A 72,089-nucleotide genomic window follows, 5' to 3' on the forward strand; every position below is an offset into this window, starting at 1 on the left:
TGTCTTTAGAAATATGTTTTCTTTACCTGTCTACTCTATTTTATCTTCCTATCTGTCTACTTATTAATGCATTTGTTTATTTATCTATTTATGTATATGTGTAGTATTATGTATGTATGTACGTATTCCTGCAAAGAAGGGCTAGTGCCAAGAAAGATGGCAAAGTGAGCATAAAAGTTCATAAATTTTTTTGAAACTCCCACTCCCTGGCAGGACTCAAGGGAGACTACAGTAACTCATACAGTAGGATTATGGAGTGACACTACTAGGGTGATTTGAATCCAAGGACTTAGGGCTCCCAACCCCAGCAAAAACCCTATGCCTAAAAGCAAGACACAAAAACAGAAGAGTCATCCACCCTTCAGGGAACAATCAGACTTGAACAATGAGAATAACAGTGAAGATCAGAGGGCTTCACCAAATGTTGTTACTTGGACCTCTGTACAACCTAGAGGGTGGGAAGGAGCCCTGGTGGTGCAGTAGTTAAGGGCTTGGCTGTGAACTGAAAGGTTGGGGGTTCAAACTCACTAGCTGCTCCATGGGAGAAAGATGTGGCAGTCTGCTTCTGTAAAGATTACAGCCTTGGAAAACCTATCTGGCAGTTTTACTCTTTCCTATATGGTCACTGTGAGTCGGAATTGACTCTATGGCAATGGGTAGGGAGTGGGAGTGAACTCTCATAAAGACTGAGACTGAATTCACTGTCAGCCCAATAAGATGTAGACTCGAACTCAGATTTAATTTGATTTTAGAAAAATATATTTCACAGCTGAGTTTGAGAATAAAATTTATACCTGATTCATGAGGAAACATTATTGTATATTATAGGAACTTGAAGAACAGTAACTCAAAGCCTGGAGTGCCCCTGCCATAGACTCACCTGCTGGTCAACAAGAGACTGCTTTGGTTTTTATCGAGCACATAGTCTGAAAGTTTTAAAGATTCAGAAGTTTGATTTAATCTTGGCTCCAGAACTGTTGGTAGCACTTTTAAGTTGCTAAAGAGAAACATAATTTTCATATATTGTTGTTGTTGTTAGGTGCCGTCAAGCCTGTTCTGACTCATTGTGAACCTATATACAACAGAGCAAAATGCTGCCTGGTCCTGCACCATCCTCACAATTGTTGTTATGCTTGAACTCATCGTTGCAGCCACTGTATCAATCCATCTCATTAAGGGTCTTCCTCTTTTCTGATGATCTTCTACCTTACCAAGCACAATGTCCTTCTCCAGGGACTGATCCCTCCTGAGAACATGTCCAAAGTATGTGAGACATAGTCTTGCCATCCTTGCTTCTAAGGAGCATTCTGGTTGTACTTCCTCCAAGACAGATTTGTTTGTTCTTTTGGCAGTCCATGGTATATTCAATATTCTTTGCCAACACCACAATTCAAAGGTGTCAGTTCTTCTTCGGTTTTCCTTATTCACTATCCAGCATTCACAAGTATATGAGGCGGTTGAAAACACCATGGTTTGGGTCAGGCGCACTTTAGTCTTCAAGGTGACATCTTTGCTTTCCAACACTTTCAAGAGGTCTCTTGTAGCAGATTTGCTAAATGCGATGAGTCTTTTGATATCTTGACTGCTGCTTCCATGGGTGTTGATTGTGGGTCCAAGTAAAACGAAATCTTGACAGCTTCAATCTTTTCTCCATTTTTCATGAAGTTGCTTATTAGTCCAGTTGTGAGGATTTTTGTTTTCTTTATGCTGAGGTGCAATCCATACTGAAGGCTGTGGTCTTTGATCTTCGTTAGTAAGTGCTTCAAGTCCTCTTCACTTTCGGCAAGCAAGGTCATGTCATCTGCATAATGCAGGTTGTTAATGAGTCTTCCTCTAATCCTGATGCTCCATTCTTCTTCATATAGTCCAGCTTCTCAGATTATTTGCTCAGAATACAGATGAATAGATATGGTGAAAGGATACAACCTTGATGCACACCTTTCCAGGCTTTAAACCACTCAGTATCCCCTTCTTCTGTCCGAACAACTGCCTCTTGATCTATCTATGTACAGATACCTCATGAGCACAATTAAGTGTTCTGGAATTCCCATTCTTTGCAATGTTATTCATAATTTCTTATGATCCACATAGTTGAATGCCTTTTCGTAGTCAATAAAACACAGATAAACATCTTTCTGGCATTCTCTGCTTTCAGCCAGGATCCATCTTACATTAGCAGTGATATCCCTGGTTCCATGTCCTCTTCTGAATCCAGTTTGGATTTCTGGCAGCTCCCTGTTGATATACTGCTGCTGCCACTTTTGAATGATCTTCAGCAAAATTTTGCTTGCGTGTGATATTAACAATATTGTTTGATATTTTCCACATTGTTTGTTCACCTTTCTTGGGACTAGACATAAATATGGGTCTCTTGCAGTCAATTGGCCAGGTAGCTGTCTTCCAAATTCTTTGGCCTATATTAGCGAACACTTCCAGAGTTGCATCCATTTGTTGAAACATCTCAGCTGGTATTCTGTCAATCCCTGAAGCCTTGTTTTTCACCAATGCCTTTGGTGCAGCTTGGACTTCTTCCTTCAGTATCATTGTTTCCTGATCATATGTTACCTCCTGAAATGGTTGAGCATGGACCAATTCTTTTTGGTTTAATGACTCTGTGTATATACCTTCCATCTTTTTTTGATGCTTCCTGTGTCATTTAACATTTTCCCCACAGAATCCTTCAATATTGCAATTCTAAGCTTAAATTCTTTTCTTTAGTTCTTTCAGCTTAAGAGATGCCAAGTGCGTTCTCCTCTTTTGGTTTTCTATCTCCAGGTCTTTGTGAAAGTCATTATAATACTTTAAGTTGCCTTCTTAAGCCACCCTTTGGAACCTTCTGTTCAGCTCTTTTACTTCATCATTTCTTTCTTTTGCTTTAGCTACTCGTCATTCAAGAACCAGTTTCAGGATCTCTTCTGACATCTGTTTTGGTCTTTTCTTTCTTTCCTCTCTTTTTAATGACCTCTTGGTTTCTTCCTGTATGGTGTCCTTGGTGTCATTCCACAACTCATCTGGTCTTTGATCTTTAGTGTTAAACTCATCAAATCTATTCTTGAGATGGTCTCTAAATTCAGGTGGGATATACTCAAGGTGGTACTTTGGCTCTCATAGACTTCAGTTTCAATTTGAATTTGCATATGAGCAATTGGTGGTGTGATCCACAATGAGCCCCTGGCCTTGTTCTGGCTGATGAAATTCAGCTTTTCCATCGTCTCTTTCCACAGATGTAGTTGATTTGATTCCTATGTATTCCATCTGAGAAGGTCCATGTATATAAAAAAAAAAAAAATAGTCACCATTTATGTTGTTGAAAAAAGATTTTTGCAATGAAGAAGTCATTGGTCTTGCAAAATTTTATCGTGCAATCCGTAGTATTGTTTCTATCAACAAGGCCATATTTTCCAACTATGACCCTTCCTCTTTATTTCCAACTTTTGTGTTCCAATCACCACTGATTATCAATGTGTCCTGATTGCATGTTCAATCAATTTCAGGCTGCAAAAATTGATAAAAATCTTCAATTTCTTTGTCTTTGACCTTAGTGGTTGGTGCATAAATTTGAATTATGTATTAACTTTCATATGAATCAACCATAAAGTTTAGCCTGATCAGGGCTTTTCTCTTTGTAGGGAAACCCTATAGCTATGATGAACCATAAACAGAACTTTGCTATGTGATCATGGATTGAAATAAGAAGAATTATCTTGAGACCCTGACATTTACTGTCATCAGTATTGTTAGCTACATCATCCATAACAACAGCTTTATCTTCAAGTGTGTGGATATTTTCCTCCTCTGCAATGATATCTTCTACCCTGGAAGCTCCTGGTGGTTCCTTAACTCTTAGGCTCTTGGTTTTATAACATGCATTTGTGACTCATATCTTTTCCTCATTTCTCATTGGTTTATAGCTACTCAACCACTTTACGACCAAGATCTATTCATTGACAGTCATGCTATGTCTTTAGGATGATTTTGCACATTTCTGCTCTAAAATACTGGATTTCACAACTTTATTTTCAGTGGGGTAACTTTCCTCTATCTTTGAAGTCCTCATGGACACTTCACTGTTGGCTCCAATTTAACACCTGTACATATGATCTCAAAATTAATTTATAAACTTCCTTCTATTTATTTATACCCAAACTTGTCCCACCAAAAACATAATATATGAATTTCATCAAGGGTTATATACCTAAAAGCCCCAAAACACAGAATTAAACATCAGAATTCGCTTTCTTTCAATATTAAACAGAACATACTTAATTACTGATAAGTTTACTATGTTTTTCAGCTTCTAATTTTTAATTTAAGCCTTCATTATGATTTAATTAATACAATGCATATTTGAATGTCTTAGACTGCTATGTTTAAAGTTGTGAAATAGTCAACATGGAGTAATCCAGCTTCAGCAATGCTCTCTGAGTTTCAGTTCCCCCAAAACAAAGTGGAAGACAGATGTTTTCCTAGGGGAGTCAAGATCTCATTTTTCCCATCTACTGTGACCTGGCTTTCAACAATCTCCCAGAAGGTTTCTGGCCCAGAGGGCTTGCTTTGCAAACATTTGCTTTCGGTTTCAGAAGTTGCAGTTTTATTCACCACCATCTAAACTCATGCTGTTGGGACTCAGCATAAGGTTTTGTGGACATCATTTATATCTTCTTCTTCTCCAAATATTTTTATGTAGAAGATGAAATATCACTTTCTAAAATATCATTTTAAAATTAGAGAGCTGTGTTACAGTTAGGGTAAAAAATAAAACCAGAAAGATCTTGAAAAACCAGGAGGTGCTTAACTCAAGGAATACAACATATAAGATGGCGACATTTGTGTCTGGGGAAAGTAACAAAAAAAATATAAAAAATAGAATAAATTTTAAATCTACAGATGGACAAATTGCAAGGCATGCATTTATTACAACTTGAGACTGGAATTATTGCATCATGGGTAAATATTCTATATGCAGTACTTTAGATCATACTATTATCTTTCTTACCAAGAGATCCCATTTTGCATTTTAATACCAGAGACACAAGGACTCCCATGTATGAAATCTACTTTCAGAGAAATCACCTTTCCTTCCTAAACTATTCATAATGTTGCTAAAGGAACATTTCCCAAATTATAACAACAAACAGGTAGTCACAGACAACACAAAAACTTTCCTAAACTAATGAGTCAACAAGCAAAACCCAAATAAAATATGATGTAGAGGTACTGATTTGTTTTAACATGTTAGAACAAAATGGAAGCCTCTAGAGTTCTAAAGGAGCCCTGGTGCAGCAGTAGTTAAGTGCTCGGCTGAGGTTGGCAGTTAGAATCCACCAGCCGTTCTGTGGCAAAAAGAGGTGGCAGCTTGCTTCCAGAAAGATTACACCTTTGGAAATCCTATGAGGAAGTTCTACTCTGTCCTCTAGGGTTGCTATGAGTCAGAATCAACTCGTCAATAACCGGTTTGGTTTTGGTGCTAGAGTTCCATGCAAAACTTTTGCCCTGTAAGAAGTCAGCACTTCAGGTTAGCCACTGAGTTTATTTTTTGTTTGGATATTACCATGAGTTAGATAATTAAGCATTTGGTATAATTATATAAATTCATGGAAGACTTCTAGAGTACTCTTTAGCACAAAAAGTCTTAATTTTAAAGCTCTTAGAGTTTTCAAAGTGCTTTCATACCCATGTCACCTGCGTCTTAGAACAACCTTGTGAAGCTGGCAGATCAGGGATCATTACCACTATTTTGAAGAGAAAAACAAAAATTAAGGTGCATATCTGTGAAGAGACTTGAAAACAAGAAGCTTAGATTTTGCTTTGTATGTTAGTGGATCAATTTTTTCAACAGACTGTAGAAAAGTGCTTTTCTCAAAATTTTTGGCATTTATAGATGTCAAAATAGTACTTAAAGCGATAAAAACAACCTTCAAGCACAGAAAATGAATATTTTCCAACCTTCACATTAATATAAAATACCATTAAGCTCGTAAATGTGTCTTTTATGAATGAAAATTATATCAAACTGTCACATTTTCAAAAACAAATATTAAAGATACATGATTTCTCAAATACTGCATTTAATGTTCTTTTCTGAAACCCTGCGTTTAAGATATTCCTTTGCCCTTAACTGGTAAATATCTGCAAATATATTGGTTCATTTTGAAAAGTAATTACAAAACACTGATCCTAGCTTTCTATACATGTATTTGATACCATGACAGTTGGTTTCTGCCCATCCAATAATTATGTGTTCATTTATTTACTTTTCTTAATTTATATTCAGGAGGAGACATTGGACAGGTTATGTATATATTATTTTCAATTAACTTGATACTTTAACTAGTTTTTTTTTTTTTTTTCTGGTTAGGATTCTAGAAGGATGAGAGAACTTTAATTTTAATCCTGTCAAACAATTTCAGATCTACCTGTGTAACACACACTCAGCAGAGATCAAAACTAAATTAAATACACGAGTGAGTTCACTTCATAATGTATGTTGATATCTTTATTGTATCTTAAATCATGGATATAGAAACCATGGTATCGGATACAATAAAAAGGGCTTAAACCCAAAACAAACCTGTTGACATCAAGTCGATTCCGACTCATAGTGACCCTATGGGACAGAGTAGAGCTGCTCCGTAGGATTTCCAAGGCTGCAATCTTTACGAAAGCAGACTGAGACTTCCTTCTGCCTTGCAGCAGCTGGTGAGTTCAAAGTGCTGACCTTTCAGTTACTGGCCGAGAACTTTGACCATGGCGCTTTAACCACTGTTCCCCCAGGGCTAAAAAGGGTTTAGACAGTAATAGTAAACCAAATGACTAAAAGCCAATATTTGAATGAGCAAGGTACTGCAATAAAGCTTAGCCCAGGTAACACACCATGAAGCTAAAAGAATTGTTTTATCTCATTCAAGGATCTCTTAAAGAAATATATACTTTAATACCAACACCCTCTGCCCCACACACACGTCAATATCTAATCCATAGAATAATGATTTTTTTAAATAATGAACAAATCCATCTTGGAAGAAGTACAGCCAGAATGTTTCTTAGAAGCAAGAATGGTGAGACTACATCTCATAAACTTTGGACCTGTTATCAGGAGGGGTCAGTCCCTGGAGAAGGACATCATGCTTGGTAAAGTAGAGGGCCAATGAAAAAGAGGAACACCTTTGATCCCTCAGTAAGATGGACTGACGCAGTGGCTGCAACAGTGGGCTCAAGCATAACACTGGGCAGTGTTTCCTTCTGTTGTACACAGGGTCACTACGAGTTGGAACCAACTGGATGGCACCTAACAGCAATAACGTAGGGCAAAAAAAAAAAAAAAAGAAACAATAAAAAGATTTAATTATTACGGACAAAAAGAGAACCCTCAATCCTAAACAATAAAAATTTAAAAGTATTTGTTCAATTATTCCTTTATTCATTTAACAGAGTTTATTATCCAATATAGAGATGCTATGAGTCAGAATTGACTCAATGGCAATGGATTTGGTTAGAATGTTTCATGAATAGGGTTTTCAGGATTCGAGGAAAACTCATTAACAATCTGCAATGTACATATGACACAATTTACCTTGCTGCAGTGAAAACAATTTGAAGCACTTACTGAGGAAGGTCAAAGACTACAGCCTTCAGCATGAGTTATGCCTGAACATGAAGAAAACAAAAATCCTCACAACTGGATCTATAAACTTCATGGTAAATGAAAAAAAAAAAAAATTGAAATTATCAACCATTTCATCCCGTTTTCCTACTTGGGTCAACAATCAACATCCATGGAAGCAGTAGTCAAGGGATTAAACAACATATTGCACCGGGCAAATCTGCTGCAAAAGGAATCTTTGAAGTTTTGAAAGGCAAAGATGTCACTGTAATGACGAAGGTACTCCTCCTGACACAAGCCATGTTCTTTTCAATCACTGCTTACGCATATGAAAATTGAGTAATGTGAAAGACAGAAGAGAACTGTGAACTGTGGTCTTGGGGGGAAATATTGAATGCATCAAGTCCTGCCAAAAAAAGGAATAAATCCGTCTTGGAAGAAATACAACCAGAATGTTCCTTAGAATTGAGGATGGAAAGACTTCAACTTGCTTACTTTGGACTTGTGATTAGAAAAGATCAGTTCCTAGAAAAGGACATCTTGTTTGGTAAAGCAGGGGGCCAACAAAAATGGGGGGGGGCTCCTCAATAAGATGGACTGACACAATGGATTCAAACATACCAATGATCATGCATATGGCAAAGGACTGGGTAACATTTCTTTCTTTTATACATAAGGTCATGAGTTGGAGCTCACTCCACCAGCAACTAACAACTACACAATGTTTCATGCACTCTGCCTGCCTAGAGCTAATATATTAAAACGAATTAGTCATGGTGCTAAACTTAAGGAGCTCATATTTCAGCCAGGCCACAAGGGGGAAAAAAAAAGTAGTCACAATAAAAAACTGATGTATTTTTGAAATTAGATAGGACCCCTAAGGTACAAAGACACATGAGATGGCCACAGGAAAACGGATACTGGAGAGCAGTTGGGACTAATACCTTCACATATGAACTGGATCAGGGCATGACATTAAAAAAATAAAAACTGGAGGAATTGATCAAATGAGAAATAAAATTTCACAAACATAGGAAAGGATTGTATTATTAGGGTGCTTTCCTTATGATAGGCATGTTAGAGAAGAGAAAGTCAAGTTAGCAAAAAAAATGGACAGCAGGCTGTGGATTGAGAATCAGAGAAATAAGGTAAAGAAGACATCGTATCACAGTCATAAGTGACAGAGGTAGATTGTTGCAACCCAAAGCCATACTTTAATAATGTCATCCTTTATTACTGCACAGGAGTTATGCCCATCAACTACACATACCCACTATCCTAAAATCTATCTTCTACGTATAAAAGAAAAATGTTCATACGTGCTCCAAAAGACATGTATGAGTATGTTCATGTCAGTACTCTTTGTAATAGTCAAAAACTGGAAATAATTTATATTTATCAACACTGGAATGCACACAAAAAAATTGTGTTACATTTAGTTAATGGAATATTAAGATATTTTCTTCAGAATTTGGGTTATAATTTCCTTAGTAATTTCCACAACCAAGATTCAAACCCAGGCAGTCCCGCCCTCACTCTGAAGTCTTAGCCATCACTACATCAGATCTCTGAAAGCATCCACAGTTTATATTCTGATCCTGAAGGTCCCTACAAAAAACTCTTTTTCTTCTTCTGTCATCCAACCTCTGTCCATCACCTACAGAATGGCAACCAGCAGAATCAATGAACATGATTCTGGCAGATTACATCCCCCTGCTATACTTTATGTTTCTGGTACTTGAGATTACAAAATAGCAGTGGCTGTTCTTAATATAGTTTCTAATAACTCAGTTATAATATCCAGATCACTAGTTCTCCACCCTGACCACTGGATTTTTTTTTTCATTTTATTTTGCTTTATGCTTGTTTGTTTTTAGTGTCTTCTTCCTTTGTTATTTTTCCTTTTGTAGTGAATGTCCATATCTCATCCCATAATTATTGAATCAGAATCTCAGGTTAGGAGCCTAAGGAATAGAAAGGTTTAAGAGTATCTATTATTCAGTAGAGATACATATAGCAACAGGAATAGGCATTCAAATATATTAGTGGACAAAAAAAAAAAAAACAAAAAACCTTAGGCACAGTATAATTTCAGTAAATCTATCTGTCTGTCTATCTATCTGGAACCCTGGTGACACAATGGTTAAGAACTCAGCTTCTAAACAAGGGGTCGGCAGTTTGAATTCACCAGCCACTCCTTGGAAATGCTATGGGGCAGTTCTACTCTGTCCTGTAGGGTTGCTATGAGTCAGAACTGACTCAACAGCAGTGGTTTTTTTTTTTTTTTTTTGTCCATCTATCTAGCTATAAATATATGTAAAAAGCTCTCAATGTCTTAATAAGATTTATAATAAAGGAAATATAACAGAGTAGGTGTCTATGGTGATGGATTGGGGATGTAACTGGAAATCAGAGATAAAAGAAAGAAATGACATAAAACAAAATAATAGAGAAATTATGCAGAAATTGACATTTGTAGCAAAGACTGACTCAGTAATCATCAAAATCATTTCCTCCATTAGACATAAAAAAAGACTACTTAGTCATAGTCATCTAGTGCTGCTATAACAGAAATACCACAAGTGAATGGCTTTAACAAAGACAGGTTTATTTCCTCACAGTAAAGTAGCGTAAAAGCCCGGATTCAGGGTATCAGCTCCAGAGGGAGGCTTTCTCTCTTTGTTGGTCTTCTCATCAATCTTCCCTCAGACTAGGAGCTTCTCTGTGCAGGGACCCCAGGTCCAAAAAATGCATTCTTCTCCCAGCACTGCTTTCTTGGTGGTTTGATGTCTCCCCTCTGCTCACTTCCCTTTCCTTTTCATCTCTTGAGAGATAAAAGGTAGTGCGGGCCACACCCCAGAGAAACTCCCTCTACATTGGATCAGGGATGTGACCTGTGTAAGGGTGTTACAATCCCACCCTAACCCTCTTTAACATAAAATTACAATCACGAAATGGAGCACAACCACATAATACTGGGAATCACGGCCTAACTGAGTTGACACATATTTTGGGGGGGACACAATTTAATCTATGACAACTTTTATCCGCAGTAGCCCACACAGGTAGACTGGAGTCATCTGAATGAGTTCTGGACAATGGGATATGATAGAAACATAACAACACTTTTAGGCAAGATCATTAATCCTTTTATGTATTTAGCATCTTGTTCTCTTTTCCTGCTTGATAAATTCAGTGGCAAACAAAAAAGAAACAATCCTGGATACTTGAGTCATCACTCAGAGTCACCAGCATTGCTGGCTTGCACTGGACTGTGACATAGTGAGATATAATCATTTAGGCTATTACACTAATTAGACAGTAGATTGTTACAGTGGCTAACACTAATCACTCTAACAGAATGGTGATAGCATGACCTGAAGTAAAGGATATGATTTAGGAAAGTTTCTCCTTCTGTAGAGAAAGTAAAAAAAAAAAAAAAAAAGGACAAGAAAAAAAACACTACATATGACTTTTATAAAGCCACCACAGACACAAATGTTTGCATATATCATTGTATGTGCAAAAAGCAGAGAAATTCTACCAAAAAGGTTGACTTTAAATTTTGGCCACTTTGTCATAACTAGTACCAGATATGCCCTTCTGTTATAAACAAACTGAAAGCTGACAAAATAAATGAAGCAGTTGTTTTCAGAAACTGGAAAACAGGCAACACAAGATTGTGACTTCTGAGGCAAGAAAACAAAGTGCCTAAAACAAAGTGCCTAAATGCACTTTCTGAATCAAGCAATGGGGGAGAACCCAAAGCAGAACAGTAGTTTCATTGGATTGACTAATTGAAGTTGGGGCAGGCTAAAACCAATGGCTGCTGAGTTGATTTTGACTCATGGTGACCCCGTGTGTCAGAGTACAACTGTGCCCCGTAGAGTTTTCAGTGACTCATTTTGAGTAGATCACCAGGCCTGGGGGTCATTTGTGTCTCGACTACCCAAAGTTGTCAGTCTTGTTGAATAACTGGGATATTCAAGAGACTCACAAAGTAATAGTAATAGTAGGTCTACACTAGCCTAGAGTAAAGGCTGTTTTAGTCCTGCCCTAACAAAGTTTAAAAAAAAAAGTGCAAAAGGATCAAGATTTTTGTGGTTAAAATACGATTTATCTCCAGATTTATCTATAGGTTAAACACAGTCTCACTTAAAATCCCAGAGGACATGCAGTAGAAATTAAAAAGCATCCCCTAAATATATGTGAAGAAGCCCTAGTAGTGCAGTGACTACAGCACTCAATTGGTAACCGAGTTCAGTGGTTTGAAACCACCAGCGGTTCCACAGGAGAAAGACGTGCCAGTCTGCTTCCATAGAGATTTGGAACCCTATGGGGACATGGTGAGTCAGAATCAACTCAATGGCAGTGGATTTGGTTTTGTTTGGTATTAAATATATGTGAAAATGCAAAGAATTTAAAATAGCCAAAATAATTTTGAAACTGAAGCAAATTTGGAGGATTTACACCACTTGATAATAAAGTTTATTATAAAGTACAATAAAGATGACAGTGTAATATTGGAATAACAGTAGACATATAGAAGAATGATAGAAAAAAAATAGAAGGTGTAAAATTGAGCCACACACATGTAGCAAATTGATTTTTGATGAAATTACCAAGGCAATTCACTGAAGAAAGGATAATCTTTTCAAGAAATTGTGCGGGAATTATGGGATTTCACATGCTAATAATAAAATAAACCCCAATCCTTACCTCACATCATACAGAAAAACTAATTTGAAATGTTTCATTACCTAAATGTAAAGATCAAAACTATAAAACTTTCAGAAGAAAACATAGGAGAAACATTCCACTGATTTTTTGCTGGACAAAAATTTCTTAAATAGAATGGAAAAAGCACAAAGTATAAAGAAAAAAATTAATAAATTGAATTGTTTCAAAAATAAAAACTTTCATTCTGTAAAATACACTGATAAGAAAATAAAAAGACAACCCATGGACAGGGAAAAAATGTTTTCAAAACATATTCAATAAAAGACTGGTATCTAGAACATATAAGGAATCCATCCAATAGAACATTAAAAAGATAGATAACCAAATTACAAATGCTCAAGGTTTGAACAAACAAACCAAAATTATATATACAGATGAAAAATAACAGTCATTAGGGAAATGCAAACTAAAATAACAATGAGATAATACCTCACAATTGTTAAAATGACAAGTTAAAAAGACTGGCAATACTAAGTACCAACAAGAATGTGGATCAGCAGTAACTCTCAAACATTGTTAGTGAAAATGTAATATGAGCCCTAGTTCCCCAGTGGTTAAGTGTTATGACTGCTAAACAAAAAGTTGGTAGTTCAAATCCACCAGTCACTCTCTGGAAACCCTATGGGGCAGTTCTACTCTGTCCTATAGGGTCACTTTAGATCGGAATTGACTCAATGGCAATGGGTGGGTGGGACCTTAAGAGAACAATTGTTTTATAAAGTTATACATGCACTTATCATATGACTGAGCATTTCCAAGAAATGTAAAAAGCATGTATCTCCCCAAACTCTTGTACTTGAATTTTCGATTTTATTCATAATAGTGAAAAACTGGAAACAAATCCAAATGTTTATCAAGTAGTTGATGGATAAACCAGTTGTGACATACTCTTACAATGAAATACCACTCACAGTAAAGCAATAAAGAGGTAAGGAACGAACAACTAGTATATACGATATCACAAGTGAATCTCAAAGTTTTATGTTAAGTCAAGAAAACCAGGTATATTTGCATGAATTCTAGGAAAGAAAAAAAAAATAGAGAAAGCAGATTAGTCATTGCCAGGGACAGATTGGGGTTGGGGGACTGACTGCAACAGGGCATGAAAGAAATTTTTGAAGTGGTGGAAATATGATATGTCAAAATTGTGGTGATTCTATGCATTTGTCAAAACTCGTTAAATTATACAGTTATAATGGGTGAATTTTATTGCTTATAAATCATACTTCAATAAAGTTGGCAAACAACAACAAAAAAAATTTTAAATACAGACATTTTCAGAAAAATGAAATCTGATAAAATATCTTGCCTGAAGAAATTCATTACAAGAAATATTAAAGGAAGTTCTTCAGGCAGAATAAAAAGGATATTGAAGGGACACTCAGGTCTACATGGAGGAATGGAAACGGGAAGAAATGGTAAATGTATGAATAAATACAAAACACTTTTTATTTTCACGTCTTTAAAAGATTCTGGTCTGATTAAAACAAAAGTAATAAAGATTTACTTGGGGGTAAAAACACACAATAAAACATACGGCAACAATAACACAACAGATAAAATAGAAAAATGAAAGTATATTCTTGCAAAGTCTCTTATATTTTACATAAATGTAAATTATTACTTGAAGATAGGCTGTGTGAAGTAAAAGACACGTGTTTAAGCGTTACAGCTGCTGATGCTGCCAACAGTGCGGATAAAATAGAAAACTAAATAAGTAACACTCAGCAAAAAAAAAGTTGGGAAAGATTAAAAAAAATAGAACAAACTACAGATGAGTCAAGAAGAAAACAACACGATGGTAGACTTAAATCTAACATTATGGATTATTAGATTAAACATAAATCATCTAACATTTCAATTAAAAGGCAGAGACAGCCACATTAATAAAAACTCAAAATCTAACTACATGCTGTCTACAACTATATTTTCTTTATAAAGACATTGATAAGTTAAAACCTAAAGGATGGGAAAAGGTACTATGTAAACAATAATTATAAAAGCTGGGGTGGCTATATCAACATCAAGCAAAGTATTTCAGTGCATGGAAATTATCAGAGATATGTCATGACAAAAAAAAGGAATTCATTGAGAATAGATAACAACTTTAAATATGTTAAATCGATCTTATAAGAAAGCTTCAAAATTCATGAAGCAAATACTGAAATAATTGAAAAAACAGACAAATTCACAATTATGAAATATCAACACATCCCTCGTTAATTTTTAGAAATATTAAGCATAAAAAGCTCAAGCAGCTCTAATAACCAAATTGACATTTTATTATACTTTTTTTTTCACTCAACAGCAAAATAAGCATTCTATTCAAGCTGACATGAAATGTTCACTAGTAGAAATTATCCAAAACACTCGTTGTCTTCAAGTCGATTCTGACTCATAGCAACCCTATAAGACACAGTAAAACTACCACATAGCATTTCCGAGGCTATAATCTTTATGGAAACAGACATCCACATCTTTCTCCCACGGAGCAGATGGTGAGTTCAAACTGCTGACTTTTCGGTTAGCAGTCGAGCACTTTAACCACTGTGCTATCAAGGCTCCTTCAATACAGAGTCTACTGGGAATAAATCTCAATGAAATAAAATCAATCAGAGAATGCTATCTGACCATAAGAGAATTAAATTAGAAGCCAATAATATAAATATATTTGGAAGATCTCTAAATATTTGAGAATTAAAATACTTTTAAATAACCTATGAAGAAGGGCCAAGAGGAAATTAAAAGATGTATTAGCAATTATTTTGAAGTTAATTAATATAAAAGCCTACCATATCAAAATGTGTTGGATGAAGCTAAAGCAATATTTACAGAGAAATTTAAGTGTTAAATACTTACATTATAAAAGAAGAAAAAGTTAACATCAGTGTTTTTTTAACTTCTTTTCTGGTATTGGCTGGTCAGCTCTTATTGGACCAATCATTTCATATGTGACAACTAGAAGCTATGGGGAAAAAATGAACAACTAGCTGAGGGCGCTGAGAACTGATCAAAAGCATGCAGATATTAGAGGTGAGCCAATACTTGATAGAAGGGGTACTTTCTTTGTGGTGACACTTTTAGCCTGCACTCAGTGCAAAGCTAAGCCACTGATGCAGGACAACCTACCAGAGGACAGAGTTGGGGGCAAACATAACAGTTGGGAAGTTAAAGGGAAGTCTCCAAAAGGAAAGAACCAGAGAAAACACAAACACCACATTTTAGGTTTAAATTCTGCCCAAATCCCTGGATAAATTCTGACCAAAATATATCAGTCAGACTCCAAGCAAATTATCTATGACTAAAAGAACTGAACTGAAATTTCAGATGTCATGCACCACACAGAAAAAATTACAGTCTGAGTTTACCCAAGATGACTGTCTACTTAAAAACAATTAAATAAAAACAATGTTCTTTGGAAGAACATAACGGAACCCAGAATCTCTATCACGTGTTATTTATATAGTCTACAATACAAACCCAAATTACTCTATATTACAAAGAAACAGGAAAAATGTAACACTATATAGAAAAAAAATCACTGGATTTCAAAATACACATGACCAAGATGTTGGAATTCGTAGCACAGATTTTAAAATAGCTATTGTAATTATATCCAAGGACCTATGAAATTACGTTTATAAGGAATGAAAAGATACAGTATATCAACAAAAAAACAGAAACTATGAGAAAGCAAAAATAAAAATTTTCATAGAAAAAATGTCTAAAGTAAAAATTTTATGGAATGAAGTTAAAAGCATTGGTGAAAATAAAATATACAGTGAATGAATTTGATGATACCTACAGAGAGAACAAAATGAGGGAAAAAAATGAACAGAGACTCAGACACCTGTGCAACAATAACCAATGTTCAAACATATATATGTAACTGAAGTCCAAAGAAATGGAGGAAATGGCACTCAGCAAATTGCACAATTAATGACTAAATAAAAGATTTATTGAGACATGTGATTGAAGAAAAACTTTGTTGAATCTTCATGTTGTTGTTGTTAGGCGTCGTCAAGTCAGTTCCGACTCATAGCAACCCTATGCACAACAGAAGGAAACACTGCCCTGTCCTGGGCCATCCTTACAATCATTATGCTTGAGCTCCTTGTTGCAGCCACTGTGTCAATCCACCTTGTTGAGGGTCTTCCTCTTTTCCGCTGACCCTGTACTCTGCCAAGTATGATGTCCTTCTCCAGAGATTGATCCCTCCTGACAACATGTCCAAAGTATGTAAGACACAGTCTTGCCATCCTTGCTTCTAAGGAGCATTATGGTTGTACTTCTTCTAAGACAGATTTGTTTGTTCTTTTGGCAGTCCATGGTATATTCAATATTCTTCACCAACACCACAATTCAAAGGCGTCAAGCCTTCTTCGGTCTTCCTTATTCATTGTCCGGCTTTCACATGCATATGATGCGATTGAAAATACCATGGGTTGGGTCAGGCACACATTAGTCTTCAAGGTGACATCTTTGCTCTTCCACACTTTAAAGAGGTCCTTTACAGCAGATTTACCCAATGCAATGCATCTTTTGATTTCTTGACTGCTGCTTCCATGGCTGTTGATTGTGGATCCAAGTTAAATGAAATTCTTGACAACTCCAATCTTTTCTCCATTTATCATGATGTTGTTCATTGGTCCAGTTGTGAGGATTTTTGTTTTCTTTATGTTGAAGCACAATCCATACTGAAGGCTGTGGTCTTTGATCTTCATTAGTAAGTGCTTCAAGTCCTCTTCACTTTCAGCAAGCAAGGTTGTGTCATCCGCATAAGGCAGGTTGTTAATGAGTCTTTCTCCACTCCCGATACCCCATTCTTCTTCTGTCCAGCTTCTCAGATTATTTGCTCAGCATACAGATTGAACAGTTATGGTGAAAGAATACAACCCTGACACACACCTTTCCTGACTTTAGACCAATCCGTATCCCCTTGTTCTGTGTGAACAAATGCCTCTTGATCTTTATAAAGGTTCCTCATGAGCACAATTAAGTGTTCTGGAATTCCCATTCTTCCCAATGTTATTCATAATTTGTTATGATCCACACAGTCGAATGTCTTTGCATAGTCAATAAAACACAGGTAAACATCCTTCTGCTATTCTCTGCTTTCAGCCAGGATCCATCTGACATCTGACATCAGCAATGATATCCCTGGTTCCACGTCCTCTTCTGAAACCAGCCTGAATTTCTGGCAGTTCTCCGCCGATATATTGCTGCAGCCATTTTTGAATGATCTTCAGCAAAATTTTGCTTGTGTGTGATATTAATGATATTGTTCTATAATTTCCACATTTGGTTGGATCACCTTTCTTGGGAATAGGAATAAATACGGATCTCTTCCAGTCAGTTGACCAGGAAGCTGTCTTCCATATATCTTGGCGTAGACGAGTGAGCACCTCCAGCACTGCATCTGTTTGTTGAAACATCTCAATTGATATTCCATCAATTCCTGGAGCCTTGTCTTTCGCCAGTGCCTTCAGAGCAACTTGTATTTCTTCCTTTAGTACCATCGGTTCCTGATCATATGTCACCTCTTGAAATGGTTGAACATCGACTAATTCTTTTCGGTATAATGACTCTGTATATTCCTTCCATCTTCTTTTGATGCTTCCGTTATTGTTTAATATTTTCTCCATAGAATCCTTCACTAATGCGACTCCGGGCTTGAATTTTTTCTTCAGTTCTTTCAGCTTGAGAAATGCCGAGCGTGTTCTTCCCTTTTGGTTTTCCATCCACAGCTCATTGCACATGTCATTATAATACTTTACTTTGTCTTCTCGAGACTCCCTTTGAAATCTTCTGTTCAGTTCTTTTACTTCATCAATTCTTCCTTTTGCTTTAGCTGCTCAGTGTTCAAGAGCAAGTTTCAGAGTCTCCTCTGCCATCCATCTTGGTCTGTCAGCTTGTCATACTGTGGGGGCTTGCATGTTGCTGTGATGCTGGAAGCTATGCCACCAGTATTCAGATACCAGCAGGGTCAACCATGGAAGACAGGTTTCAGCTGAGCTTCTAGACTAAGACAGACTGGGAAGAAGGACCCGGCAGTCTACTCCTCAAAAGCATTAGCCAGTGAAAACCTTATGAATCTCCATAGGTAATACAAAAACCAATAGACTTTGGGGTTAGGAGAGCTTCATTTGAAGCTCACATCTACCATCTACTAGCTGAGTGCTCCTAAACAAGTTCCTTAATCTCTATATAACACTCATTTCCTCATCTTTAAAACTGAAATAATAACTACTCCACAAGGTTATTGTGAAGATTATATAAGACAACTGATATGAAAATGACTGGTGTTTGGCATACAGAAGGTATATTGCAATATTTAGTTGAATCTAAATACTTCTTAATAATGAGATTTCATGTTTTGAATGTTTCTTCATAAAGGTATACTGTTAAATTTGTGCAAAAAAAGGTCATATTTGATGGGCTTTTCTTACATGCTAATGATTTATAGACTGTAAAGTCTTGCCCAATGTAAAAGACAAATAACCTGTTGACATTTGTAAAATGGCTTAAATCTTGTCCATAAACTTTCTTAACTCTTAGCATGCTGGTGGAAATCTTAGTTTTAATACTTCTAGTGGTTGATCTTTTACAAGCTGGCATCAACTAGACTTTGCTTAAATGGGGCATCTTTAAAACAAACAAAAAAATTACTATTAAAGCTTTCTAGTAAATCGACATTAAACAAAGAGATTTCTCCACACATGAGGAACTTAATTTTGAATCTATCATTCCATCTCATAAAGCATCGCTAATAGACATCAACCTCCAAGTAGTTACCAATATTTTTAACATTTATAATACAATAAATTTTAATGGCTTAATAGTTTTAAAGATATATTGCAGTGCTTACCTCTAAACACTCACGTACATACACTCACAAGCATATATATATATATATATATATATATATATATATATATATTAGAGCCAGGCTCATAAAATTTTTTTAAGTTATATTTTTAACATAGAAAACAAAAAGCAACAAGTTTTCTGTGATTTGAAAGGCAAACATATAGGAATGTGCTTGCTTTTCTATAGGTTAACATCTTCCAAAAGATACTTCTTGTATGAGGTTGTTTCTGAAACAAACTTATGACCTCCCACAAAAGTGAGGACGTGGTCAAGATGAGAAACTATTACTATATCACTGTGTTTTTCCTTCCTTTCATGGAATCCATAATTAAACCCTTTCAAGAACAGGGAAACGTAAAGATCTCACCTACACTTTCCACCTTGGGTTTATTGGTAAGGCACTGTACCAGACAGTACATGCTGCCAGCAGGTGGGGACCTGTATAACTGCTTGAAATGAAAGAAATGGGTGTGTGCCCAAATTACTGTTTTTACAGGGTATTGTATGAAGTGGTCATGAATTTTTTTTTTTTAAGGTAAAATACAGATTTTGAAACTTTTTATGTGGGACACATATGTCCCTCTGGATTCTGGGGGTAGAATTAGGGGGACACATATGCGTAGGGTAAGATTTTTTTGACAAGGCCAGGAAAAAAAATCCATATTACCTTCCAAAAATTCAGATACACTCAATGATTCAGCAGGCATTTCATTAATGAAAAAACATTATATAAACAATAAATTAAAAAGAAAAATGAATTCATTCATGAAAAGGTTAAAAATAATAGACTGTACTGTAAGGCATGTTAGGTTGGGATTATTATCCTGGTGCTGGGAAGACAAATTTTCATTAAGTCACAGATTTTTATGTGTGAAGTACAAACAGAGAATTATCTTTACAAAATGAGAGAAAATTGCAACTATTTTTCAAATGTAACCTTCACATTTTGAAAAGTGCAGTAATGATCTGTCCCCATGGAGACAAATATTTTCTCCTCATTTCCGAAACCAAAATTCAGCACATTATATCCAGATCTGATCCAGTCTGTCTAATCTGTCTTGGGAGTTCATATGACTATAAAGATGTGTTTAAGTTTATAGTAAGGGTGTGCAATGAATGTTTGCATTCAGCAGTTTTCAAATTGATATTGCATATTATCTTTTTTAATATCATATTTTTCAAGATAAAATATGCTTTTATTAAATAAGATGTAAGATTCAGTACAAAGGAGAAGAGTAAGAAAACTCAACCACAGGTCCTGGGATTGAGAATTATATTCCACACCGACACTCTGCCTGAAGGACACTTTTGTGGAAATAAGGACCACTTGTAAACATCCAAAACTGTTTACATTTTATCCCTGAAAAAAATGTAAAATGGAAGAAATGTTTAGATTTTAAAACGAATTAGAAGTTTAATATGTGTCCATTAATTTTTTATCAGTTCATTCACTTTAATTCTTCATTTTTTCTTCCCTTTATGCTTTGAAAACATAGTAATTCAAAAAATTCTAATCAATAGCATAAAAAAGCAGTCCTCACATTTATCATTTATAGTTTTGTCTATACCGCTGGGACAAATCTCACTGAATCAAATAACTGGTCTTTTTTTTTTGGTAATTTTGTGCAGTTGATTCTTCAGAATTGTTCTAAAGCCAAAATATATGTGTGTGTGTGTGTGTGTGTGTGTGTGTGTGTGTGTGTGAGTGAATGAAAAAAAATTTTGGCCTTTGTCCTCAGCCCTGAAAGTGATCGAGGTTCCTTTTTTGAAAGTGGTTAAGAGCTCGACTGTTAACAAAAAGGGTGGCAGTTCAAATCCACCAGCTGCTTCTTGGAAATCCTATAGGGCAGTTCCAGTCTGTCCTATAGAGTCGCTATGAGTCGGAATCGACTTGATGGCAGTGGGTTTGATTTTTTTGTTTGTTTTTTAACTTGAAACCTCTAGACCACACCTGAGGATTCCTGCTAATGAGAGGGTGGGGCAGGCCAGACCAAAAACAACTCACCTGGTAGGCTACTGTCAACGAACTCAGGAGTCATGATTTAACCAACCATGAACATGTGGTGAGGCCACTAACAGCTGTGAACACAGAGACTCAGTGAGCTTCCTGGCTGGTGAAGGGAGGGTGATGTGACCTCTTTGTGACATTGAAGCTCTGTGTTGGAACCCCTCCCAGACCTCGCCCACATATCTCTTTCTTTTAATGTTGTCAATTTGTATCCTTTTGATATAAGAAGTCTATAGTCATAAGTATAGTACTTTCCATGAGTTCTGTGAGCCATTGCAGTGAATTACCAAATGAAAGAAAAAGGGGAAGCCAGCAGGTGAGAGCCCTGGGGAGTCCCCCAAGCTTGTGGCTGGCATCCTGAAGGGATAGTGAGAAAACCCCAAAGTTGTGGCTACAGGTCAGAAGTAAAGGTGTGATGTGGACTCCTGAGTTCGTGACTGGTGTCAGCCTATTTGGTGTTCTTTTAACTTGTGAGATCTGCCCTAATCTGGGTAGCTAGGGTCAGTGGAGTCCTGACCTATCTCCAAGTGGTGAGCAGCAGAGAAAGTGAGTGTCACATGGGCGACTGGTGTCAGAGATGATGAAGGGGAAGATGGGAGTCTGATTACTCATCACATTCTGGGGATTGTAACTCTGATTCACAAAGTGCGTGTGTGTGTGTGTGTGTGTGTTGAGAGATGTTGTTTGCTGCCACTCTCCACTAATGAAGACCCCATGCACAATGGGATTGAATGGTTGTGATCCCTAGGGTTTTCACTGACTGATTTTTCAAAAGTAGATCACCAGGCATTCTTCCTAGCCTGTCTTACTCTGGAAGCTCCACTGAAATTCATTCAGCATCACAGTAACACACAAGCCTCTGCTGACAAATGGGTGGTGATTGTGTTTGAGGTGCTTTAGTCAGAATTTGAACCCAGGTCTCCTGCAAAGAGAGCTTGAATTCTACAACTGAACCACCTCCGCCCCCATGATGAAGGACAGGGGAATACAAATATATATATTTCATCACCCTGCCAATATATTTGACGTAAACATATTCTCTTCATATAGTTCAGTGTTGTTGTCTGTCCACAATCTGGCCTTTTTTACGACCTACATAACTCTCTAAGATTTCAGTGCAAACACGGAGTCATTTCACTTTAACATCTCATAGCAAAACTTCTAAATAGCAAAACCACATAGCAAACCCAAGCTACTTCAACAGGTTATTTGTTTCTGGGTTTTGATTTTTCTTAATCACTTCATAGTTTTACCTTCCACATGGAATTCTGCCTTTCCACGGTTTCATTTCCATGGTAGAGACATTAAACATCATGAGTAAGGTTCACGTATAATGGAAAAAGTTCATGACTATTCACTTTATCGGAGTCTCTGGGTGATGCAAACAGTTGACATGCTCACTGCCTACTGAAAGTTTGGTGGTTCAAATTTACCCAGAGACACTTCAAAAGAATGGTCTGGCAATCTACTACAAAAAATAAGTCATTGAAAATCCTATGAAGCACAGTTCTTCTTTGATACAGGTAGAGTCACCATGAGTCAGAATTAACTCTTTGGCAACTGGTTTTTTGTATTCAGTCCATGTTTTTTTTTTTTTTTTAACCTACTTTATATTTTCTCATTGAAATTATTAATGCCTAAAATTGTCATAAAAAAATAGTTACAAAGCTCAATGAAAGAATCTTCAAAGTAATAAAAATACAATAAATAAATAAAGAGTATAATTTATATAGCCAGGAGAGTAATATTACCACCAAAGGTAGGCAAGCTATTAGTGTATAACTATATCATAAATAAAAATGATGTTTCAGTAGAGAACTGCAGTTTAATTCAAATCTTGAAAGCAAAAGGCATCATAAAATTCCATTAGTGCATAGAAACAATTGTATCATTGTATCCCTTTTAATATGAACGCATGTTCCACCAAATATTTGTTGTTTTTATTTTTAACAAAAAGGTTTTTAGAGTTTAAATTCAGGCATGGAGGATTTTAGTTTAAGCTTTCCTTTAACAGATAAACAAAAAGTCACATGTATTCATTATCTGCGAAGACCTATTATACCTTTTTGAACAGATTGCTTCTCACATGCAAGGATTTTGAGTAGGTGCCTTTGTGTTACTTTATTTTTTCAAATTTGTATATGGTCTCTAGGAGTCAGAATCAACTTGACAACAACTGGTTCATTTTTTTTGTTTCTTTAATACATCTGCATGGCCTAAAATTTATAATGACATAAAAAGGTATACACACAACAGCAAGTTTATAACTTTTTTCAAACCCATCTGAGTATTGAAGTTGCAGGGGAGCCAACTGGCCCAAACTCTAAGGCGAGGCTGTCATTCTAAGGGAGAGACAAGATATGAGCAGTGGCTTTCCAGGGCAGGATGCAGTTGGACAATGACAAGAAAAAGTCATCTGGGGTGACTGGCAAATTGGTGGAGACTGAGCATGTGCTGGTGAGAAGGGTGAAGCCCTGGGGGACATAAAAGGTAAGGGAAATCTGTTAAGAAAACAGTCACAGAATAGACTGGTAGGTTCCTGAGAAACTTCTTCCTTTTGGCGTAAAATTACTGGAGGCAGGCACCAACTGCTACGGAAGGGCCACAAAGCTCAACAGGGACATTTATTTCTCCTGTTCTCCCCTACAAAAGAATAGCCTTAACCTGTCAGGGGAAGGTCGCACATTGGTGCTCTTAGGGCACTGGTGAAAACCCATTGTAGTTGGGAGAAGGAAATAGGAAAAAGAAACCTCAAAACCTAGAAGAGGGACATCAATTTACTTTACTTAAAATTAGTGAGAAAGACATGCCACTGACAATCATGGATCTAGTGACCAAGACAAAAACTTAATCATAAGAATAGAGAATGACACGACAAAGGCACACATGCACATGCACACACATATACATACAAGCCAAGCTAATAAGTAACAAGTACCTTGTAAGAGATGGTAAGGGCCTCCTCAAGGCCTAGAAAAAAGGAGAAGATCAAAAGTTAAGAGCAGAGCAGACACTGAAATAAAAAGCTCTCTGAAAACCCCTATGCTAAAGATAAGGTATTGCAAGAAGAAATTTGAAACCTGTGGTAAATGAAGGGTAACCACAGCAACAACTAAGCTGAAAATCAGGTTTAATAGATTAAATAGATTGCTCCAAGCCCCACACTAAAGGCCTAGAAGAAAATAAGTTATGCCCATTTTCAAGTATAAAAAATGATAGAAGGAATACACAGAATCACTTTACCAAAAATAATTGGTTGACCTTCAACCATTTCAGAAGGTAGCATAGAATCAAGAACCAAAGGTATTGAAGGACGAAATCCAAACCGCACTGAAGGCACTGGTGAAAAACAAGGCTCCAGGAATTGACAGAATATCAACTGAGATGTTTCAACAAACAAATGTAACAATGGAAGCACTCACTCGTCTATGTAGAGAAATTTGGAAGATAGCTACCAGGCCACCTGACTGGAAGAGATTCATATTTGTGCCCATTCCAAAGAAAAATGATCCAACAGAATGCAGAAATTATTAAACAATATCATTAATATCAAACACAAGTAAAATTTTGAAGAAAATTCAAAAAGTGTTGCAGCAGTATATTGACAGAGGACTGCCAGAAGTTCAAGCCAGATTCAGAAGAGGACATGAAAGGTGGGATATCACTGCTGATGTCAGGTGGATCTCGGCTAAAAACAGAGAACACCAGAAAGATGTTTTCCAGTGTTTTATTGACTATGTGAAGGTATTCAACTGTGTGGATCATAACAAATTATGGATAACAGTACAAAGAATGGGAATTCTAGGACACTTAATTGTGCTCATGCAGAATTGTACATAGACCAAGAGGCAGTCACTTGAACAGAACAAGGGGACACTGCATGGTTTAAAATTAGGAAAGGTGTGAATTGGGATTGTATTCTTTACCACACTTCTTCAATCTGTATGCTGGGCAAATAATTCGAGAAGCTGGAGGATACAAAGAAAAATGGGGCATCAGGATAGGGGGAAGACTCATTAATAACCTTTGTAAGGCAGATGACACAACCTTGCTGGCTGAAAGGGCAGAGGATTTGAAGCACTTACTGAAGAAGATTGAAGACCACAGATTCAGTATGGATTACACATCAACATAAAGAAAACAAAAATCCTCACAGCTGGACCAATAAGCCACACAATCACTGTATGCTTGAGCCCATTTTTGCAGCTACTGTGTCAATCCATCTCATTGAGGGTCTTCCTCTTTTCTGCTGACCCTGTACTTTACCAAGCACGATGTCCTTCTCCAGGGACTGAATCCCCCTGAAAACATGTCCCCCAAGTGTCTGTCAGTTTGTTGTACTGTTGGGGCTTGTGTGTTGCTAGGAACCTGGAAGCTATGCCACCGGTATTTAGGTACCAGCAGGGTCACCCCTGGTGGACAGGTTTCAGCTGAGCTTCCAGACTAAGACAGACTAGGAAGAAGGACCTGGTAGTCTACTTCTGAAAAGAATTAGTCACTGAAAACCTTATGAATAGCAGCAGAACAATCTAAAGGTGGGCAGCTGGAACCCACCAGCTGTTCCACGGGAGAAAGATGTGGTAGTCGGCTTCTGTAAAGATTTACAACCTGCGGCAGTTCTACTCCGTCCTTTAGGGTTGCTATGAGTCAGAATCGACTTAACAGCAGTGGGTTTTTCTGATTTGGCTGATAAAGAATATTGAATATACTGTGGACTGCCAGAAGAATGAACAAATCTATCCTGGAAGAATACTCCTTGGAAGCGAGGATACTCCTTGGAAGCGAGGATGGAGAGACTTCTCACATACTTTGGGCATGTTATCAGGAATGACCAGTCCCTGGAGAAGGACATCATGCTTAGTTAAGTAGAAAGCCAATGAAAAAGAGGAAAACCCTCAATGAGACATATTGACACGATAGCTGCAACAATGGGCTCAAACATAGCAAGGACTGTGATTATGATGCAGGTATGAGCAGTGTTTTGTTCTGTTGTACGTAGGGTAGCTATGAGTCAAAACCAACTCTATGGCACCTAACAACAATGACAACAAATAATGACAGTCAAAATTCTTACTGTTGGAAAAAGAAGAGGGCATATCAAAAGGACACAGGGGATAAACAATAACAGTTCTCAATAATTATAGTTGAAACAGTTTGAGTAACAAAACAAATAGTAATAGTATAGAATTTTAACCCAAAAAATAAATGTTCATGAGTTAGAGGGCTTCTGGTTTCAGTTCCAATATGTAAAGAAGTTGGAAGTCTTTACCCTTTTCCTTAAAACAAGTGAAAACTATAGAAACCAAAAATCAATGTCTTTTCTTGGACCCATTGGAGATTTGAGGTTGTAGGGAAAATTGCTGTCCCAAAATCTAGGGAGATAGGTACAGCCAGAGAGACAAAGTACCTGAGATTTGCCCACCTTGAGCAGGACTTCCGGTGGAGAATCAATTTATAAGGTTGCATGATGTAATAGCTCATTTATACTGTCCTGCCCATTGATTTGTTCACTTAAAAATATACTCTAGAATTTTTTTTCCATGTCAGCACACTGAGATCTTCCTCATTTTCACAACTGCATATATTTCCACTGTGTGGATTAACTGTATTTATTTAAATAATTTCCAATTTTTGGATTCTTAGGGGTTTCTACTCCTTTATTAATAGAAACGATACACTGCACCCTACAAAAACACATGCCCATGTATGAAGAAATACCATGTATTTCTTCATACATGGGCATGTGTTTTTGTAGGGTAGAGTCCCAGATACAGGACTGCCAGGTCAAAAGACTAATACAATTACAACTATGATGGATATTCCCACCTTCCCTTTCACAATGGTGGGATCATTCCTTGCTCCCTCCAACAATATGGTAGAGTATCCATGTCCCCAAAGCCTCATGGTGGGGCTCCTAAAGTTTTATTAAAGTGTTCTTGTAATATGTGTTATTTCATTAATTTTTTGATAGATCATAACCCATTGGTTCACTGTCATCAATTCAATTCTGATTCACAGCAACCGTATAGGACGGAGTAGAACTGTCCCATATGGTTTCCAAGGCTGTAATCTTTACAGGCACAGGTTGCCACATCTTGGTGAAATAACCAGCCTAACTTATTTTCTCTTTTGTTCTCTCTATTTTTGTTATTAATTTGTTAATTTTATATTTATGTAGTCACTCCAGCCTGGATGTAAACTTAGAGTACACATCATCCCAAAATTTAGAATCTACAGTTCAAAACAGGAAAAGATAATCTCCTATTTAGAAGTCTAAATAGTAGTAACCCTCAGTGAGGTTATAGTTGATGGAGTGCCTTAGGGAGCTACTGAGTTGCTGGTAATGCTCTGTTTCTTGTCCTGGGTAGTGGTTAAAACACCCACTGCTGTTGAGTTGATTCTGACTCATAGAAGTGGTGGTTACGGGTTACATTTGTGCACTTTGTACTATGTATATGTTATACTTCAATAAAATGTTTACAAAAAAGTAATCCATGGTTTAAGCCCCTAGCGGATGGTTTAATTGAACAGCAGTCTGTGCCCAAGTTTTTCTCTCTATCATAGTAAAGGAAAGGAAGTGCCTTCTCATTCTTTCAACTCTACAGCCAGCCCTTGAGACAAGGATAAAATGTACAAATTCACATATGTGTTTAATTTTAAGTCAAGGTGTGAAATTCAATCCCAGTTACCTCTAGCATGGCACAAGAATATGGGTTACAAATTTGATGCAGGAAAACGATGTAAAGACACGTGGGCTTTAGTCTATCTTGTTAACGACACATATGCTCATGGTTCACCCTTGCATTGCTCTCTGAAAGCAGGCTCCCATGATGACCTTGGGAAAAGGACTCTGTCCAGACTCAGAATCTGTTTCCATCTCCCTAACTGCACCATATAGCCACTTGTTTCTGAGTTTGTAAGCTTTCTCCATACGTCTCTCATGACAATGTTCTGGGACCTTCATTAGTACTAGATGTTGGATCTCACCATCCTTTCCAGTCTTGGAAATACCAGCAGTTGCTTTTGTCCCCCACACCCCACTCAGCCCAAAGCCACATAATTCTTCCTCCCTTCCACACTCCCAGTAAAAGACACCATTGATGTAGGCTTTCAAAAATAAAGTTCCAGGAAGAGGAGGGGAGGATGCCTTCAAGGGACACTACAAAACAATCCAGCTTCCCATGCAAAGATGTAGGAAAAAAAAAAAAAAAAAAAAAGGAGGGTTTTGACTACCATTTTAGAAAAAATCAAAAAGGAAAATATAAAATATAGTGAGAGAAAAAACACAAATATGTAAATCTTTCAATAAACCTGCCATATCCTTTCCAAAGAACCAAATTGCTTGTTTCAAGTACCACAGAGGACACAATTAGACATCAAACTTGTGTATTTTTGTGGCTCTGAAACTATCAAGATAGAGGACATTGAATTTATCTGGACATCTCTGACATAGTGTTCTGTGTGTAATAAGAATATTTAGGTATGGTTCTTTTGTAGTGAAAGGAGGAAGGCAATGATTAAAACCTCAAAATCCATCATATAGTAACAAAAACTACTCTCAAAGGATAATAGTTCCAGTTACTTGTAAGGACTGTTATTAGGTACCAAAGTAACTCCCTGCCACCAAAAAAAAAAAAAAAAACTCACTGCTGTAGAGTCAATTCCAATTCAAATGAAGGGGATAGTTGAATATTAATCAATGATGCTTCAGAACACAAGGTAAAACGCAATCATACTTAATAAATATGTATGTATGTATGCTTTTCCTGCAACTGAAGTTAAATTTAAAGTTCCCCTACCTCCCAGGGCTTTACTAAGTTTTTTATTATAGCATTTTAGACAAGTTGACATTAATATTTTTCAAATAATGTAAAATCAATATGGTAACTCATGGTGTACCTGTAAATATTCCAGAGCTATCACTGTAATCATTTAACGGCGTTAAAATTTATGCTATAAGGCTTGCTTTCTATATATGTCCATTCCTAAGTATTGAGATAAAAAAAAATTTGAGATATAAGAAAAAATTTCATAGTTTAATAAATGCTGCAATAGAACTATTAGTTATTCCTATAGGGAATACAGATATTAAAGGTTCTCGTTTATGCTTCCTCATTCTTCCCTATTTTGGTTGTTTTTCTCCATGCTATATTTTTAATGGTTGGAGGGGTGGGGAGAACAGGCATAGTGGAGAGGGAGTAAAGACGTGTGTATGAAGGGGGAGACTTCATTGTACAGAATGGTCATTAACTGTGATGCAAACGCCAATGTTTCCATGGAAACCTCTGTCCTCTACAGAATATACTAGAGCAATTTTTGAACCATTTGTCCATTTGATTAATTATGTCTTTGTGCCGAAGGCAGCTTGGCTTGATTGTCTCATCATGTATTAGAGAAGCTACTGCTCTAACAAATGGGCCTATTGTTTCGGACCTATTCATCTTGGTGCATCCCTGCGAGCTGATAGACATTTCAACAAAATGACTGTCCCTTAATGAGCTGCAGCCTGTCAGAATTGTTTAGGGTTGCATGCGAGGCACAGACCATGGTCATGACAGCCTCAGTTATTATGGCAATGAGTAGGAAGTCTATAAAAGAGTCCACATAAATACAATGACCCTCACTTTGATATCACATAGTTGCTTTTTAATTATCAAACCCATGTACATAATAGTCCTAAGACACTCCAGAACTTTGTTTCAACATAAGCTATAGAGTTTTCTGACAAGCTAACTGAACGTGGTCATCAATCAAGAATAAAACATTTTCATAATTTTGTAGGCTTGCTCTTGGTTTCCAATTATCTGAAAAGCATTGTTAACGCAATTATGGGAACTGGCTAATGAAAGCAAAATCAACATTTTTTGTTATATTCTGATGATATTCATGGTGAGTTTTACAAGCTAGTTTTGCCTGAAGAAAACTTCCTCCAAAAAACAAAACAAAATAACAATAGCACTAAAACACAAACTTCAGTGTCATCATATTTATACACAAATAAATAAATTTCTGGAAATTGAGGCAAACGTCCCATTTTTCTAGCCCCACCTCCCCAGGATGTATGAAGCTGTGTAGTAATAAGCTACTCTGCTTTGGGAGTGTGCAACTGTTGGTTTGCTCTGAAGATTTGACAATGTTGTCACACCAAAGCCCAAGCATCTTTTATGGGGGTCGGTATGCAATAACGCTGTGTTTTTCTGTCCACACTGACTTGTAATAATTCTGCCAAAAAGAGAGACTATAGTGGCAATTTCAATGTCATGTTTGCTGAAAGCATGAGCAAATTCTCCCTCTGAACAGATGAATGCACTTTCTAAGAGAGGTAGTGTGCCGGGCACAGCCAGAGTCAACATGCCTGAAAAACCCCTTTGCCAAAAGTTAATTATGACACTTAAAAAAAGCTCCCTAAATGTTGTTGCATTGCATATTTCAGCTTTGCTTCTCCAGCTCTTCAGTTCACGGAAGAGCCATAGAGCAACACCGGGCATGATATGTGTTTTAATTACTTCTCTATACAGAATCTATGATTAAATTGTGTTCCTAAAAATCACAGATGGAAGTCACCACCCTGTAGCTTCCAGTGACCACATTTTAATCAGTTAATAACTGGGGATTAAACTTAATTCAGATTAATTTGTATTAGTATGGAGTTCGTAAATCAATTGCTTTCATATTAATTTACATCTTGTCTAGACATGACATCACGTTGATTCTTTGTGTGGTTCAAATACTAATTACAGACTTTAAGGGTAACAGATGCAAACTTTTTGTTTAAGCCTCTAAAAATAAACCAAGGCTGGAGTGATGGTCCAGTTTGTTTTTTGTTTTGTTTTGTTTTTAAGTTTGGGACAACACCACATCTTAAAGTCTGGAATGGATATAATTTAACCTGTGTAACAGGCAAATGGCTTCTGATAAAGACAGAAAGGTTTAATAGCAGGTAAGAGAAAGTCTAGAAAAAGAAGATATTGTTAAAATTAAAGTCCCCAAAACTCACTCAATAATTAAGCAATTGAAACACTATTAAAATAATTGCTGTCTACAAATGTTTGGTTTGCATTTCTACCTGTTCCATTCAGAGTATTAACCTTAACTAATGTAAAAAACTGCTCTGTGGAAAACAGTTATTTAAATTCTGGTAACTCGCTTAATTCAAATAATTTTTGAACTTCTCAAAGTTTAACAGTTTGCTTTCCCAAATACAGTAGGGAGTTGTGTTTAAAAACTGAACCAACTAAAATAAATAGGAAACATTTTCTTCATTTCTTAAATTATCACTCTCCCGAATCCAAAAATAGTTTGTGGCCTTATGTTCAGGTTGAGAAAACAGCACCCAAATTTGTTCATTTACTAGTTCATGAATTTTCCTTAAAACTCAGAATCTACTAAAGAACCCCAACACTTAACATCTTAGATTTCCTTATTTGGTTTATATCTCGGTATTAAAGAGGACAAAAATCTAATAGAACTAACTCTTTTTTATTTTTAAGAAATGAACTTTCTTGACAGAATTCACATCACAGATATCTGGTTCCTTTAAATTAATGTCAGTTACATTGTATGAATTTTGTAGCCCCATCTTCATTTACTGGAATATTCGTTTTCTCCCTTCAAAAAATCATATTCATTATGTGCATATGAGAAAGTCATTGTAGAAAGAAATGAGACGATGTTGTGTCAAAGCGGTTCGTGCAGCCTCTATTCCTGAGTGGATGAGGAGCCATGAAATACCAAGGCATGCTAATACTTTGTAATATGTATCTGATGTTACATTTAAAGCGGGACATTATTTCCACTCTGCTCAGTCAAAAAAAAAAAAATTTTTTTTTTTTTTTTTTGCAGTCACTCTACTGTGCCCTGTAATCTATGTAGACTATTTTTTCTGCTAATAAAACACTGGAAATTTTAGTCTCCGTGAAGTTATCTTTAAATGTTAATAAGTATTAAGATAAGGAATATTCAATCTCTATATCCGTACACCACTGAAGATACCTATTTACTCCATACTCTTCACCTTTGCCCCTGAAAAAAACCTGAATTTGAGAGATCTTTCATGAAGTTTCATTTTTATAATAACAATTTTAAAACATTGAAATAATTTAATTTTAAAAAGTTTTAAAAATTTTAAAGTTGCAACCATACCCAAGGAAATTCCCCGTGCCCCAAGATTCTTCACCAAGCATCGTTTTACATTTCCTTGTTGCCTCAGTCTCTCTCTCTGTATCTTATTGTTTCTTTCTCCCTCTCCTCCCTCTCTCCCTCCCTCTCCTTTCTCTCTCTCTCTATACACATATACAAATACATATGTGTATACATATATATAAGTCCCCTAGGTGGCAAAGGAAACCCTGGTGGTGTAGTGGTTAAGTGCTATGGCTGCTAATCAAAAGGCTGGCAGTTTGAATCGACCAGGTGCTCCTTGGAAACTCTATGGGGCAGCTCTACTCTGACCTATAGGGTCGCTATGAGTCGCAACTGACTCTACAGCAACAGGTTTGGCTTTTTGGTTTTAGGTGGATAAAATGGCTTGCATTCAACTCCTAGCCTAAAGGTTGGTGGTTTGAGCTCACCCACTTGTACCACAGAAGAAAGGCCTGGAAATCTTCTGTTGAGATTATAGCCAAGAAAACCATCTGAGGTATTTCTACCCTGTAACATGTGAGTTTTACAGCCAAGAAAATCCTTTGAAGCATTTCTATCCTGTAACATGTGGGTTTTCCATGAGTCAGAATCAACTTAACGGCAATGGGTTTGGGGTTTTTTGGTTTGTACATATGCATGTATATACAATCCAAAAATAGGATTTTAATGATGAGTTTTTTTTTTCTTAAGACCCCAAGGCAACCTCAGTTAGCAAATCATTTTTCTATTGCTTTGCATATTTTCTAACAGAAACATATATTTTTCTTATTAGTTTGGATTATTAGTGTGACATATTAAATAGTTTTGTTCCCCAACATAGACTTACACTAAGTCAATAGATATAAATTACAGAGGGGATTTATAAATATTATTTATGAATATATTCAAATCACACCAAAGATACAAGTTGCTATCTGGATGCAAATGTGCAACAAAAGAAAAATGGACATTCCAGATTGAGGCAGAGCAGTTTAACCTTGTTACATGTGACTATGTTTCATTTACACAATATAACCTTGGCCCAGCCTGATGCTTGGCTGAAAGTAAGAACCCCAGTCCTACTTTTAGGCATACAACTTCAAGAGAAAGTTATGACTCCAGTTAAAAGAAAGGAAGCCAAGGCCGGTTGTCACGGTTCGCTGCTATGGGATGAAAGGTTTCTGTGGAATAAAAGGGTAGGAAGCTTCAAAATTTAACCCTGGTGGTGGAGCAGTTAAGCAGTAAGAGACCGGAGTTTTGAACCTACCAGCTGCTCTGTGAAAGAAAAATGCAGCAGTCTGCTTTTCTAAAGATTTACAGTCTTGGAAAACCTGTAGGGCAGTTCTACTCTGTCCGTTTGGGTCACTTGGAGTGTGAGTCAATTCAAGGGCAATGTTTCTTAAAGGTTTATTTTTTATAATCTTGTATTGTGCTCATCCACATAAAGAAGGGTATGCAAGGATAATACCATTGCATCAGATAAAATCAGATAGAATTTATAAAAAAAATTTATAGCCGATGATAAATAGGGTAGATTTCAAAAGAAGCTCAGATTCCAAAAGACAGTACAACCTTTCCTTATTTTCTCTGCGTGCGGTCTTTTAATAACTTAGGAAGTTAGCCTGAAATGTGTCTATAAAGTTCCTTGAATTCCTTTCCTCCTTCCTTTTCTTCCTATAGCTAAAAAAAAAAAAAAAAAAAAAAGGGTCCCTCTTTATTCTGCTATCAACCTCCCCCCGCTCCACCCTTGGCCAGGAAACATACTTTGAGTTTTAACAGTAGCTCTACCTGAAACAGCAACTGTGGAGTACCTAAGGGTATTAAAAAAATCTCTATTATAATTTTAAGACGTTATAACGCTACATATCCTATTTCAAATAGAGTTCAATATGTTAGGAACAAAACAGATGAAGAGAATTCAAGACTCCGAAGTGTCACATTTTTTAATTAGCATTATTTCACCATTTTCCCATGAAACTCATTGGAACAAGGCCAATAAAATGACAACAAAAGGTTCAGTATGGAGCAAATTTTAGATTCTTTTAGATTTTCTTCATAGACAATCATTTCATCTGCAAATAAGAGCAGTTTTATTTTTTCCTTACTTCCTGTTCTTGCCATATCTTCTTTCTCTAGCTTCTTGGGGTGGAAACTCTGATTATGGTATTGAGACTTTGTTTTTTTTTTTCCTTAATGTATGCATTTAGAGCCATAAATTTCCCTCTCAGCACTGCTTTAGCTGTGACACACAAATTTTGAAATACTGTTTTCATTTTCATTCACTTCAAAGTATTTTTTTATTTCCTTTGAGATGCCTTTTTTTATTATTATTCATAGATTACTTAGTAGTGTGCTGTTTAGTTTCCTTGTGTTTAGACATTTTATACTATTAATTTCTAGTTTGAATCAATTTTGATCACAAAACACAATCTGTCTGACTTCAGTTCTAATAAATTTGTTGAGGTTTGTTTTATAGCCTAGAGTATGGTCTACCTTCGTGTATGTTCCATGGCACTGGAAAAGAATGTATATTTTGCTTTTTTTTTTTTTTTTAATGTCTTTTTCAGTGTTTCCATTACTAAGTTCTAGTTTGATTCTATTTTGGTTAAAGAAGACACTGTATGACTTTGATCCTTTGAAATTTCTGAAACTTTGTTTTATGATTTACCTTGGCATATGTTCCACAGGCATTTGAAAAAAATATGTTCTCTGCTGTTTTAGGGATGAATGTTCAAAAAATATCAATGATATCCTGTTAAGTAATGATGTTTTTTAGTTCTTCTGATTCTCCATCTAGTTGTTCATTCTAGCTGAAGTTGAAAGGGATGTTAAGTCTCAGCTAAAGCTAAGAATTTACCTTTTTTTTTTTCCTTTTAAATCTATCATTTTTTGTTTCACATATTTTGCAACTGTATTTGGTGCAAATACAATTCGTATTTCTATATCTTCTTGTTTGTATTGAACTTTTAACCATTATGCAATGTCCCTCTTTGCCTTTGGTGATATTCTTTGCTCTGAAGTCCATTTTATCTTATTTTAATACAGCCACTCCTGCTTTCCATTGATTAGTGCTTATACGGAACACCTTTTATCCCACCCATTTTACTTTCAAACTGTCTATATCATTATATTTGAAATGATTTTCCTGTAGAAAAAATTGTAAAAAACACAATTACAGTTGCCTTTGAGTTAATTCCAACTCGCGGCAACCCCACCTGTTGCTGAGTGGAACTGTGTTCCATAGGGTATTTAAAGCTGTAACATTTTAGAAGCAGATCATGAGGCCCTTCTTCTGTTGCACTTCTAGATGGGTTTGAACCATCAACTTTTTGGTTAGTAGTTGGGCTCTTAACCATTTGTACCACCCAGAGACTCTAGGCAGCATGTATTAGAGTCAAATTTTTAAATCTACTACACTAATCTTTGTCCTTTAATTGGTGAATTTAGACCATTCAAATTTAATGTAATTATTGATATTTTAGGGTTCACCTGCCATTATATATATATATATGCTGAGCATATAATCCAAGAAGCTGGACTATATGAAGAAGAACAGGGCATCAGACTTGGAGGAAGACTCATTAACAACCTGTGTTATGCAGACGACACAACTTTGCTTGCTGAAAGAGGACTTGAAGCACTTACTGATGATGATCAAAGACCACAGCCTTTAGTATGGATTACACCTCAACATAAAGAAAACAAAAATCCTCACAACTGGACCAGTAAGCAACATCATGATAATCGGTGAAAAGACTGAAGTTGTTAGATTTCATTTTACTTGGATCCACGATCAACACCCATGGAAGCAGCAGTCAAGAAATCAAAAGACACATTGCATTGCACAAACCTGCTGCAAAAGACCTCTTTAAAGTGTTTAAGGGCAAAGATGTCATCCTGAAGACTAGCATGCGCCTGACCAAGCCACAGTGTTTTCAATCACCTCACATGCATGCAAAGGCTGGACAATGAATAAGAGAGACTGAAGAAGAATTGACACTTTTGAGTTGCGGTGTTCGTGAAGTATATTGAATATACCATGGACTGCCAGAAGAACAGCCAGGATACTCCTTAGAAGTGAGGATGGCAAGACTTCGCCTCGTGTACTTTGGGCATATCAGGAAGGATCAGTCCTTGGAGAAAGACATCATGCTTGGTAAAGTAGACAGTCAGTGAAAAAGAGGAAGACCCTTAATGAGATGGATTGACACAGTGACTGCGATAACGGGCTCAGCATAACAACGATCATCAGGATGGCACAGGACTGGCAGTGTTTAGTTCTGTTATACACAGGGTTGCTATGAGTCGGAATCGACTCAACAGCAACATATTCAAATTACAATGAACCGTACTTATGACCATCTGTTTTTTTTTTGTTGGTTTTTGTACCTACGGGCTGTAACTGATGAAGGGATGGAGGTACAGTAATATCACATGATTTTTTGAAGAATTATGTTATTCTTCAATGTATCTGAAACACTGTGTGTCTTCCTGGGAGGAAGTTACAGGAAAAACCTATGCAGGGGACATGGGAAAAAATGCTATTATGTGAACACACTCCTAGCATTTGATCCATACAGCAAGAATGCTGAATTTAGAACTTGGTATCACCAATGTGGAAGTGCTCATAGATCACAGGGAAGGAGAATTGACAGTTCAGGACCTAATGGGTTTTGAAGAGGAAAGAAATGCTGAAGAAGAAAAATACTGAGGAAGAGAGGAAGGAGAGAAGTCGTCAAAAAATTTTACAATGAAAGGATTAGTTGAAGTTTTTTCTAAACTAAGTCAGGGGCTGCTCTTGCTTGAAAACATGGACCCAAATGCTGATCATTTTGCTAAAGCCATAGGCAAATTTGGGAAGTGGTGAGATGTTACCTCAAAATATATGAAGAAAAAAAGAAAAGAACCATACAGATTACTCTCAACAATTTCCTGGCTAAAAATGCCATCCGGATTCCCCAGGATAATCCAGGTGATTCAGGATCTTCTACAGGTGGATTTGTTACCACAACTGACAAAATGCCAACATCATCCAATTCTTCTACATCATTGGACTAAATGTTTATGATTTGTGTATTTTTTTATGTATGCACTAAAATATATCTGTAAGTTTATATGTAATATTTCTAATATCCATAGACAAATAATGATCATATTTATAAGATACTGATAATAAAAGGCAATAATAATGAAAACTAAAAAAAAAAAAAATGAAGCATTCAATTTGCATCAGAACTGACAAGACAGTTGGCGGAATGGTAAGTATACATATATGTACATAGTTATATATTTTTTCTCTCCGCAGTTTTTTAAAATCTCTCTGTATTCCTTCTTCTTTCTGTGGGTTACTTGAACATATTTTAGACTTCTAGTCTGATTTATCTGTGGTGCTTTGAGTTATCTTTTTTAGTGATTGGTCTAGGTATTGAATTATATATCCATAATCTGTCACAGCCTACTGATATCATTTTATTAATTGAGTGGTGTATAGAAATCTTATCTCCCTTATGCTGCTTTATATTCCCCTATTTGTAACATAATTGTCTTAAATATTTCTTTTATCTATATTTAGAAACATCAGATAACGTTAGAATTTTTGCTTCAACATCAAACATAATTTAGAAAATTCAAAAAGAAAAGAAAAGCATATCGCATTTGCCTATATTTTTTGCTTATCTTGAGCTGTTTTCCTTCCTGATGTTGCAAGGTTCTATAATTTCTTTTTTGTTCAAAGCATTTCCTTTAGCTGTTATTTTAGATATAGGCCTACAAATGACAAATTATCTGGTTTTCCTTTAAAAATATCATGATTTCTCCTTTAATTCTGAAGGATATTTTCACTAATATAGTATTATGTATTATGTGTTAACAGTTCTTTTTTTTCAATATTTTTAAAAATAATACAATACCTCCTCTTGTCCCCATGATTTCTCATGAAAAGTCTGCTGTTATTTAATTTTTTTTTTTTTTTTTTAGATTATGGTAGTTTCCCCCATGCTGGCCTCTCTTAAAGTTTTTTGTTGTTTCTTTGTGTTTGTTTGTTTTTTAATTATCTTATAGGACAGAGTAGAACTGCCCCAAAGGGTTTCCAAGGAGTGCCTGGTGGATTCAAATTGCCAACCTTTTGGTTAGCAGCTGTAGCTCGTAACCACTAAAAAAAAAAAAAAAAAAAAAAAAAAAACCACTAAATTTCCTAATTATCTTTAGTGATCATAAACTTAAGTATGATTTTTTTTTTCTTGGCATGTGTTTCTTTGGATTTTACCCTGTTTGGGGTTCTTTCAGATGCTTAAATCTGTAGGTTTAGGTTTCTTGCCAAATTTGGGAAGATTTTAGCCATTATGTCTTCTAGAACTTTTTCAGACTTGCTTTCTTTCTCTTATCCTTTTGCAACTACAATGCCATAAATGTTAGATTGTTTGTTATATTCCCAAAGGTCCTTGAGGTTCCATTCATGTTGTGTGTATGTGTGTGTTTTAATCTATTTTCTCCATGTTGTTCACATTCATCATTTTTATTGTTCTATTTTCCAGTTCAGTGATTCTGAAATTTTAATATATCGTAGCCTAAAGCTAGAATTTGTTGGATTTTTAGGTATTCTTATCAAAGACAAAATCATCAACATAAGCTATACTTTCATGTTTCTTAAATCCTGGTTGATTACCATCAGGTTGCAGACAGCGAACACTTGCTTTTGAGTAGATATTTAATTATGGGCCATATGATATCTAAATTTTTTATATTAGTCTAATAATTCCAAATCTCATTTTGGAACCAAGTCTAAAGAACCAGCTTCTCTCAGAATATGCTGTTCTTTCACGGTAAGGGCAGGAATAAAAAACTGACAGACATATGTCATGACTTAAATCTTCTCAGAAATGGTATACTGCCCCTTTTGCTCATATTTTATTGACCAAAATCAACCCCCAAATCAATAGGGTGAAGAGGTCACTTCTTCCATAGAAGACAGACATGTTATATGGCAAAGAATATGCCTATATCATCTTCTCTCAAAAGAGGGAGTGAATAAATGTAAAAATGGTACTTTTTTTTTTTACACAATAAGAAAAAACTCTCAAATTCTATATTATTTGGGAAGAACCCCAATTTGATTTAATAAATATTCTGAAACATAAAAAGTGTTAAAATATATTTTCTGATAATAGTGGAAACCTTGTCTAGGCAGACAACTGTTTTATGATATGTTGTGAAATTTTTTCACACATGCTTTAAAAGAATAGCCAGTGATTAACTTAAAATGATGTATCAAACAGGTTATATGAAACTTTTGTTAGTTATCAGCTTAATTTCTTTTATAAATATTTTAAAAGTTATCTTCAGGCCACTTTTTTTTTTTTTTTTCTTCAGCCTGCTAATGTTTTACTTTACCTTCTTAAATCTCCATTAAAATACAGGTATATCTATAGAGACAGAGATATCCCTGGAGATGTCTATATACCCCATTGTCTCATGAAATTTTATATTAAGGCCAGACACAGAATAATTCAAAGAGTGATAGCAGGGGGGGAAAAAAACGGATTTTTAGGCAGCTGTAGTGAGAAGAAAAATTAGATAGAAAATGTTCTCTACTGGGAACTATTTTAAGTAAAGAATCTGGGGCAAAAATTTTACATAGCTTCTTTTTCCTAAATGAGAGAATCAATTCTTATCCCCACAAATTCAATAGTGAGCTCACATGAGTTCCACACAAAGGAAGCCTTATAGTGTTGTAAAATATAAATTAGATAGTTTGTGTTGCTCACCTTTGTTTAATTACATATATTGCTATTTGCTGACAATTGAACATGGATTATACTAGTTTCCTAGCCTGATACACAACCAACTCAAATAAAGAGAACTAAATATTACTGAATACTTTCTACATTCAAGGTAGTGTATACTGTAATTGAAAAGGAACACAGACATAGTCTGATCCCACCATTCCTCATGAAAGACTCCTTTCTACAAGGTTTCCTGTTTGAACAATGCCAGTGACGGTGAGATATTACTGCTTATTTTCTAACACCTGTGCGTGTCAGAAAGAACTTCTTTACATTCAGCCGAAATTTGACTTTCTCTAATTTCTACCAAATGATTACTTTTTTTCCCCTTTTACCAAACAACAACAAGAAAATCTAGCAGATAATCATAATCTAGTACATAGTAGACTCCCGAAAAGAGGTAACTAATTTAGTTTATTGGTTAGTGAATCTAATAGCTGAACTGTTGGCCAGTATATTGGGACTGTGACTAGAGAGACACAAGGTATCAATGGGCTCAAGGTTGTTATTAGTTAGCAATGAGTCATCTCCAGTTCATCCTGACATTGTGTATAATGGAAAACTGGTGGCCCAGTGGATAAGAGCTCGGCTGCTAACCAAAAAAGTGGCAGTTGGAATCCACCAACCACTCCTTGGGAACCCTATGGGGCAGTTCTACTGCCCTATAGGATCGCTATGAGTTGGAATTGACTTGATGGCAATTTGTTATGTATAACAGCCTTTAGAATAGATTACAGTCTTCGGTATGGGCACAAAGAGAAAAGAAAAAGAAAAAGAAAAAAAAAAAAATAGTTGTCCAGTCGATTCCGAATTATGATGACTCCATGTGTTTCAGAGTAGAACTGTCCTCCGTGGGGTTTTCAATGCCTGTAATGTTTCAGAAGTAGAAGGCTATGGCTTTCTTCTGAGGTGCCTCTGGGTGGATTCCAACTGACAACCTTTCAGTTAGTAGTGAAGTGTTTACCAGTTTGTGGCACCCAGGGAGGAGGGGTTCAAAGTAGGAGGATTATATGCTATTGGGGGAGAGAGGTATACGAGAAATAGGAAACCAAAATATTTGAAAAGCAGATTTGAAATAAGCTTTAAAGCTTAGGTGGAATTCTAGCGTAAGTGAAAGATACTAAAATGGAAGTAGTTCCATGTCGATTACATGAAAGGAAGAAGGAGGAGATGAATTCATCGCTGGCCGAGAATTTAGGATTTAGTTCAGTTAGAATTATGAAATCATTGACATGAAACCCAGGACTCAGAAAATAACACATCTAAAACTTTCATGGGATTTCCCCTAAAATCAAAAGAACTTTTCTTGATTGCCTTTCTGTAAGTCTGGGACCAAACATCACATAGCTCATTGTTAAGATTCGGGATTAAAATTTTTTTTTTTTTTTTATGATTATAAAATCCTCTATGGAGCTTCATCTGAGATTTTAAAGGAGAAAACGACTTCCAAATATGTCTTAATTTGTGATAGAATATAAATATCACAGATACATTTATTTAAACTCAACCACTCATCCCAATCAAGGCATTTGATATAATTAGATTTTTTTTTTCCAATATAACCCTGAATTGTAGTTCTACATGACTGCACAAAAATCAGAGATTGTAGAACACTTGAAATTGAATAATCCATTTGAACTGGATATGTTTTATTTTATAATTACTATGAAAATGTGGGTATCCATCAAAAAAAAAAAAAAAAAAAGGAATCCTAAAATTTCTTCCTTTGCTGGCTGAATAAAATTTTGTCTTTACTGCATGGTGAATTATTAAATGCTTTTGTCATTTTATTTCATTTTGGCTAGAAAAATTGAGAAATGATTTATGAAGATTTAAAAATAAGGCAATGTTAATTGGAAAGCTAAAACACAATCTCATTAATTCACAACTGAAAAATGCTGCTGCTAAAAGGGGAAAAGCATTTTGGGATTTCTCTCTCATAATTTCTTGTATCGCCTACATATTCAGAATTCATCTCATAATTAAACATTCTGTAGCTTTATTTATGTTAACTTAGTGCTTGTGCTTCTAAACTCTCATTTAATTTTGGTGTGTTATCCTATTGGCTGCAATAAACAAACTATTAAACCATTTTTTTCTTCTAGTCTTACTTATCGAGATTTATTAAAGAAAATGTAAAAACGATTCATACTCACCACGGAAAAATCTCCCTATCTTAGTTATCTAATGCTGCTGTAACAGACATACCGCAATATTCATTCCATAACACTCCCTAAAAAGAAAGTTTCTGTAATTTTCAATTTCACGCTAAATGTTGAGATGTAGCAAAAGGGTTTTTTCCTCCTGCGTGCTAATAATGCGTTCGATTTCTGAGTAAAACGTGATGATGTAAATATATTCACTGTATCAACAGCTATGTGAAAGATTCATTTGACATTCAGGTAACAGGACAACATAAAGTGTACTAACCCTGGTTTATCACTCTTGGTCAACTTCTAAAAGTCGGTATTACACGGAGCAGTAAGGAAGTCTCATTTGAATGAAAATGGATAACAAGTTTATTGTGAAAATATATAGTTGTGGTATCTTGGAATCTTTCAAATAATAAACAAGAGCATTTGGCAAGCAGGCATGTATTAAAAATCTAGGCAAGATTGTATTTTTTAAAGTTAAGCCATCTCTTTATCTTCTCCGTTTTTATACCTTTAATTTGTTTGCATAGATATAAAAGGATGATGATAATTCCTTATCAGGTGGAACAGGGCCTGTCAAAAGGGAACGTAAGTATGCATAGGCTGAGCTATATTGAACTAGTGAGAAGAGTTTGCCTAGGGGCCTGTGAAGGAACTTAAATTTTTGTTTTCTGGCCTTGGCATTGGGGAAAGAGGTTAATGAGGAGAAGTGGGGAGGCTCAGAAACAGAATAGGAAAATTCTGACATAACCAGGGATTTGAAAAATGATTTGAAGGAAGCAGGCACTGCCTTGCCATCTCAGTCTCTATGCTAGGTAGCCTCATCGGATTGCAATGTTACTGTTCTTCTCTATCCCAAACTCACAAATGAGAAAACTGAGGTGAGGAGACACGAAATGATTTGACCAAGGTCATGTAGCTGCCGCTTGGTAGCACTGCGCTTTTTGCTACAGCTCACCAAACAAGATTTAATCTGACCTGATAGTTAATACATGATAAAACAGCATTTTCTTCATGAGAAAAGGTAATTTTTGTGAATTATTTTAACGTTTGAAAATGTATTACTTACTTTAAATGATTCCTGGGGGCTCAGGGACCTTGAATATGCAGTAATAAAAAAAAAAAAAAAAGAATATGCAGTAGGATCTAAATATAACTTACAAAATAACTCCATGTCTGCACATTCCCAGTGAACCTCACAATAACCCTGAGAGGAAGATACAGCATTCTATTAATACAATGAGAAAACATCATCTTTGGGAGTATGAGCAACTTACCAAAGATAATACTGCAAATATCTGAACTACCAAAAAAAAAAAAACCTGTTGCCATCAAGTCGATTCCAATTCATGACCTAGGCACATGCAAATCCTGTCTTCTCACTCAAGTGTCAGATGTTATTCACTTAAACTATATTTTCATTGTATAGTTTAAAAAAATAGTTTAGTATATATTAAAATGATTTTCTGATATTTAAGTCCAAGAAAAATCTAATATTCCAACTTACTGAAACATTTTACATTTTATTTTAAGTCTCTAATTTTTACATGATTCTAAGACAATGAGATCACTCATGAAAGAAGCTCTTTGAGGCTTTTTGGTTAAGCGTTGGTAGGGCTGGACTTCAGCCATCCTTATAGCTTTTATAGATCTTCCACACTCTCACTTCGCATAAGTTTTTAGTAAGTATTTTAATTATTACAAAATCTGAGTTTTAGAGTATAACTCTGCCATAAATTGCTTAGGAAATAAGTATTCAAATAAAAGGGAAACCTATCAATAGCAGGCTCTAATTTGTCAGTAGCACAACAGTGTAATATTACTTGTGAGTGTCACTGAACAGTAACACAACTATGGAAGCTCATCAAAAACAACTAGAAAAAGGAGAACAAAAGTATTTTATATTGGCCTGTCAAATTGTAACATGCACATGTACAATATGTTTGGTACATATCATATCAGTCATACATTTATTATTATAAAAGAGAATGTCTAAACAAAAGTGTACACATTTTTAGTCCAAATTCAAAATAGCTTTCCTAGGGTATCGCAATGATTTGCAATTTTTACTGAGAGTGCTGAATTCAGAAGCTAATATCCTAATCCTAAAGCCCCTCCAGTGTAATGTCCCTCCACTGTAATGAGCACAATCTTCTAAATGGAAAATAGATAAACAAATAAATGGCAAAGTGGAAAGATGTGATTTGTTTTCACCAGAAATCAGATTTGAAAAAAGGTAGTAGACTGTTGGAAGGATAAAGCCTGGGCAGTGGAGAGGAGAAGCCTTTCTGGAAGAATTCAAAAAATTCTATATTTTCAAATTCTTGGTTCAACCACTCTCAACTCCCATCAACCAAAGACCACCAGGAACACAATTGTGGTCAACAAAGCTAGGTTATTACTTCTTGCAGCAAGGGAGACCACATAAAATGGGGAGAGGTGGGAATTGTCAAAGGGAAGAGGGTGAAGTTAGGGAAGGCTTGCTTACAGGGTTTTTTGGGTGCTGAAGTCATAGAATGATCTTGGCAGGGATTGGTTATATAATATAAACCAGGGAGTTGCTGGAACAGTCTGAGGTCTTTATCTTTAGGACTTATGAGTCCATGTGGAATCATTGTTAATCAGTTCGTGTGTGGTCTTATCTAAAACACATGAGTCTGAACACATTGGCGTTAAAAGAATGTGATTTTAGGTGGTCTGTGATAAACTTCCTGATTCTAGTACCGTTTATTTCTTTTGCGATTCAGAGTACATTTTGCAAGTTGTAGTTTTTATTCCAATTCTCATTTATTCTTTCACAGCCTCTCTACCAGCAAATATTTCTCTTTCTCCCCACTGTTAAAATATATAATCTAGGGCCCACGCACCAACCCACCTAACTAGGGTAAGACGTTTAAATTCCCTTGAGTGAATGCTTTCATTTGCACAATAAAAATCCTGGAGTATGTGTCCACAAGTTTCCTTCGAGTTCTAAATTTGAAATACAAAGTACAGAGACCAGCCCTTAATCATCTCTCTAAACATAGAGAAGAGACAGGATTTTGTGTTAACTAAGTTTTAGCCGTCATAATCTCAAAGTCCACACTGGGAAAACTGTATAAATATGATGTTTTAGGAGAAAAAAACAGAAAATGCCAAATTCTTATTTTCTGAATTCTCACTGAAAACATGAAAATAAATCACAATATAAAATCACAGGAGCTTTCAAGCATTCTGAGTTCGATACTAAGTGGGCTCTTGTTAAGTTGGAAAAATAAGGAAAATGATGGAACTGTTGACTCAAATGAATATCTGCAGACCTCGTTAGATATCGAAGGAATTGAGGCAATGGTAAGTGAAACAGAAAACACATACACGGTCTACCAAAAAAAAGCTACCTTCAACAAAACGTTATATTCCTCCTGAAAACACTAAAAAGGTAAGTCATTATTTTAAATTATGAAAAAATGAACCTATTTAAAATGGAGGGAATTTTGTTATCTTTTTATGAAATCTTTCCCTTTCAAGCAAAAAGAAGTCCCTTATAAGGCCAGAAATTCCTTGCATTGAATTGCTGAATTTGCCTTTTCCCTGTGTCATTCTCTCCTCTGACCTGCGTAGAAGCTACCTTGGCAGGATGCCTGATGGGGTTGCCTTTAAATGATAGAATCTTCAGCACTCCTCAAACATTGACGTGAAAAGGAACACCTTCCAACTGTTGTAAGCAAAGTAGTCAGATACTAAAAAAAAAAAAAAAAGTTTACCTCTAAAAGTAATTTTACTTAAAATTTCTAGTTGGCATCAAAGCATTGAAGTCTTATTTAAATTGTCCACTATCATCAATAGTGATAAGTCACTATCAATGGCCTAATTATTGGCTAGAAACAGTTTCTTGGCTTCTTCTTGTTTCAAGAATGTGAGGGGTCCATTATGTGAAGATATGAATGTCTGACATAATTTCCATACCATTACTGCATTTATTTTCATTCAATATTGTTGAACTTATTTTTAAGGAGTGTTGGGGAAAAAAAAAAAAAAAGGAATCTACTTTATTACTGCTACATGCGACTGCGTTAAAAATTTTTTTTAATGATTTCATTAATTTTGACTTTTAGCTAGTTTTCATGTATTTAGTGGATTTAGAAACCCTCTAAATGCTGATGTATCATCTTTCTACTTGATTTAAAATAGGTTTTAAAAAAGTTCAGTCTACTGCTATAACAAGCAGTGTATTTTTGTTGTAGTTTTTTTCCCCTTGTAAGTGGGATTACACATATTGGTTTAGTGTGGAAGCCTAGCCCTCGCCCCTTCCTCTCCTCTTCCGGATTATGGCAGCTCATTGCCAGCTCTACCCGCTTAGATAACTCAATATCAGCACCCTAGTGTGTATACACTGGAGGAGCCCTGGTAGCACAGTTTTTAAGACCTTAGCTGCTAAACAAAAGGTCAGCAGTTGGAATTTACCAGCCACTCCTTGGAAACCTTGTGGAGCAGTTTTAATCTGTCCTATAGGGTCGCTATGAGTCAGAATCAACTGTATGGCAGTGGGTTTGGTTTTGTGTCTGTGTCTGTCTGTGTACACACGTATTTTTTTCTCCACATTTTAATAATCTGTTATAGAATCATACATATTCATATACATATTTATATACATATATACAGAGTTCAGTTTTTGTTACTGCTTTCATTTTTATTTTTCCTTAGTCTGAGCCATTTTGCAATATCTTTATACACAAACTCTTACAAATTGATACATTTATTTCTATGGGCTAACTTTCCAGGAACGGAATTGCTTCTTCTTCTTATTATATTTTAGTAGGCATTGTCAGGTCATCTAACAAGGCTAAAATAATTTCCAATTTAATCAGCAAACTAAGACAATATTCTTTTATCCCACATCCACATCAGCATTACATTTTAGAGCATTTTATAATTTTATCAGTCATAATCATTGTCATATGCATTTTCATTTTGCTGCTAACTAGTGAATTTCCCTTTTCCAGAGTGTGTTGCCCAGCCCAGTGCCATCAAGTCGATTCCGACACATAGCGACCCTATAGGCCAGAGTAGAACTGCCCCATAGAGTTTCCAAGGAGTGCCTGGCGGATTTGAACTGCCAACCCTTTGGTTAGCAGCCATAGCACTTAACCACTATGCCACCAGGGTTTCTGAAAGTGTGTTAGTCACTTGGAATTTTCTTTGTGCATTGTATTTTTATATTGTTTGTACTTTTTGTAGTGTATTTTTGTCTTTACCTCTGGTCAATTTGTAAGAACGGTTGCTGATAACTGAAACGAACTCATTGCCTTGTGTCTGTTACCATCATTTTCTTCTAGACATATCAAGCATCTTTTGTTCTTGCTTAAAGTTTTGTTGTTGTTAGTTTTTTGCTTGTTCGTTTGCCATAGAAATGGTTTAAATGTTATTTAGCAAACTCTGTGTTTCAAGATACATACTCTAGGTTTCTAGTTTTATACCTTAACTAGATTGCCTTGCAGGGCCGCAAGAATAGGATTAATTAGTTAATTCAACTGTTAAAATTAATAATCTCTTGAATCTCTTTACACTTGGATTTCCTCATCCGTAAAAAGAAAGAGTATACTCATGTCACAAAATAAGACTTTGCGAAACATTTAATGAAGTATTTGGCTCCTATTAAGTGTTCAGTAAACATTACCTTTTTCTTCCTCTGTTCCAGAGGTTTCAGTGCAGAAATTCATGAAGTGAGAAGGGTTAAATAAATTGAAACTCCCTCTTCTAACTTTACCTGCTTCTGTTTCTCTATTAACTTTTAATGTTCAAAGCAAGAACGTCAAGAAATACATAGGAAGTTTTACGATTTTTCTTTAATGTCACTTTGATTCTTTCCCACATTTTAATGACTATTTCCCTTCTTTACCTCCCAAGTCCCCTAACTCTGTTTCTTCCCATCCTCCAGTGGTAGCATTTCAGATTGTAGTTCAAACCCCTTCTCACTCACCCTTCCCAAATTCCTCATGTCCTAATAGCTTTCTGCCTGTTTTCATAGCACCAGATAGAGTTAAAATATAACCGTCAATAAGCCTCAAAAAAAGATACATTATTATTATTGTACCACGGTAACTAATGAGTTTATGACTTGTCAAATATCAGCAGGCCAATAAAATAGCAAAGTCAGGATTCAAATGCACACTTTTTGATGACAAATTATATTTGCTTTCTGCTGTTGTCTTAGCTGTATATCACTATTTTCTTTGTTGACCAACCTAAGTTGATACTGACTAGCAATCAATTAATACAACCAACCAAACCCAGTGCCGTCGAGTCGATTCCAACTCATAGCAACCCTATAGGACAGAGTAGAACTGCCCCATAGAGTTTCCAAGGAGTGCCTGGCGGATTTGAACTGCCAGCCCTTTGGTTAGCAGCCGTAGCACTTAACCACTATGCCACCAGGGTTTCCCAATGAATATAGACTTCCCCAAATGAACGAACTTTAACTCAGCATTTAACAGATTTATTTGGTCACAGAAACTCTGTGTGGGTGTATGTGCGTGTGTGTGTGTATAAAGCAATTTTTTTTACATCCCGGAAATACTTTTAATATATTATCCCAACCAAAGTTCATATTACAAAAGAATTCAAATATGCTTAAATGTAGACATGCCACCAGGACTCCAAGAATTCAGGTTAAAAGTGCCATTTGTGGAAGGAACTTCTTGACCAGGGCCACCTATGGCATTCAAAATGTCACTGATACTGGTAAACTTGACATTCCACTGCATTTACTGCATAATCTCTCACCTCGAAATTTCAAAAACTCAAATATAAGAAGTACATTTTTTTTACACAGATTAATACGTACTCTTCTACAACAAAGTATTATGAAAATGTCTATTTTCATTAGGGTTGACAGATTTAGCAAATAAAAACACAAGGTGCCCAGTACAATTTTAATTTCAGATAAATGATTAACATTGTTTTTTTATAGTATGTGCCATGCAATATTTAGGGCATAATTATACTAAAATTATTTATTGTTTATTTTAAATTCAAGTAGTATGGGGTATCACTAACTCTATCTGGCAGCTCCGATTTTTATATACCTAATACTAAACCCTGGTGGTGCCGTGGTTTACAGCTTGGCTGCTCCCCAAAAGGCCGGCAGTTAGAACCCACCAGCTGCTCCTTGGAAACCCTGTGGGGCGTTCTACTGTGTCCTATAGGGTCGCTATGAGACAGAACCAACTCGACAGCAATGGGTTGGAATACTAAACCAGTTGCTTTTGAGTGAACTCTGACTCACGGTGACCCCATGTGAATCAGATTAGGACTGTGCTCCATAGAGTTTTCAGTGGCTGATATTTTTGGAAGTAGATTGCTAGGCCTGTCTTCCAATATCTAATACTACTGTCACTTTACCACTGGGATTAATGTTCAAAGACAGCAGCTGCTAACATTTAAACAGAATCATCACATTGCATAAACATATCACTTGATGAATATTTATTTTATACTTTATTTTTATCTTAGAGATCCTAGAATTTCGAGTCACTCCTAATTATATTAGTTTGTGTACCATCTCTCTGTGGGAGGTAGAATGTTAAAGACAGAACTAGGCAGCAAGAAGTAGCATGTCTGAGAAAAACAGCATAAAGAGAAGAATAAAAGGTTTGGTCTACATGTCACAAAAGTTACAAAAAAAATTGGTGCTACGTCACTGAGTGATAGTAACAGTCCCTCTGTGAAATGACTGCCTCTGCTGCTCTGCACAGAACGGGCATGAGAGCGACATATGAGTTTCCAGCGTCTGGTATTAAATTAATAGAGGCTATTTGGTATTCAAAATTGAAAAAAAAAAAAAGAAGATTTTGTGATGTAAAAGACTAGCTTCCTTCATTCAATGGCATTTAAAAAGTGACACACAGTGTGTTCTTTACTTTTGAAAAGTGAATGAGTAGCTTGTACCTTTTATATATCCAGACATTCAGTTTATAACTGGAAGAAGAGAGGATTCAAGGGCATTGAGTGGGATTATAGGAATGAAGTCCCTTTCCTTTAATTTAGAATAAAATAGTTCCAAAGCCCCTCGAAAGCACAAAACACTAAATCTTTATTGAGATAGCAGTGCAAAAAATATGAGCCAGCATATAAATCACTTGGATGCCAGAGTAATGATTTATTTTTTAAAATAAATACACTTCTAGTCTCCCCAGCATCTCATCACATCCAAATAACTAAAGCAAAGTTGTAGACAATTAAAGAAACTACTGGGCTTTGTGGAGTGTCACTACGTATGGATAGAATTTCAAAATCCTTATTAAAGTAGTAAATTTGGCCTTGTTACCTATATAGAATATGAGACCACATTCTAGAAAAATGTGTCTTGCAAGATTATATTAGCTATGCCACTTCAACGGACTTCATATAAATCAAAACTTTTTTGATGTTTTTCAAACACCATTGAAAGCCAGAGTTTTCTTCACCAGAGTATGAATTAAATATAGTGTTTATCAACTCTTAAATACCAAGTTCACCATATCACAATTCATTTATGCATTTATCTACTTATCTATTTGTTTTTAATTAATACAGCTTAAGTTTTAAATGATCTCAGAACATTTTTAGGCACCATATCCTCTTCAAGTTGGGTGGTTCACTATTTGAAGTGACAATGGTTTTGTTAGCAAGTTACAGCTTTAGTGTTTCTGAGCGCAAGCTAATTTACTTCCATTTCACTGTCCCCAGCAGCAAAGTTCAACCATGGGCTGCTGCCTTGCAAACAAACCATTGCACAACATGAGTTTTAGCATAAGAATATGGATAATTATAAATATAACCTGAGTTAGGACCTGGGAGAAGTTCAGATCCTTCATTTACAATACGTACACAGGGAAATGCTTTAAGCTAACTTGTTCTTGCTTTTTCTTTTAAACTTTTAAGTGGAAATGGGGGTAATACAGGTCCTACCTACTTCAAAGGTATGTTATGAGCACAAAATGACCGTGAGCCTGCCTGACATAGAGGATTTCAAATAGAATTTATTAAAAGATCATTGTATAAAAACTTTATATGTTTATAAACATTTATAAGTTTATATGCAAACTCTGACAAGTAAGTCTACAAAACCAAGTTAGCTCTGTACCAGTGACATGTAATTCTGATAAAGTAAGCAAATAAATTCTTCATATTTAGTAGATGGGAAACTGGTCTGAAAATAATGGGTGGAATCACTGCAATCATCGCTCATAAATTACTTTGTTTATAATAAAAAGTAATTGAAGCAAGATAAGGCTGAACCAGTTACAAATGGAGAGCTGCAATTATAGTTTTTTAGTCAAAATCACTTCTGTTGCTAAAAAGACACAACGATATGTATACATAAAAAAAAAAAAAAAAAACCATTGCCTTCAAGTCAATTCTGACTCATAGCAACCCTATAGGACAGAGTAGAACTGCCCCATAGAGTTTCCAAGGAGTGCCTGGCAGATTCAAACCCCCAACCCTTTGGTTAGCAGCCTTAGGACTTAACCACTACTCCACCAGGTTCCCAAAGAAGAAGAAAAATATTGTCTTTATTTCGTGCGGCGATATCATATGGGGTACCAATTGTTTCATATGTCATACATGAATGTCTTTTGCAGTTTTGCCAAATGCTTGGTATTTGAAGATACGATATTCAAGTAATCATTATGAAATTGTATTAACTGTCCAATGTTCATCTATTTTTCAGAATTAGATATAGGCTATGTGGTATGTGCTACTGGGTAAGAATAGTATGGGAATAGCCAGAATTATCCTCCTCTTCCCATTTAATCTTAAATAAGCATATAAGCTGCAGAAAATTAGGACTAACTTCATCAGGTTTTTTTTAATAACAAATTAGTACACCAGAAAACAGAAAATCTGCTCTATTATCTCCCCTCCATGAGTTATACTACTTATATGACTTTAACAAAAAGATCTGATCTTTTGGATACTTGGCTATTCCATTAAAAAAAAAAAAAGGGAGAAGAAGATATCTTGGTTCATATACCAGAAGGAACTGGATTCTCTTATTTTCAAGAATGAAGATATTTAAAACTGGTATAAAACATTTATCAAAAATTTTATATTTCCAAGAGAAAGCTGTCTACAAATTTATTTCTTACTTTTATTGCATTAAAAAAAGGTGCTCTAGCCTTCGAAAGGAGGTAAGCTTGTGTTAAATATTCATAATAATCAATAATTTCTGTATTTACTGCCTGTGGTAGATCAGCCATAGGAAAATATGGTATTACCAACATGAAGAAAATCAAAATAAGTGAAAAGTGCCTTTTAAAATGAAAATCAGTTTGATTGCACAAAGTATACTCAGAATACATTGAACATGCAAACTGTTTGACAGATGACTTTACAAAGGAAGATTAATTCTGGACTGGTGACACATAATTTTTATAAAGTAAGAAATTAAGTTCCTCATGCTTAGTGGATGAGAAGGTGTTCTGAAAATAACGGCTAGAATCATTGCAGTTGCCACCAATAAACTATTCTGTTCATAATAAAATGCAATTGAAGCAAGAGAAGGCTGAACCAGTTACCAACATATGTTCTCAAATTTCTTGGGCAGTCATTTCTGGAGGGTGATTAGCAAACTGGGATGTTTTAATTTGAATTGGCCAAGTTTCTAAAATTGGAACAGGAACATATGTGGTCCAGCGATGAGAAAGCCCCGCGAGAATCAGGAATCGTGTATTCTGAGTCTACTTCAGTTAGTGTCTTAACAAAGTTACAGGTCTTACCTGCAGTTTGGATTTTTCCAGAAGGATTCTCAAAACGATAAAACCAAGGGAATGAGTTAATATGATCAATATTCTGTCTTTGGTATTATAAGAAAAATAGTTAAGTGGTAGGAAAAAGCAATAGATTACAAGACTGGCTGTTTTCCCTGATTATGCCACATTTAGCTGTGTGAATAATTTACCCTATGCCTTTCAATATATTTAATGACTAGAAAATCATTTGGGGCACTTAAGCTCCTCATTTTGTGAGCCTTGGTTTCATCACCTCCAAGATAAGAAAACTCTTTTTAGGATTATTGTGAAAACCAAATGAGCTAGTAAATGTAGCATGCTTAACATAGTGTCTAACATGAATACCAGTAGCAGACACTTGATAAACATATATTTTCTTCACCGTCCTTATGACTTAATCCCAAAAATGTTAGTCCCTCACCTTAACACAGTATTTTTTAAAAAAGCACATCAGTGATCAGTACCATATGAGTGTACTGTATTTTTAACTGTGGTTCCATTATTTCAAAGGGACTCAAGAGTGTCTGGAAGAGAACACAATTCTATTAATTAATTCAGAAATGAACGATGAACTAAAGAGGAGACTATATTAGAAGAAATTAAAGCAGTATGTGTTACACCCAGAAAAGGGGGGAAAAAAATCAGAGGTAGAACTAAACAGTTTCTCAGCCTATGAGATGGTCTTTCTTAAAAAAAAACAAGCAGTTATTGGATAATTATTTGTCATAGATAGCGTTAGGCATTTTCACGCCTTATGTCTCATATCTGTGATCTCATTTAAAAAGTGTGAACATAGGTTTTTGATCAGTTATTTTTATCCCTACTTTGGAGAGGTTTGGAATCAGTGTGGTCAGGGATGGATTACCCCATAAGCAAGGTAAGCATGAGCTTAGGGCAACAACGAAACAGGGGCACCAGCTGTCCAAAGCAAAGACCCAAAGATGCCAAGCAGACAGGACACAAGAAGAAGAGAGCACCACAGCAGAAAGGAACTGGCAGGGCACCAAAAGAAACTGATACAAGCTCCAGTGTGTGAGAATGTGCCAGCAGAAAACAAAGTTTATGCAGGGTCACACACAAGGTTATTTAAGCTGTGAGTCCCCTACCACTTCAACACCTTCATTGACATTTGTCACCTGCAATTCCTTCCCATATAATTGAAACTCCTTATCTCTGTGGGTCTCTAGGCTGTCAAGTCTAATTCTTGCAACTTTCACCCAGTATGCAACTGGATCCAACATGAGTGGTTACTGGGCAAGGATGGATTATATTAACAGATAACAGATCTAAGATCCATTTTAAAAGAGCCATTCTGTGCATTCACATTTGCTGATCTAGTAGCTCAGCCAGGAGGGATGGCAATGCTCCCTGCCATGATACGAACACAAGAGTATGCTTTTGCACATGTCCTGGTAAACAGCCAATAGGAACTCCAGTCCCAGATTACTGGAGAAAGAAAGGGAACTCAAATAAGTCAACCATTGCAATGAATTCAATCAAGTTACTTTTTAACTGTATAGCATTTACGTACAGAATTATGTTGTAAGTTTCATAAGCAATAATATTCATAACTTTAACTTTAAAATATGTTTGGCATACTTGTGGATACAACCTAGCATACATTTAATATATACTTGTGGGTTTTTAATGTGGGTAATAATTTAATACTAACATGGCGAACATCCAAAAAATACGGGAAGTATTAATATTTATCTAACAGAATGTTTTAATTTATGTATTTCAACGACAAAAAAAGAGAATTTAGAAAAGAGTGAGATGACAGTAACAATGATTAACATAGAAATTTATAAGAAATATTGATAGCTTCGTATCTGGAGAAAGGAAGATTGTGATCTTAACCAAACAAAAATTGTGTCTTGTTAGTAAAAAAATATTTAAAATACTTATGAAAATAACTTAAGTGTCACATTAGAAGAGAAAGATATATATGTTTATTTACAATACCAAAAAACCAAACCCATTGCTGTCGAGTCAATTCCGACTCATCGCTACCCTATAGGACAGAGTAGAACTGCCCCACAGGGTTTCCAAGGAGCACCTTGTAGATTCGAACTGCCAACCTTTCGGTTAGCAGTTGTAGCTTTTAACCACTGCACCACCAGGGCTTCCCATGTGTATGTATATATATATATTCCTAATCAGAAGAAGTATTTTTTTAAAGGAGTAGGACAAACATTTTTCAATTGAACAGAAAGTAAGAATGGAAAAAATTGAACAATAAAAAAAATTCCAAAAATAAATGTAGAAAAAAGGATATATTGTTTATCAAAATAAGCGCAAATAGAAAGAATGGAAAAAAATCTAATACAAAAACAGAAAAAAGAACAATTATATTGTTTATTCAAAATAAATATAAATATATTAAGCTCATCTGGTACAGGAAAGCTTATTACACAGGCTAAAAGAGGTCCTTAAAAAAGTTCTTATATAAACCAAATATATATACTACTTATAAAAGACATGCCTAAAGCAAAATGACACAGGATTCTATATAATGAAAAAGTGCATATCAGAAATCTGCTGAGGCAATGTTAGCATAAGACAAAATAAATTTTAGGGAAAAATAATTTATAGAAATGAAGGCAACAAGCAAATTATCATAAAATGAATAATCCTTTAAAAAATATAAAAACAACAACAACAACAAAAACTTGTTGCCATTGAGTCAATTCTGACTCATAGTAACCTTATAGAACAGAGGAGAACTCTCCCATAGGTTTTAAACAGGAGGTTGGATTTGAACTGCCGACCTTCTGGTTAGTAACTGTAGCTCTCAAACCACTGTGCAACAAGGCCTTTAAAAGATATAACAGTGATCCACATGCATCTAACAATATATTCCTAAATTATATACAAATAAATTAATGTTAATTATAAAAGGAGTTTTTTGTTTTAACATATTTCTTTTAAACACTAGTATTTCAATAAGAAAGTTGAAAATAAAAAATACAAGGATACTCATCTTTGTAGTGGTGCTTTGTGATTAAAAATCATATTAAGTCTAATCACTTTAATTTCCTCATAAATAGAAATGTGTTATCAATAAAGGAGATTTTATAAATGAATAAGGTCTGATACAATATAATAAGAAATTATATTTCTAAAAATTTTCACATTATAAACAACAATAAAGACACAAAATAAAAATCTTTCAGAGGCAGAAAATGGTTTAGGGTCTAGGGTGCTTCATACTCATAATGATTAAGTTACTTTTCAAACATAAATATCAAAAACTATTTTTTATATGTACAAAGTTTGTAACTTGCACCTAGAATAATAATATGCATAGGAAAAGGTGGAAAAAATAATATTTAAGTTCACTGAAGAAATCCTGGACAATAGATAAGTCCTGATCAAATTAAGTAAGTAATTTTCTTGACTATTTTTATCATAAAAGAATGTTATGATTAAAAAAGCACAACAGGGAAATCAAACAAAACATAAAATCAAATTAATCTGTTGCACAGGATAAAACAACCGAAAACCAAACCCCACTGCTGTTGAGTTGATTCCAACTCATAGCGACCCTATAAGACAGAGTAGAACTGTCCCAGAGGGTTTTCAAGGCTGTGATTTCTACAGATGCAGATAGCCAGATCCTTCTCCCTCAGAGCAGCTGGCTATTGGGTTCAAACCACGGACCACTCAGTTAGCAGCACAGCTCTTTAATCACGGAACTACCAGGGCCACCAAACAGTAACTAGAAAAATTTACATGTTTATGGATATACCCAGTCAGACCAAGCAATTTGCACGGCTATCTTTTCTATACAATAGCACTTAAAAAAAAAAAACTAGTATAGGGTTACTATGAATCGGAATCAACTCGATGGCAGCAAGTTTGGTTTGGCTTGAAATGCAATTCGAATCACCCTATATCCAATAGTAGGCTGTGTATTTCTTAATTCATGAATGTCAGAATTTCTCATTGGTATCATAAATAGCTCATGTATGGGCTTTTCACTTCTAGCCATGATAAAGTAAAAATGACTGAATTTGCCATCCTGCCATAAACTAGCAGAAAATCAGGAAAATGTATCACATATTTTGAAGACATTGTCAAATAGGCAGTACAGGCTTCTTAACCCTAAAGCAAAGAAAACAAACAAAGTTAACGCTATTATTAAAATCACTTTTCACCTGGAGGAATATACTGGACCATGGGAATGGTAGGGTGGGGTGGGGTGTGGAGGAGATGGTGGGAGTCTCACTGATTTGAGGAGATAGAGATCACAATTCGGAGAGGCTGAGGTGACACGAAGTTACGAGTTTCACAGAGAAGGAAGCCATGTAGAAAATGAGTTCCAGAAATATGCAATGGACTCTCCTTGAGTCTTTGCTGAATATTAAGCACTGTATATATAACCTACCTAGAAAGGTACCTCAGAAGACAGGGCTGGTAATCTGCTTCTGAAAGACCACAGCCTTAAAAACCCTATGCAGTCGTTCTACTCCTCACACATAGGGTTGCCGGGAGTCAGAATCGACTAAATGGCAATCAATGACAACAATACATACGATGAAACTCCACAGGGTCTGACAAAGAGGAATTGTGAAACTGTAAGCTGAATGTTCCCAAAGCTCAAGCAGGGATAGGAGATATTTGAGTTCCAACCGGTCAGAGTGAAAAGTTCTCATTGATCACTAGGAGTATTTGTTAGAGATTCCTACCTTCTCCTCTCCTCTAGCCCTGCCCCACTCCCATGATCCACAGTGTGCAACCAGGTGAAAAGTCAGATTAATAATAGAGTTCATCTTGTTTGTTTTCCTTAACTTAGGGTTCAGTGTTCACTATTTTTCAGTGTCTTTTTTGTGATTTCTACTAGTTGATACTAGGCCTTAATAGTGGGAATAAACTATCAATAGAATAAAGGCTACACTGCCACTGCCCAAAACAAGCTTAAAAACAAGCCTAGAAAGGCTTAAAACGATCCATGAGTATCTTAATGCCCATACCACAGTCAGTAACAGAAAAATGGCATCCTATTATTTGATTAATCCAAAAGAAAGTAGTAAAAAAGAAAAGAAGGAATAGATGGCACAAATTTAAAAAATTAGCAAGATGGTTGACTTAAATTCATACATAATAATAATTACATTAATTGTACATTGTTTAACATCTTATTTAAAAGATCCAACTATATTGTCTAAGAGAAAAAAACTTAGATAAAAGAACCCAGGTAAAGATGTAGATATGTTTAAAAGTAAAAGTATAGAAAATGATATACCATGAAAACATTAACTATAAAAAGCTGGATTGACTGGATATTAATAGTAGTGTAGACATCAGAACAAGTATTATTACCAGGAGTAAAGGAGGACAATTCATAATGATAAGAAGACATGATTATCCTAAAAGTATCTGCATCTGATTAGAGACAGTCAAAATACATGAAGCAAAAACTCATTGAAAGAAGAAATAGAAAAATCCACAAGCATTCATGGAGAATTCAGCACTCATCTCTCATAATTAACGGGAAAACATAGATAGAAAACCTGGAAGTACATAGACCTAAAATCTCATTCAACTAAGTTGACCTAATTGACACTTGTTGAGAACTACACCCCAAAACAGCAGAATACTCATTGTTTTCAAGTGCACATGAAATATTCACTGAGATAAACCATATGCTAGGCCATAAAATAAGTCTTAATAACTTTAAAATGATGGCTCATACAGAGTATTTTCTATGACGAAAACAAACTAGGACTCAGTAATAGGAAAATAACTGGAAAAATGTTAAGTATTTGAAGTTTAAACAGCATAATTCTAAATACACAAGGGTCAAAAAGAAATTACAAGGAAAATTGGGAAATATTTCGAATTAAATGCAAAGAAAATACAGTGTCTCGAAATTTGTGTAACGCAATTAAGACAATGCTTTTGGTGTAATTTATAACTGTAAATGCTTATATCAGAAAAGAAGAAATGTTTAAAGTCAATGACCTAAGCCCCAATCTTGAAAAAATTTCGATAAAGAAGAGCAAATTAAAAATAAAATAAGTTAAGGAAGAAAAGAATAAATAGCAGAAAAGAAAATAATAAAATGGATAAAAATAAATTAATAAACCTTTTTTTTCTTTAATGTCAACAAAAGTAATAACATTAAACCACGCACCTCACTACTGATTGTATAGACCTGGGAAGGGCAAACTATAGTGCCTGGACCAAATCATGTCCCACCACCCGTTCCCTAAATAATGTTTTATCGGGACACAGAAATTTGTTTATGTATTGCCTATGACTGCTTCCATGCTGCAATGGCAGAGTTGAGTAGTTGCCACAGAGACTATATAACACTGTAAAGCCTAAAATATATATGACACTTTACAGAAGACTTTTTACAAACCCTCTTATAGATAGCACACTGATAAAAATGGGATATTATCAATATTTGTACATCAATAAATTCATTAACTTAGATGAAATGAGAAAATCCCTTGAAATAAACAGCTTATCAAAATTGACTCATGAAGAAATAGAAAGCCTGAATATTCCTATTTCACTTAAATTAAATCCACAATGAAATACCTTCCTACAAACAAAAATCTGAGCCTGAATGGCTTAACTGATGAAATCAGTCATAAGTTTAAGGAAGGAGCAATACCAATTTTACATTAAACTTTCAGATAATAGAAAAGGGAAGAACATATAATAACTATTTTATGAGGTCAGCATTATTACATTGATACCAAAACCAAAAAGAAAAAAAAAAAATAACCAAAAAACTAAAATTAAACAAAACACACATACACACACTGCAGACAATAGGCTTTATGGACATAAAAAAAAAAAAAAAGAACAATTCTTAGCAAAATAGTTGCAAATATATTCTATACCATCAATATAGGAAAAGGATAACAAAACGAAATGAAGTTTATTCCAAGAGTACAAGATTGGTTTAACATTAAATAATTAACTTTAAAAATCAGTGTAATTCACCATATTAAATAACATATGTATAATCTATATATAAATATATAAAAAAATCACCTCCATAAATGGAGAAAAAGCATTTGATAAAATTCAACACTCACTTCTGATTAAAGATCTCAACAAACTACAGAAGGGCATCTATAAAATACCTACAGTTAACACCATATTTAAGGATGAAATACAGAATATACTCCACCTAAAATAAGAAAAAATAATCAAAGATGATCCCTTTCACCACTTCTATTAAATATTACTCCTAGTCACTTAACTAAGGCAAGAAAATTAGATAAAAGTCATGCATATGGCAAAAGAATGAAGTAAATCTGGCTTTATTCGTAGGCGATTTGATTCTGTACTTAAAAATCCTACAGAATATGCAAAAATATACTAAAACTAGTAACTAGCTTTGGGAAAGTCGCAGAATAAAAGGTCAATTGTTATGGATTGAATTATCTCCCCTTTTTTTTTTTTAAAAAAAAAAAATATGTGTTGAAATTCTAGCACCTACACTTATGAAGGAGCCCTGGTGGTAAAGTGGTTAAGAGCTCAGCTGCTTCCCAAAAGGTCTGCAGTATGAATCCTCCAGCTGCTCCTTGGAAACTCTATGACACAGTTCTACTCTGTCCTTACAGGGTCCCTATGAGGAGGAATAGACTCAATGGCAGAGAGTTTTTTGGTATACTTATGGATGTAATCCTTTTTGGAAACAGGGTTTTGTTTGTTGTGTTACTGAGACGATACCAGTGTAGGTATGGTAAATGGTGAGTGTTATGGGTCGAACAGTGTCCCCCGGAAATTGTGTGGTATAAATCCTAACCCTATACCTGTGGGTGTAATTACATTTGGGAATAGGGATTTATTTCTTTGTTATGTTAATTAAGCCATATCAGTGTAGGGTGTGATTTAAACCACTTTTAAGAAAAAAAAGTAAAGATCAGGTGCAGAACAAAGCAAGCACAAATGAGGAAGATAGATGCCACACCACATGAAGATAGTCAAGGAACTCAGAAACAAACAGAAACTAAGAAGAGACAAGGAGCTTCCTCCAGAGTCAACAGAGAGAGGAAACGCTTCCCCAGAGCCAGTGACTTGAATTTGGACTTCTAACCTCCTAAACTGTGAGAAAAAGAGCCCTGATGTCACAATGGTTAAGCACTCAGCTGCTAACTGAAAGGTTGGTGGTTAAAGCTCACCCAAAAGGTTGGTGGTTAGAACCCACCAGCACCTGGCAACCTGCTTCCTTAAGGATTACAGTTTAGGAAACGCTATGGGACAGTTTGACTCTGTCATAAAGGATAGCTATGAGTCAAAATTAACTCAACAGCACATGCAACAAACAACAAGAAAATAAATTTCTCTTCATCAAAGCCACCCACTTGTGACATTTCTGTTATAGCAGCACTAAGAAACTAAGACATGAGATACATGGTCTTTATGAATTGGAAGCTTCATTATTAAAATATCAGTTATTTTCAAATTTATCAATACTTAAATGCAATTCCAATAAAAATTCCAGCAGGTGTATTTTTTTTAATTGAATAAAGTCATAAGGTGATGCTAAAATTCATATGGTAATTCAAAGCAATTTTCAAAATAAAAGTTTAAGTTCAAGAACTTAAGCTATCTGACTTTAAGATTTACTATAAAACTATAGTACATAAAACTATGATATTTACATAAGGTCAGCTATATAGATCAATACTAGAGAATACAGAGTTCAAATGTAGACCTCAGTTGACTTCTCACAAAGAAGCAAAGGTAACTCAATGGAGAAAGAATGTTGTTAGGTGCCGTCAAATTAGTTCCAACTCATAGCTACCCTATATACAACAGAATGAAACACTGTCCAGTCCTGAGCTACCCTAACAATCATTGCTATATTTGAGCCCATTGTTACAGCCACCTTGTCAATCCATCTTGTCTAGTGTCTTCTTTTTTGCTGACTTTCTGTGTTTACCAAGCATGATGTCTTTCTCCAGGGACTGATGGCTCCTGGCAACATGTCCAAAATATGTGAGACTAAGTTTCCCCATCCTCACTTCCAAGGAGCACTCTGGCTATACTTCTTCCTAGGTAAATTGTTCATTCTTCTGGCAGTCTATGGTATATTCAATATTCTTCACCAACACTGTAATTCAAAGTCATCAAATCTTCTGTCTTCCTTTTTCATTGTCCAGCTTTCCACATGCATATGAGGCAATTGAGAACATCATCACTTGGATCAGGCATACCTTTGTCCTCAAAATGACATCCTGCTTTTTAACACTTTAAAGAGGTCTTTTGCAGCAGGTTTGCCCAATGCAAAGCTTTGTTTTTTTCTTCACTGCTGCTTCCATAGGTGTTAATTGTGGATCTAAGTAAAATTAAACCCTTGGCAACTTCAGATTTTCTCTGTTTATCATGATATGGCTTATTGGTCCAGTTGTGAGCTGTTCAGGTACAATCTATACTGAAGGCTATAGTCTTTGATCTTTATCAGTAAGTGCTTCAAGTCCTCTTCACTTTCAGCAAGCAAGGTTGTGTAGTCTGCATAATGCAGGTTGTTAGTGAGTCTTCCCCCAATCCTGATGCCCTGTTCTTCTTAATATAGTCCAGCTTCTCGGCTTATTTGCTCAGCACACAGATTGAATAAGTGTACTGAAAGGATACAACCCTGACACGTATCTTTCCTGAATTTAAACCATTCTCTATTCCTTTGTTCTGTTCGAATGACTGTCTCTTTGTCTATATACAGATTTCCCATGAACACAATTAAGTGTTCTGGAATTACCATTCTTTGCAATGCTATCCATAATTTGTTATGATTCACTATGCCTTTGCATAGTCAATACAACAAAAATAAACATCTTTCTTTTGCTGAAGATCATTCAACAGCAGCTGCAGCATTATATCGACAGGGAAATGCCAGAAATTCAGGCAGGGTTCAGAAGAGGACATGGAACCAGGAATATCATTGCTGATGTCAGATAGATCCTGGCTGAAAGCAGAGAATACCAGAAGGATGTTTACCTGTGTTTTATTGACTATGCAAAGGCATTCGACTGTGTTGATCATAACAATCACAGATAACATTGCAAAGAATGGGAATTCCAGAATACTTAATTGTGCTCCTGAGGAATGTGTATACAGATCAAGAGGCAGTTATTCAAACAGAACAAGGGGATATCGAGTGGCTTAAAGTCAGGAAGGTGTGCATCAGGGTTGTATCCTTTCACCATACCTATTCAATCTGTATGTTGAGCAAATAATCTGAGCAGCTGTACTATATGAAGAAAAATAAGGCATCAGGATTGGAGGAAGACTCATTAACAACCTGCATTATGCAGATAACACAACCTTGCTTGCTGAAAGTGAAGACTTGAAGCACTTACTGATGAAGATCAAAGGCCACAGCCTTCTATATGGATTACACCTCAACATAAAGAAAACAAGAATCCTCACAACTGGACCAATAAGCCATATTATGATAAACAGAGAAAAGATTGAAGTTGTCAAGGATTTCATTTTACTTGGATCCACAAACAACAGCCATGGAAGCAGCAGTCAAGAAATTCAAAAATGCACTGCATTGGGCAAATCTGCCGCAAAAGACCTCTTTAAAGTGTTGAAAAGCAAAGACGTCACCTTGAAGACTAAGGTGCCCCTGACCCCCCCCCAAAAAAAAAATCATGGTATTTTCAATCACATCATATGCATGTGAAAGCTAGACAATGAATAAGGAAGACCAAAGAAGAGTTGATGCCTTTGAATTGTGGTGTTGGTGAAGAATATTGAATATGCCATGGACTGCCAAAAGAATGAACAAATCTGTCTTGGAAGAAGTACAACAGAATGCTCCTTAGAAGCAAGGATGGTGAGACTGCGACTTACATACGTTGGGTATGTTGTCAGGAGGGATCAGTCCCTGGAGAAGGACATCATGCTTAGTAAAGTACATGGTCAGCAGAAAAGCAGAAGACCGTCAACAAGGTGGATTGACAAAGTGGCTGCAACAATAGGCTAAAGCATAACAACAATTGTAAGGATGTCACAGGACCAGGAAGTGCTTTGTGCTGTGGCACATAAGGTTGCGATGAGTCGAAACCAACTTGACGGCACCTAACAACAACAAAAAACATCTTTATGTTATTCTCAGCTTTCAGCCAAGATTCATCTGACATCAACAATAATATTTGTAGTTCCAAGTCCTCTTCTGACTCTGACTTGAATTTCTGACTGTTCCCTGGCAATGTACTGCTGCAATTGTTTTTTAATTATCTTCAGCAAAATTTTACTTGTGTGATATTAAAGATAATGTTTGATAATTTCCTCATTCTGTTGGATCACCTTTCTTTGGAATGAACACAAATATAGATCTCTTTCTGTTGGTGGGCCAGGTACCTATCTTTCAAATTTCTTGGCAAAGAAGGGTGAGTACCTCCAACATTGCATCCTTTTGTGGAAGCATCTCAATTGGTATTTGGTCAATTCCTGGAGCCTTGTTTTTTGACAATGCCTTCAGTGGAGCTTGGGTTTCTTCCATCAATACCATGAGTTCTTGATCATATCCTGAAATGGTTACACTTCAACCGGTTCTTTTTGATACTATGCCTCTGTGTATCCCTTCCATCTTCTTTTGATGCTACCTGTGGTGCTCAATATTTTGCCCATAGAATCCTTCAAAATGAGGCTTGAATTTTTTTTCAGTACTTTCAGCTTGAGAAATGCTAAACTTGTTCTTTGCACATTTCATTATAATATTGTATTTGTCTTCTGAAGCAGCCCTTTGAAATCTTCTGTTCAGCTCTTTTACTGCACCATTTCTTCCATTCGTTCTACCTACTCAGTGTTCCTGAGCAAGCTTGAGTCTATTCTGATATCCATCTTGATCTTTTCTTTCTTTCCTGTCTTTTTAATGACCTCTTCTTTCTTCATGTATAATGTCCTTGATGTCATCCCACAACTCCTCTGGTCTTCGTCATTAGTGTTCAATGCATCAGATCTTTTCTTGAGATGTTCTCTAAATTCAGGTGGGATACACTCAAGGTTGTACTTTGGCTCTTGTGGACTTGTTCTCATTTTCTTCAGCTTCAAGTTGAACTTGCATACGAGTAATTGATAGTCTGTTCCTCAGTCAGCAGCTGGTTTTGTTCTGACTGATGATATTGAGCTTTTCCATTGTCTTTCCACAAATATAGTCAGTTTGATTCCTGTGTTTTCCATCTGGTGAGGTCCAAGTGTATAATCAGCATTTATATTGTTGAAAAAAAGTGTTTGCAATGAACAAATTGATGGTCTTCAAAATTCTATCATGCTATTTTTTATGTCCAGAGTTGTTTCTGTCACCAAAGCCATACTTTCCAGCTACCTATCCTTCTTCTTTGTTTTCAGTTTTCACATTCCAATCACCAGTAATTATCAGCGCATCTTGACTGCATGTTTGATCAATTTCAGACTGTAGAAGTTGTTAAAAATCTTCAGTTTCCTCATCTTTGACATTAGTGGTTGCCGGGTAAATTTGAATAATAGTTATATTAACTGGTCTTCCTGGAGCAATTGGATGTCTATACAGTGAAAAATGAACTTTATCCCATTTCTCACACCACATTAAAAAGAAAAAAAAAAAAACTATAAAATGGACTATAGACCTAAACACAGAACCTAAAACTATTTACCCTGTAAAAGAAAACTTATTCAAGGTCAGAGAAATCTTGAATAAGTCCAAAATTTCTCAGAAGAGAAAAAAAAAATGTAAAATGAAGAATTTTATTACTAATTTTATTTCATCAGTTGATAAAATAAAATGAAAAACTTCTGCTGTTCAAAATTCACCATTAACAATTTGAAAAAGCAAGAAGACCCAAACTGGCAGGAAGTTTAAGTAGTATATACAGCTAGATGATATGTTATCATTGGTGTTGTTAGGTGCCGCTGAGTCAGTTCTAACTCATAGTGACCCTATGCACAACAGAATGAAACACTGCCTGGTCCTGCAGCATCCTCAGAATTGTTATGCTTGAGCCCATTGTTGCAGCCACTGTGTCAATCCACCTTGTTGAGGGTCTTCTTCTTTTCCGCTGTCCCTGTATCTTACCAAGTATGATGTTCTTCTCCAGGGACTGATCCCTCCTGATAATATGTTCAAAGCATGTGAGATGTAGTCTTGTCATCTCTTCCTTCTAAGGCGCATTCTGTTGTGCTTCTTCCAAGGCAGATTTATTCATTTTTTTTGGCAGCCCACAGTATAGTCAATATTCTTCACCAACACCATAATTCAATGGCATCAATTCTTCTTTGGTCTTCCATATTCATCACCCAGCATTCAAACACACATAAGGTGATTGAAAACACCATGGCTGTGTCTTACGCATCTGAGACTTCAAGGTGATATCTTTGCTTTTTAATACTTTAAAGAGGTCTTTTATAGATGATATAGATATTGATAAAAATGTAGATCTCTCCAGTGTATTCCCAGAATATATAAAGAACTCAGTATACGAACAACTCAAAAATAAGACATACAACCCCAATTTTAAACGTGTAAAATATTTGAATAGATCTTCAGTAAAATGATCTACAAACACAACTCAAATTTAATAACAACAGAAGGCAAATTAGATAACTGGGACCTCCTAAAATTTAAATAATTATGCTCATCAAAAGATTTTAACAAAAGAGTAAAAAGAGAACATAGAGACTGGGAAAAAATCTTTGGCAATGACATATCTGATAAAGGTCTAATCTCTAAAGTATATAGAAAACTTCGACAACTCAATGACAAAAAATCCAAACAAAAAATTGGCAAAGGAAATGAATAGAAGCGTCACCAAGTAGAACGTTCAGACAGCTAACAAACACATGAAAAGATACTATCATTAGCTATCAGAGAGATACAAATCAAAACTACAATGATAGACCATCTCACCCCTGCAAAAATGGCACTGATCAAAAAAACAGAAAACAACAAATGCTGGTGAGTTTGTGGGGAGATTGGAACTCTTATACACCGCTGATGGAATTGTAAAATGGTACCATCACTAAGGAAAACAGTATGGCACTTCCTCAAAAAGCTAGAAATAGAGATATGATCTGTCAATTCCACTCTTAGGGATATATCCTAGCAATATAAGAGCAGTGACACTAATAGTCATATGCACACCTAGGCTCATTGCAGCTTTATTCACAATTATAAAATGATGGAAACATCTAAGTGACCATCAACAAATGAATGAACAAACAAATTGTGGTACATACATACAATGGAATACGATGCAACTATTAAGAATAATGATGAGTCTGCAAAACATTTTATAACATGGATGAATCTGGAGGACATTATGCTGAAGGAAATAAAAAGAAAATAAGTCAATCACAAAAGGACAAACATTGGATTGTCTCACTTTTATAAAAAGTCAAGAATGAATATACACACAGAAAGCAACGTTCTTTGGTGGTTACCAGGGATGGGAGGAGGAGAAAGGGGAAATCACTTTCTAGGGATTAGACACTTGCTATTTGTGGTGATAGGAAAGGCAATACTCAATATGGGTGAAATCTATACAACTTGATCAAGGTAAAAGAAGACACCAAGAAGTATGAAAGAAAATGGGACTATTTCAGCAAATGCTATAACATACACTTTTGCAACAGCAGTAATAACAACCAAAAACCATGTGTGTGGTTACACAGGTAGATACATATGTATACATGTGTATAGGAAGGCATATGTGAGTGCATGTGTGTGCATGTATAGACGTATCTGTAGACATACATGTTTGTGTTGCTGCACATCATTCATATATATAATAAAGCATATGGGCGCAGAGCTATGGAGATTTCCTAGACATATCCGTACACTTCCTGGGATTGGTTTAGTGGGTTAAAAGGCACAAGACCATAGCCTTGTAGTACAACTCAGTCAATTACTATAACATAGTTCATAAAGATAATGTTCTACATTCTTGTTAGGTGAGTAGCATCATGGGTCTTCAAAGCTTGAGAGTGGTCATCTAAGATACAGCTATTGGTCTCTACTCATCTGGAACAAAAGAGAATGAAGGAAACCAAAGACTCAAAGAAGAAACTAATCCAAAAGACTAATAGACTATACAAACCACGGCCTTATCTAACCTGAGACCAGAAGAACTAGATGGTGCCTGACTACCACTAGTGACCGTTCTGACTAGGGACACAATAGAAGATCCAGGATAGATGGGAGAAAAACGTAGAACAAAACTCAGATTACTAAAAAAGGTCACACATACTGGACTGATAGAGACTAGAGGAACCCCTGAGACTATCACGCTAAGATGCCATATGAACTTGGAACTGAGGCCATTCCTGGGGAGATCATCTTTCATCCAAATAATATATTGGCTTATAAAGTAAACCATATCACCCATGAGTACTGTGTTCCCTTAAATAATCAACTGTATGAGGCCAAGCAGTCAACATTCACATCAAAGCAAAGATGAGAAGAACAGACAGGCAGGAAAGTTTGATTAATGGAAACAGAACAAACAGAATGGAAACAATGAGAATGCTGGTACATTGTGAAAAATGTAACCAAGGTTACAAAACAATCTGTATAAAAATTGTTAAATGGGAACCTAATTTGCTGTGTAAACTTTCACCTAAAACACACTAAAATATCATTTAAAAAAAATGATCTACAAATGGCCATTAAGTACATGAAAAGATGTTCAACATCATTAGTCATGAAGGAAATGCAAATTTAAGCCACAATAATATACAAGTATATTTTCACATCACTCTTTTTTCAGCCATTAGAATTTTAGAGACTGGTAATAGCAAATATTGTCATGATAGGAAGTAGCTATTTTTTTTTTTTCAAGCTATAATAGCAGACATATATTGCTGGTTAGAATGTAAAATGGCTCATGAACTGTGTAAAACATGTTGGCAGTTTCTCCTAAAGTTAAATCTGCACTTACCATATGACCCCAAAATGCAATTCTTTACCGAACAGAAATGAAACACCTGTCCTCACAAAGACTTATACACTAATGTTCATAAGCATTCTATTCATTGCAACCAAATATTGGAAATTATGCAACTATCCATCTATAGCATGTTCATACATTGGAATACCACGAACACTAAGAAAGAGCAAATTACCATTATCTGCAACAGTATGAATGAATCTCAAAAACATTACGCTGAGCAAAAGAAAACAGAAAAGAATATAAATTGTATGATCCCATTTATTTGAAACTCTAGTAAAACCATATCTAATCCAAATGACAGGCAGTAGGTCTTGGGTTGTCTGGGCTTGGTGGCTTAGTGGCTATTGCCTGCAGAGGCCTGAGGAAAGTTTTTGGAGTGATGGAAATGTTCAATATCATGTTTGTGGTGGTGGTTGAATAGCTGAAGTACACATTTGTTAAAACTAAAGCAAGCACTACCTCCTTAAACTACTTCTTGGGGGAGCCTTTAACCTACATGAGCCATCAGTAATAATGATCATACATTTTTTTCCGTGCTGTAGAGGTTCTTAACTTCTGGTCTCTGAATGGGCTGGCTGCAAAGAACCCATGAACCTCTGAACTTACATTCTAAATTTTGTGTAAGTGCATACAAATATTTGGTTTCTCCAAAAATACCTGACCACCAAAAATGTTAAAAACCCACCTAGAATGAATCAGAATCTTATTCCCCATAATTTTTTATTCTGGCTTCTTTATATTTTATGTGTATCAACACACCTGTTAGGAAAACTCTCCTCTTGTCAATAGCCTGACAGACTAGTAAGACCTCACGTATCTTTATCTACCTTCTCACTTAATCTAACAAATGCCTATTATTAACACACTTGGTGGTGTGTTTGTATATATAAATGGGAATGCTGAACAGAACATGGAAAATTAATGGTTTTTGTTTCAAAATACTTATGTAATACTCTGCAATGTATTTTTTCTCTCAGGTTCTCATTTTCCTCATCTGGAAAACATTAGGGCTCAGTCATCTCCAAGTCATCTTCAAATTTCTATGAATCTATCTTCTCTCCATTTTAATAACTTCTCATGAAGTAAAATATCAACAGAATCAATTATACCTATTGGCTCCTACAGCCCATATCATTCTATTCAGTGACTGTTACTCTTCCCGTCCTCTTTTTTTTTTAAACAATTTTTATTGTCCTTTAAGTGAAAGTTTACAAATCAAGTCAGTCTCTCACACAAAAACCCATGTACACCTTGCTACACACTCCCAATTACTCTCCCTCTAAGGCGACAGCCTGCTCTCTCCCTCCACTCTCTTTTTCGTATCTTTTTTGACAGCTTCTAACCCCCTCCACCCTCTCATCTCCCCTCCAGGCAGGAGATACCAACATAGTCTCAAGTGTCCACCTGATCCAAGAAGCTCACTCCTCCCCAGCATCCCTCTCCAACCCATTGTCCAGTCTAATCCATGTCTGAAGAGTTGGCTTCGGAAATGGTTCCTGTCCTGGGCCAACAGAAGGTCTGGGGACCATGACCACTGTGTTCCTTCCAGTCTCAGTCAGACCATTAAGTCTGGTCTTATGAGAATTTGGGGTCTGCATCCCACTGCTCTCCTGAACCCTCAGGGGTTCTCTGTTGTGTTCCCTGTCAGGGCAGTCATCGGTTGTAGCCAGGCACCATCTAGCTCTTCTGGTCTCAGGATGATGTAGTCTCTGGTTCATGTGGCCCTTTCTGTCTCTTGGGCTCCTAATCACCTCGTGTCCTTGGTGTTCTTCATTCTCATTTGATCCAGGTGGGTTGAGAGCAATTGATGCATCTTAGATGGCTACTTGGTGGCATTTAAGACCCCAGATGCCACTCTTCAAAGTGGTATGCAGAATGTTTTCTTAATAGATTTTATCATGCCAATTGACTTAGATGTCCCCTGAAACCATGGTCCCCAGACCCCTGCCCCAGCTACGCTGGCCTTCGAAACATTCAGTTTATTCAGGAAACTTCTTTGCTTTTGGTTTAGTCTAATTGTGCTGACCTCTCCTGTATTGTGTGCTGTCCTTCCCTTCACCTAAAGTAGTTCTTATCTACTATCTAATTAGTGAATACCCCTCTCCCACACCCCCTCCCTCCCCCATTTCGTAACCACAAAAGACTGGTTTCCTCTCAGTTTAAACTATTTCTCAAGTTCTTATAATAGTGGTCTTATACAATATTTGTCCTTTTGCAACTGACTAATTTCACTCAGCATAATGCCTTCCAGGTTCCTCCACATTATGAAATGTTTCACAGATTCCTCACTGTTCTTTATCAATGCGTAGTAGTCCATTGTGAGAATATACCATAATTTATTTATCCTTTCATCCATTGATGGGCACCTTGGTTGCTTCCATCTTTTTGCGATTGTAAACAGTGCTGCATTAACCATGGGTGTGCATATATCTGTTCGTGTAAAGGCTCTTATTTCTCTAGGATACATTCCAAGGAGTGGGATTGCTGGATCATATGGTAGTTCTATTTCTAACATTTTAAGGAAGAACCAAATCAATTTCCAAAGTGGTTGTACCATTTGACATTCCCACCAGCAGTGTAGAAGTGTTCCAATCTCTTCACAGCCTCTCCAACATTTATTATTTTGTGTTTTTTGGAATAATGCCAGCCTTGTTGGAGAGAGATGAAATATTATAGTTTTGATCTGCATTTCTCTAATGGCTAATGATCGTGAACATTTCCTCATATATCTATTAGCTATCTGAATGTCTTCTTTAGTGGAGTGTCTATTCATATCATAACCCCATTTTTTAATTGGGTTATTTGTCTTTTTGCAGTTGAGTTTTTGCAGTATCATGTAGATTTTAGAGATCAGGAGCTGATCAGAAATGTCAAGGCTAAAAACTTCTTCCCAGTCTGTAGGTAGTCTTTCCCCTTCCTCTTTTAATGAACTATCTTGATCTCAACATTCACAGAACACCAGGTTTTTTCATATTGTTAACTCATCATGGGTAACTGTGTAGTGGATGCTGCCAACACAAGTGGCTATATACTGATTGCAAACTTTCCGGGTGGAACTTACAGTAAAATTTATATGTGAAATGATGGAAAAAAAAAAAGTTTTGGGTTCTAATGGTTTACCCTCAATATCGATTTGTAATCAAAAACAAAACAAAGCTTT

The sequence above is a fragment of the Loxodonta africana genome, chromosome 9 (genome assembly GCF_030014295.1).
Source record: "Loxodonta africana isolate mLoxAfr1 chromosome 9, mLoxAfr1.hap2, whole genome shotgun sequence".
Taxonomy (NCBI): Eukaryota; Metazoa; Chordata; class Mammalia; order Proboscidea; family Elephantidae; genus Loxodonta; species Loxodonta africana.